General features: G+C 34.0%; 1 protein-coding gene across 1 annotated transcript; it reads left to right on the plus strand.

Moving 5' to 3' along the window:
* The first annotated feature begins 25,079 nt into the window (after positions 1-25,079).
* Positions 25,080-46,895, plus strand: LOC110113851 (E3 ubiquitin-protein ligase ORTHRUS 2). Its single transcript, XM_020846561.2, has 9 exons — positions 25,080-25,714; positions 33,520-34,049; positions 34,426-34,551; positions 35,256-35,355; positions 35,458-35,519; positions 37,875-37,977; positions 44,537-44,672; positions 44,831-45,045; positions 46,363-46,895. The coding sequence occupies exons 1-9, from the start codon at positions 25,238-25,240 to the stop codon at positions 46,594-46,596; spliced, it is 1,983 nt and encodes a 660-aa protein (XP_020702220.1). The 5' UTR covers positions 25,080-25,237; the 3' UTR covers positions 46,597-46,895.
* Positions 46,896-72,089: the final 25,194 nt, after the last annotated feature.

Here is a 72,089-nt window from a genome sequence, read left to right on the forward strand (position 1 = left end):
AAAAATGAACTAGTGCCCCATCTCTCAAACTATGGCACCTAGGCATTGTGCCTAATTCTGCACTTAAAAATAACCAAATCTATTATTCATTTCATTCCATTCTGTTTTAGTAGTGCCTAGTGTGTGTGTGTGAGAGAGAGAGAGAGATGGATTTTTAGTGAGAGAAAGTCCAGTTCGGGGGCTTCGAGTTATTTTTAGTTGTCGGCCCAGTTATAAAAGTTACTCAGATCGAGATATGTTATATTTTTTTCTATCTTAGATTTCTAAATTTTTATATTTTTGGGATATTTATGATTGAATTTATAATTTGGTTTTCTAAAAAAATGTAGTTTTCTTATTCTAGTAAATTTTATCCGTGTAAAATTTGATAGGTTATCGATACGACTGTTATAGTCATTTTGAGTAATTATTTGATATTTCTTCCATGTGATTTTTAAAAGCAGCAATTTTAATCAATTCAAAAATTCATTTTCACATCTAAAATTAGTGTTTTAATTCAGTTAAAGCTTTAGAATGTTTTTATACATGATATCTAGTAATTTGATTAATTTCTAAAAATATGAATATTTTTCTTAGTAAGATTTTCTGTTTCCTACCATTAAGGCATTTTGGCAAATTTTGAATGTAGTTTGATTTTGCTTTCTTACTCCATGCATTTAAATATGCATTTATTTGATTGAAATGTGGGATTCTATTGGTGGAGAGAAGAGATTTTGTTATATGTTATGTGATAAAAACTTTGAAGATTGAAGGCAGTTATGATTCTAAAGCCTGAGGGCTTTTCTTATATTCCCAGATAAGGGATTCTGATGGCAATTATGATTCTAGATCTTGGGGTACATTTATGGTTCTTGCCATGATCAAGCATGGTATGACATCTATGATATCGGGTCATATTGGTTTAGGTCATAACATCTGCTACTCTCATGCCCAACAAGTTTTTTTTTTTTATTATTAAGGACAATCACTTACTCAGTGATGCTTTCACTGATGAAAATATTAAGTTGGCTTTATTCATTATTGGATTTGATAAAGCTCTAGGGTCAGAAGGATTCATTAAGGAACTCAATTATAACTCTCATTCCCTCACCTCCCAAGATGACATGCTAGTGAAATCATCTCTTACTTCTTCTCCTCCCTAATCAATTACAATGGTAACCATAACTACTACTCACATGCCCATGGGTTATAATATTTTTACTAAGTACTATCACTTGCTGAAGCTTTCATTGATGAGGATATTAAGTTGGCTTTAATTATTCATTATTGGCTTTGATAAAACTCTAGGATTGGAAGGGTTCATCTCTAAGTTCTTTAAGGACACCTATCAAATTAATGGAAGGTCTTTCATATTTATCATTATGCACTTCTTCACCATTGTACTCTTCTAAGTTATTTCAAGCAAATTACTATTACACTTATACCTACAAAAACCTACACTTTAACCATGTATGATTATAGAGCTATATTTTGTTGTAAATATGGGGCCAAATATTATGATATTGATGATAATAAATGTTATTGTTTCTTTATTATTGTTATTATTACATATTTATTTTGTTTGTCCTGCTCTCTAACCTTTTAGGTCCACAAGTTCACTTGCAATACAAATCAGCTCAACATAAGATAGACTAGAGTTAAGTTTGTCTGTAATTTCAATTTTAATATACTTTTTACCTTTCTTTTGTCAAGTCATGTATTTAGTGGGCCCCAAACTAAGTAACCTTGCACACACACACTCAAGGGGTGAATTAAAGAGTTAGGAGAAAAATGGGCTTTTGAACTAATCATATAGTACGATATAAATTGTACTAGACGATCAGGTATATAAAAAACCCTAACTAGGGCAACCTTTATTAAGTAAGCCTGCTTAACTAATCATACTAAATGATTCAGATGATACATGATGATCCGTTATAGACATTAAAAATAATCGCTAATCATAATTTAGGCAATATTTTAATTTTCAACTTTTATTATAATTGTATAGGATGATACATATCATACTGGATGATTTATGACAATTTTTCCTAAAATTGATCCTGTAATTAGGGGACTAATTATGGTTAGATTGCTCGATCAATGATCATACTGGGTGATCTTTGATATTTCATGAGATTATCCCCCATCGTCCAATATAAAAATCATAATTTTCTTCCAATCATACAGGAGATCGTACAAGACATCCCGACATCCCTAGGGATGTTCGGGATAATATGTAAATTGTCGCATATCATCCCATATTGTACTAGATAATTAATATAGTATATTTAACTAATAGTCCCGGATGATCGCAAAATCATATTAGATGATCTGTACAAATACTTGAACTAATCGTATATGGTAATGCTAATTATACTGGCTGAAAGGGCTATTTTGTACTAATCATTCAGAATGATCTCAGGATCGTACTGGATGATCTTTGATGAAAAATTGAAAATTAAGGCTTCTTTTTTAAGCTCTCAATTTAATCTCTCATATTATATTTTGAAATATCTTTTGATGTTGAGTTGATTTGAAAGAGATCTTAGAGAAGAAAGAGAGAGAGAGAGAGAGAGAGAGAGAGAGATTTCGAATCTACTTTTAGGGAATAGGATTTTGATGATAGAAAACACTTCTATTTCTCTACGATTACCTTGCCTACTAATATTTCATGTCTATAAAATCAAAATGCAATTTGAACCAGCTCGATTAAATTGAGAGAAAATTTGAACATTTGAAACTGAAAATGAAGAGGAGACAATAAACTTGTGCTTGATGGGTGATCATCTTAGTCAGTCTGATCAAGAAGAGGTATGTAAACCAACATATGATCAATTACTTAAAATTTATGAGAAAATTCATCCATCTTATAAGAAACTTAAGAAAACTCATACTAGTCTGAAATTAGAACTTTTAAATTTGTAAAAGAGCATGAAATTTTAAGTAAAGATCACACTCAACGTGATAGAAATCACATGTCATTACTTGATGAGTTTGATGAATTTAATAAAAAACCATTTTGAATTTACTATTGAGCATGTTTCTTTGAAAACAACCTACACTTCACTTGAATCTGATTTTAAAACTTATATTGAAGAATATGAGCATAAGGAACACTATTTAAATATTGATAATATTGTTTTAGAAAGTGTTAACTTGTGGTTTAAAGCTAAATTGAATGTACTTGAGAGAAATTGGAATACATCAACACTTGATATAAAGTTAAAACCAAAGAAGAGGCATTTTAACTCGAACATATTAGTAAATCCTTTTTCTGGAGTTAGATATTTTTCATGTGGCTTGCTAGGACACATTTCACACGCTTGCACTGTTCATCATAGTACACATTGGGTATGAAAACCCAAATTGTATGATTCACAACATAACACATATACATTGCATTCTTCTTTTTATAAGAAGGGACCTAAACCTGTTTGGGTTCGTAAATCTAACATTTGATGATTTTGTAGGTGTGCTCTCACTAAAGATCTCGTGAGAGCATGTGGTACATGGACAGCAGAGGCTTGTAGCTCTTAATTGCATAAACTTGCTGCTTAACAAAATTTGATTTACATGTTTACTACTTTGTTGATTGTTGTTATTTTCTATTCTTTATGTTCTATTTTTTATTTAGTTTTTTATTTATGTTGTTATTTTGTAGTTGTTTCATCTTTTTGTTTATTAGTTTTTTTTGGTTATTTTTTGGTCATTATTGAAATGATATTTTACGACTTGTTTTTATTTTTGATAATTTTTAGTTAATATTTTGACATCTCTAAATCAATTAAAAGGAGAAACATTGTTGATTGTTTCCTTCTCTCTAACCTCTTTTAGTGGGGTAATTTTTTTTTTATAAATAAAAGTATATCTCAAATTAACAATTGGACTTTGTAATTGAAATCTTTTCTATCTTTCTATAGTAATTTATCTTATATATATAATGCTTAAAGTCTTTATATTACTTTCAAATTCTTTGAAATCTTGTTGTTACATTTATCATATAAAATTGATTCTATTTTATAGTTTACTCTTCCCTTAATTATCCCTTTATTAGAGAGTGAGTTTTTCTTCTCTAATGTCTAGAATATATACTGACAACTAAGAGTTTTTAAGAGTTTTAAAAATGTTCTAGCTTATAAAAAATGATAAGGGCATATAATTAGCCCCAAAAAGAAAAAAAAAGTCTTTAAATTCTAACATTTTTGGAATTTGATGATGTTAATTCATTGATCTTATAAGTCTTTAAATTCAACCACTTGGAGATTTTATCATTTTCATGCCTTGTTTATTTAAAAAAAAAAACTTTACTTTCATTCTTCTTTTTCCTACTTTTTCTTTTCTAGTTTTTTTTTTCTCCTCCTTTTTTGTGATGTCAAAAGGTGGAGTAGTGTTTGAGCTATTTTTCATTAGTTTTGCTTGTCTGATTCTTTATCATCATTAAAAAGGGAGAGATTATTGTGAATCTGATTTCAGGGATTAGGATTTTGAAGATAGCAAACACTTCTTCTTCTCTACGACTGTCTTGCTACTAACATTTCAGGTCCATAAGATCAAATCGTAATTTGAACCAGCTCAAGATTGGGTAGATTAGGTCTGAGTCAGTTTGTGATCTGTTTCTTTTCTTGAGTTAATTGTAAACGATGTGGTTCCTGATGCTAAGTAACTTTGCATACATATACTTATGAGAATTTTTCTGACTATTTTAAAATTTTTTATTTTTTCTCACATCATTCAGGACGATCCAAAAAAATGACCTAGACGATTAGTTAAAAATAGAAACCCTAATTAGGGCATCTTGGTTAAGGCAGCCTTCATTAAGTGCATCGTCATGGATGATATTCGTATCGTCTGGAACGATAGGCTTAAATAAGAAAGAATTAGTCGCCGGATCTATTTAGGTATCTTTTATTTTTAGACATTATCTAGGACATCGACCTAGATGATACAATACAATTATGCCTAAATTAATATGATAATTAAGTAAAGAATTTAAGATTTGATTGCTCGATCATATCGTATTGGACGATCATAAGATCTATCGGGACGATCAGTTCAAAAACCTTAATTGTTCCTAGATGATCAAATATCGGCCAACTTCTATTTAGGGTGATGCTCTAAATGATATGCACTGAATTGAACTAATCGTCTGGGACGATCAGGTTATTTTTCTATCATCCAGACATCAATTCAAGGCGATGTTATGGATGATATTCAATGACTTGAACTAATCGTACAGGACAATATCCTATCATCCTGGACGATATAAATAAAAACCTTATAATCATCCTAAATCATCATGGCTGGTTGAGATAAATTTGTATTGATTGTACAGGATGATATTTATATCATCCTGGAAAATAAAGTTGGTTTATTGCAATTAAGAGCTATTATGAAGCTCTTTAATTTAAGATCTCTTATTCTTTCCAAGAGATTATCTTTTACTGTTATTCTAACCTAAGAGAGCCAAGAGGAGAGGGAGAGCAAGGGAAAGAGAGAGGGGTTTCACAAAGGTTGCTCCAAGAAAGGATTCATTGTCGTCTTCTCCATCTCTAGTTCCTTGGGGGTTCTAGAGATCTACTTCAGCAACTGATCAAGGTTCTCTGCCTACTAAAGTAGGAAGCCAAAGGAGTTGAGGTTCTCTTCCTAATTCAGGAGGAAGAAAAAGGATTTGGGTTCTCTGCCTCACTGGGATTGGTGAAAAGGAGATTTGTACAGGCTTCTCCGCCTTATTGTAGGAGCAAAAGGAGAGTCACTGAGTTTAGTGCAATACTCGGAGGGCACCTTAGGGGAGTGGACGTAGGTCAAGTTGATTAAACCACTATAAATCTCTATGTTCTTTATTACTACTTTCGTGTTTAATTTTCTACACTTTGATTTCTTTGTGGTGAACTTTAATTTGAGTTTGTGTTTTGATTAAAGAATTTTTTAAATACCAATTCACCCCTCCCCCCCTCTTGGTTAGCCTTGCGACTAGTTCATTGAGGCTTAACATCCCTATCAAACTTTCAAGAGAGAGAGAGAGAGAGCTTTGGGAGAGAAGAAAGGGAGAGATTCTTGTGAGGGGTAGTTGTGATGGATGCACAAAGGTTGCTACAACAACTATTTCTACCATCTTCTTCTAGCTTCTTCCTTAGTTCCTTGGTGGCTCTGGGGAGACTTTCATCAGCATCTGATCCATATTCTATGCCTTCATCAGGAGGATGAAGAAGGATTCCTAGGTTCTTTATCTTCACTTCGAGGGTTAAAAAGGATTTCCAGTTTCTCTACCTACTCAAGGAGGGAGTTAAATGATTCAAGGTACTCTACCTCACCCTGCCGGTAGAAAGATTTTGTGAGGGATTCTCTGCCTTGCTGTGGGGGAAAAAATGAGAGACACTACTTTTAGTGTAATACTTGGAAATGAGGTTTTCGGGGAGTGGATATAGGTCAAGTTGATCGAACCAATATAACTCTTGTGTGTCCTTTCTATTTACTTTTTTGCATTTTTTCTGTAAGTTGAAATTTCTACCGGCTGCATTTAGGAGTTCTCTTTTCCTCTCAATTTTAGTTATTATGAAAGTAGTTTTGCTTCGGCGTTGTGGGATAAAATTGTTTGCTTTAAAATATTCAAAAAGATTTTAAAAATATGTTCTTTTTGCCTTAAGAAATTTTTTAAAATAACCAATACACCCTCCCCTCTTGGTTAGCCTTGGGCTACTTCATAAAGGTTTAACAACCCTCATAAACTTTCATATTTCATTGCAAAACTATTTATAAAGCAATTTCCAACCTCGTTGTATGAAGAATAAAATTAGTTCTTAGAAAACGTATACACCATGCTCAATCCACCTTCATTCATAATAGAGTTATCACTAACAACATTACCCTTGTTAAATTGACATTTCCATGCACAAAAATAGAGAAAAAAACAAGATAATGAAAATAAATTCAATTCATAAGTTTCCAAAACAAATCAATACAATTTAAAACTAGTAAACTAACTTAAATTTGTTCAATAATCACCAAATAATACTAATTATTAACTTAACATTCATTGCATTCAATCAATCACACAAACTCAACATACACATATGTAGATCAATCAATCAAATGCTAAAAATGAAAATCTATATAACCCAACTTATACCCCACTCATAATCAATTCCTATAGTTCTGGTTATAATTTAGTTCTCTCAACTATTATTATGACACCAATTTATCGTGCCCCGAAATCAAATTGGAAGAATTATCTATTTTATCTTTATTATCTATCAGAGCTTCTATAAATCAACCTTATAATTCAATATCCAATGAAAGTAATTAAATATTATATGCATTAAAATATTACACTATATTCATTCATCAAAGTTTCATTTATAAGATCCTAAAGATCACTAATAATCATTAAGTCTATGAATAGCTCCCAACTATAAAAGAATAAAAGAGAATATGGAACAAAACCAAAAAGAAGAACTCAAAGATCTCAATCAGTCTCACTTTATACACTCATGGCCTCTTCCCTCACCTCAAATCAATAAAACCACATAATGAGCTTATAAAGCCTGGAAGAAACCCAAAACTTGCTAAAGCTTTCAATCCGAGATATAAAAAATCAATATGTATACTAATCTCAATCAATAAGATCAATTGGGTTCAATATCATCAATGCTCAATCATCACTTGTACGATTAAATATAATAGATAAAAAAAAGTAATAATCAATGCACTTAAATTCATAAATCTATAACATGTTTGAAAATGTAAAATGCATTGGTAATCAATAAATTAGTGATCAACGAATCAATATTATAGAATGAACATGCAGGTGTCAATGTCATCTGTCATGCCCATCTTATCAATTATTTATTATAAGAAATCAATACATGTAATACACACATACTTCTTTATCTATCGATATTATTTTTACTATAAATATATGTATTACATCAGTATATGATTCAGCAAGGCATGATATATAGCTTTAATGTGGTATTTTCATTCTTTTATATGTATTAATTGTATCATTATATTACCTTTATTATCATTATCTTTATCATTATTAGTATTGGTGGCTCTAAATAAATCTTTAAGAGTTATCACCCCATACTCATAGATGTAATCGATCATCAGTTACAGGCTATAATCAGAAAAACAACACAAACCATATTTAAAGGAATGCTCATTGGCCTACCCTCATACATAGGGTAATATATTTTAAGAGCCATCCCGTATTAGTTGTAGAGTTAACAGCCAACCTTCCTTACTTACATATAATTACCACATTTATTTTATATCAGCTATACAAATCACTATAATACATGAGCTATACAAATCACTTTAATACATGAAATGCTTAAATATTAAAATAAAAAAAAACCTATATATTAATATGTAACTATAAAAAATCATAAATTATATTTTACCTCATAAATTTCATACTATTACATTAAAAATGTCCATAAAAATTCATATTTATTATACATGAAAAAGTTACATCATAAAATTGCGATAAATCATGAGAAAATATATTTTTATCAATTTAGGAGAGATAAAATTCATCAAAATAAAAATCATTGAAAACTAGACTGAGGTTATGGTCACTTATAATGATCAGAAGACTTTTCCTTACTGAAGTAACAAACAAAAATGACCAAAACTAGCTTTCTGTTTCTTCCCTCTCTCTTCTTCATCTCCCTTTCCATCTATTCTTCCATAAGAATCCATGCTAATGGGGAAAAGGTGGGGGTGCTAGAGAGATTTTAATGCTTAAGATTTGATATATATATATATATATAGTTAGTGGCCTAGCACCGCATTGCTCAAACCTAACACCACATGTAGAATCCAAAATTACTATAAAATAAAGATTCCAATGCCACCATGGCATTTTCTTGCACAGCTATGCTCTCAATCCTAGAACCTTAGTGCTACCAAGCATAGTGCTAAAAAACTCCACACACCAGTTCAAGCAAAAATTTTATTTTTTAAAATACTTTTTTCATATTTTAGATTTTTACAATCTGCCCACTTTAAAAAATGCACCTTCTACATTTTTTGTTAACAAAAATAAAATAATGAAAATAAATTCAACTCATAATCCACCAAAACAAATCAATATGATTCAAAACTAGCAAATCCTAAGCACTAAACTCTAAGCTATGGCTTTGAACTCTCCAAAATTTTTTAAATTAATTCAATGTAATTGCATTAGGAAGTGGTACTCTGGCTCACATAATTGGGCGCCAAGATGCTCAATCAAATTTTAATAATAAAAATATATTTTTCCACTATTCCACTCATTTTTACACAATCATAGTAGTTGGCTAGAGAGAGTGGAGGAGGATTTCTAGAGAGAGAAATTCCATTTTGAGCCACTTCGTGACTTTTTCTACATATAATCAAAATTTAAAAATTGTCCGGCTTTAGATGGGTTTGCATATCTCAATTTTTAGTAATTCAGTGATATTTAAATTTTCTTAATTAAAAATATAACTTTATAATGTTTAAGTTGAGATAACTTATAAACAAAAAACTCTCACCGCATAACTTTGGGTAAGTTGCAAAAAATGTAGTTATGGACATTTAGGTATTTTTCTGTAAAATTTCTATCAAATATTTTTTAAAGTTTGTTTTTCTAAAACTGTAAAAAAAAAATATTCATGCATAAAAAATAGTATTGTAGAGCAATTAAACCTCTAAAATATAGTTTTGCATGATGTATGGTGATTTGGTAGATTTTTTAGTCCATGAATTTTTTCTACTTTATATTGGTTTTGATTACTAAAATGTTATCTTAGGGAAAATCTCTAATATTTTATAAATAGATGTTTACCTATGCATTTATGCATCTCTGAATGATATTATGTATGTATTTAAGGAGTTTAATGGAACTTCTATTCGGAGTTCTATTATATATCCACAAAGTTTTATTACAAAAATTAGGAATGTACTGAGAGCACTAGAAGGCCTTGGGGCTAGGAGTTCTGAAAGGGGTGCATATGGGTCTGGAATTCTGAATTGGAGACATAAAAGATAGAGTTATGTTACTTTCTATTATGTATAATGCATTTATTTATATTCAATTCAGCATACTTTACATTATTTTTAGACTTAATTATGTAACCTAATTAGTTATCTGCAAAACCCTACATTATTCTGACACGACCATAAAGTATGTTCGTTGTTAAGATTACAATCACTACTTTCTTTTAGTCATTGGTTTTTTAATTATTAAGAATATATTTGGGGGAAAATGTAATATATTGAGCTATGTTAGCTCATTTTATGTTATGAAATTTATTTTCATGTGAGAACATGGGTAAAGGGTTAGTTGAGTAGATAAGGCTTTTTTTTTTTTTTAGTCTGGGTTGTGTATATGTATCATTTCTAGTTTTTTTATTTTAGATTTTTTAAAATTCTTGATATTTTTTGTATTTCTTTCCCTATGTTTGTCAATTGTCATGGACTATATTATAACAAGAATCTATAATGTATACTTTTATGGATAAATAGAAATGAAGAAATTTTTTTAATGGATTAGCAAATTTATACATAGTGGGTGAATTAGGCTCTATGGTTTGTTATTTAAAAGAAATCTAATATTCTGATATTTCTTCAAATATAAGATCTTGGTCTATTTTGTTTTACTTCTTCTATATCACCATCAAACACAATATAATATGTATATATGGGTCATATCGAGTTGGGTCATGACAGGACGATCTCCCACTTAATTGGCTCCTACTACATGTCATTGATCCCTCACTAATAGCTCTAAATAGAGCTACTGATTAATGTTGTTGCTGATTGCCTCCTTCATCGAATTAGCCTTCCAGTCCATTCTAGGGGTACTAAGCTATCTTGTGACTAGATTAGCCACAACTGAAGCATTAACTGGTATAATGATAGTATATACCATAATCCCTCCTACCACAATATCCACACAATAGAATATTACCAACAAATAAAGATCTACCTGCACTCATATAAACTATAAAATCATCCTTTCTAGACTCTCTACCACCACCAAACCTGGGCCTCTTCCAACTAACACCACTCTTGGAGGATCCCCCTCTAAATATTTTCTTGCCTGCATCCCATATCTATTTTTTGGCCATCAGTTCATTCTCCATTAATATAGCGCCCAATCCAAAGAAATCTCAAATATGGAATGACACTTGTGGATCCCTCATATTATCCCTCATCCCTCTTAAAAAGCGAGAACACCTCTCCTATAGTGTACTGACCAACTAAGGAATGTATCTAGCCAGAGCTATAAACTCTACTTTATACTGCATTACATATTTACATCCATGAACCACCCATAAAAATTACCTTTAAATATGTTGCCTCGTAGATGGTGTGACAAACTAGTCTCTAATAGTCTTTATGACCTATTCCCTAAAAATCTCAACATTTATTTTTCCCTTGAATTTTTCTCTTTCCCTAGCTACCAGCAGCATTCCACTTCCTCCTTTGAAAAATATCTCTAAGGACACTTTCCAACTATTTGGACACTACTTGCTATCAAATTATTTTTTAGCCTATGTAATTAATCCTATATGGTCTAAGGATCTACATATCCTTCAAAATGAAGAGATTTAAATCTAAGAAATAGCTACAGATAATAGTCTATCCCATCTCCCTTTACACCTAACATCTTGCTTAGGTAAGCCAACGCCTCGAAGTACACTAATCCAATGGTTGCATAATCACATTCTCTAACTTGTTGCAATGAGATAAAAATCTAAAATCTTTTATGTATTCCACTTGTCACTCAAAGAACAAACACATTGATGCTCATCAAAGTGTCAAATTCAAGCATTCGTGAAGTATTCTAACTTCACATTCTTAGAATACTCAACATATCAAAAAGAAACAAAGGTGTGAAGGAAATAAAATGAGTAAACCCATTCAAGCATGAAATTTCACTAATATAACATTGGTATTAACTTTATCATCAGTGAGCACACACATAAAACATGTATAATATAATAAAAATGATAATGGACACGAGACTTCTCAACACAATGAAATGCCTTACACATGGGGTCCATCATGGCCACCAACAACCCCCTTATCTTGGCTAGGTAGTCTAGCATAAATTTTCCACACACCACAAAGTTAAACATCTTCATGTGATGTTAGGTTACCCTCATCTCCAACTATGGGGTTGTCACCATATCACCATAGTCCTTAACTCAGCAAGCTCTCTCCTCAACTTGTGAACCTCCATTTTCAGCTCAATGACCTCGTTTGAAGCTATTATGCTATAATAACACAACAAAAACATCGAAGTCTTTGTCCCACTACATGGGGTTGACTGCATGAATCCTTTTTCTCCATTATGTCCTATTAAAAGTCAAATATTCATTTAAATCTAATAAGGAAGGATCATTTCTAATATTCTCTAACCAAGTCTTTTTAGGTCTACCTCTACCTTTCTTAACATAAGTCAAATCTAATACCTCTATTTTCCTAACCGGGTCATTGGAAGGCCACCATTTTATATGACCAAACCATCTAAGGTGACTCTCTCTAATCTTTTCTTCCATTGGAGCTACTCCAACCTTTTCACAATATGTTCATTTCATATCCTACCTCTAAGAGAAAATCCATTCATCCACCTGAGCATCATCATCTCTACAACACTTAACTTAGTATTATGTTTCTCTTTTAATGGCCAACATTTCACACCATAAAGCATTGTAGGTCTCACCTCCATCTTATAGAATTTTCCCTTATGTTTGAGGGGGAATTTTATATCACACAACAAGCCTGATGCATTCCTCCACTTCAACCATCCAACTTGAATTCTGCTAAAAATAACCCCATCTATTTCACCATCACTCTGAACAATAGATCCAAGATATCTAAAGCGTGTACTCTTATTAATGACTTGATTGCCCAAAGTCACAATCCCCTCACTAGGTTTATTACTACTAAACTCCATATATTCAATTTTAGATATACTCAAGCGAAAACCTTTAGAATCTAAGGTTGACCTCCATAATTCAAGTATACCTTCAATTCCCTCTCTAGTATTATTAACAAGAAGAATATCATTAGCAAAAGCATACACCAAGGTACATCCTCTTGCAAATGTCTAGTGAGAACATCCATGACTAAAGCAAAAAAGATATGGGCTTAAGGCTGATCCTTGGTGTAATCCAACAAAAATAGAAAAATACTTGGTCAAACCACCTTATATTTGAACAAAAGTAATAGTTCATGTATACATATCTTTAAATATTTAAATATAAGCCTTATTAACTCCTTTCTTTTCAATAACTCTCCACAACACTTCTTTGGAACTTTATCTTATGCTTTCTCTAAATCGATAAATATCATTTGTATATCCTCCTTATTCTCCCTATAATTCTCCATTAAACCTCTTAATAAATGTCTAGCTTTCATAGTAGATCTACCCAAAAAGTTTTTAAAAAAATTCTTTAAAAACTATGAAAATTTATATGGAGCACCAAGGCATTGGACTAGCAAGTGCAACAGAACTGGCTATGGACGAGCAGCAATGCCAGAAAATGCCACTGTAGTACAAACACATTCTATTTTACAATAACTCATGAATCACATGCAACATAGTGGTGCAAGGTAGTTTGGGCACCACAATACCGCACACTGAAATGAGTTTTTATATATTTTAATATAAATATCAATGCTTTTCACTCCCTCCCTGACTCTTGCAACATTTGATTAGTTGAGAAGAAAGGAAGAATAGGAAGAGAGGGAGATCAAATAGAAGGTCCCATGGGGCTTGTTCATATCATCCCTATTAAGAAAAGTATTTAATTTGATCATTATACATGACCTATACTCTACTCCCATTTTCAATAATTTGGAGTTTGATATATTTCTCTCACTCCTAAAAGTGATAAAAATATTATATATATGTCATTCCAGCAAACTTTCACCATATAAGTTTTGATATGTGGTAGATATAATCATGATGAACATTTTAGTGACTTATATTAAAGTTTCACTAGGTCATTTGATTGATATAATATTTTAATTAAAATAAGTAGGGAAAGGATTAGCTGCAAAATGATCAAGAGTTGGTGTATTAAATATTGATATGGAATACATGACATGCATATTTTTACTATTCATTTAGCCTAACATGTATATTGTTATACTACATGCATATTTATTAGTAGTACAATGTATGGATCCACATGTTATAAAATTTCATATGATATATATAGGATATGCATATAAATGATGTGAGATGCATAAGAATAGGAAAAAAGGGAAATGAATTAATATAAGACAAATGAGATTTATACCATGATATTGATATGATTGTGTATGCAAGAAGATTGATTTGAAAATGATGTGTTGACTAATATTAGATATATGATATGATAATCTCATGTGATATCCTCAAGATCAAAATGGGAGTTATAAGAAGCTAAAGACTGATACAAAAGTCAAAAGGGTAGGAGCAATATCAAGATACTTTTTTGAGTATATGATACGATAAAAGAGTATATATAGTGCTAAAACATGATAAGAATATTGAATAAACTTATACATGATAAGAATATTGATACAACTAATTTATTAATATAGTTGATTGATTGAAGATATAGAATGAATAATAAGATTGATTGATTGATTGAATAAGTATGGCTAAATGATAAAGATCAACTGATGGATAAGAGTGATTGATAAGGATCCATGGAATGAGATGGGTCTGAGCTACATGCTGGAGTTTCTTATTACATATGTTAGTTTTTTCTTTATTTTGTAGTCATATGAAATATTTATAGTGATATATGTTTGTCAATTGCATGTCATGTCTATTGTATATATGAATTTTAAACTTTGAATATAATATAAATATTTGGTGAAAAATGATATAATTATGTTTTCCTGCTATTTATATTTTCCTTTGTTGATGCAATTAGTTGGTTCTTATTGTTAATTAAAAACAAAAAGATAATAAAAATAAAGGATGTGTGATTCTTTCAATTTAGATTCTGGAGCATGATATGTACCCTCCAAGCTGCTAGCCTCATTGATGTATTGAATATTCATCATTTTCTCCAAGATAGTCACCGACCCATTAACCACCTCCAATAAGATCGATCCTAAGGGAGGGAAGAAATCTATAGAGCAACCATAGTACAATGAGCTTATTGTCTTTTCCATATATGCTTTATAGACATGATCCTCCACTAGAGTCTCAACTTTCCCTAGTGTAGCACCCACCACCTACTTATTGACGTCACCATACTCTATCACCCATGAAGAGTAAGTGTCTTATAATTCTTTTGTTGGTAGCACTCCTGCTATCAATAATGAAATTTCATCAATGGATAGATCAAGTAAACTTAAAGGCATAGCCAAGAATAGATCATACAGGATAATCCCCTTAACTATTGAAAAAGCACCCACTATTCCAAAGCCTTCATCTTCTTCTCACTCGAGGAAATACAAATACAAGCTTTGTTTTTCTCATAATAATGCTATCTACAAGTACTTAAATTTTTCCATTTTTATCTTAACTACCCTAGGTAACAATGCTTGAGAACTCTCACTAACTTAGCAGAAGTAACCTCCTCTAAACTCTCAACTATTGGGTGCCCCAATGGCACTCACCTCCTTCACCGCACTTCAAAAGGCTCATCCTCCTCTTTAGGAGGATCAGCGTCACTGGCAGTGGTGAGCTCAACGTCATTGATAGCCATAGATGGAAATATAATGACCCTAATCATCACCTCAATGTCAACCTTACTCTTCTTTATAAATTGGGAGATCAAATGTTCATGTGCCTTTAATACTGCCTAGGCATTTTCTTTATTAGTCTATCAACTTCAAAATGCATCAGCTACCCCAATCACCTTCTTATACTTCCTCTCTGCCCACCATTAGTAAAAAGTGACCTTCATGAAGGCCCTCGGGAAAGAATGTGCAAGGTTGACTAGGTTAATTCTCTTAAGACTTGTTGGCTCTCTAATCACCGAAGTAAAAGAGTCCAACCCTCTCAATACATGTCCCTTATTTATAAAGAGCCAAGTGGAAGGTGACATCACATCATCATCATTAATGTGAGTTTAATGCATGTTACAACTCGAGCCCATGAGTTTATATTTTTTATTATAATAAACATTGTGGCTCACATCATTATATCTAATTATATTTATAAGATATAGTTGTTTGTGTGTATACTAACATTACAGAAAATGCCATGCACTATCCAATGAAGATTCAAGGCTCAAGATTGGATAAAATAAGTTATGATGTAAATATTTTTGTAATATTTATTGATGTATTTTTTATTTTTTGAGTTAAGTCCTATAAGGGTGTATGCTAGCTTGATGATCATGCACATACACACTCAAGGTGAATGAGATTGAGTCAAAATAAGAAGTTTATTTGTTGAACTAATTGTATTATATGATTTCCATCGTACTATATGATCAACTTGTTAAACTAATCGTACTAGACGATCTAGATCATCCAGGATAATTGATTTTGATCATGAAAACAAGCCGTCAATCATAATTTAGGCAAAATTTTGAATTTCATATTTTGTATTAATAGTACAAAATGATTTACATCATCCTAGAAGATCTATGAAAATCAAGCCTAAATTAATCTTATGATTAGTCAATCAAATCTACTTAATTTTAATATTCTGATCATATTGTACGATCAGGATCGTACTATATGATCAATAGAGATAATTTTACTCATCCCATGTATCGTACTGGACGATCTGTATAATTTTGAACTGATTGTACTGGGCTATCTGGAGATCATCTAGGACTATCAGGTCAAATTTTGTACATTATATTGGATGATCCTGAGATCCTCTAGGATGATATTTGGCACCAAAATTGAGTTTTTTGGGTTTTTTAAGCCTTCTTTTTAAGTATATCATAATGGACGATCCTACAATCATACTAGATGAATTTTGTTGCCATAATTGAGTTTCTAGGATTTTGTAAGCCCTCTATTTAAGTTTTCTCCAAAGATTATAACTGTCTTTGGTGGTCATTGTGTCTTCATTCTTCTGGAGAAAATTTGAAAGTGATAGAGGAAAAGATGGAGTTTGAGAAGGAGAAGATTCTTGGAGGGGATTTCAATAGAGTGTGGATGGTGTTTCACATTGTAGCTCCAGTATGCTTGCACCTTAGTACTATCAATTAAAGGTTCGTCTTGAGGGAAGTTTTGGGGAGAAGAATATCTCTTTGGTGTCAAATAACCCGGTTACTCCATCGCACCGGGGAAGGTTGAAGTGATTTTATAATGGCTTCCCTGCCTAGCTGTGGGGGCTAAATGAGAGTTACTAAAAGTTTAGTGCAATACCTAGAACAGGAGGTTCTATAGACTAGATGTAAGTCAGGTTAGATCAAACCACTATAAATCTAATGTATTCTTTCTAATTTTATTTTTTTAACATTTATATTTGGATATAACTGTTTGGTTGAAAATTTGTTATTGATATTTATTGCAAATCTGAGTTTATGGATTAGACTTTTGATGATATCAAACATTCCTGATTTTCTACGTCTGCCTTGCCTAGTAACTTTTTAGGTCCACAAGATCGAATGCAACTTAAGCCAGCTCAAGATCGGATAGATTTAGGTTAAGTCAAGTATGTATTATTTTCTTTCTTGAGTCAATTGTAAAAGTGGTTCCTAATGCTAAGTAACCTCGCACACACACACTTGAGGGATTTTATGAGTTTTTCTATTTTGAGTACATCTTCCTGGACGATGTTCATATCGTCCATGCCGATCTAACTAAAAACATACACTCTAATTAGGGCATCCTGGTTAAGTAGTCGTCATTAAGCAAATCGTCCTGGACGATCCTTTTATCAGCCAGGATGATAGGCTCAGTTAAGAAAGAATCAGCCGTCATGATAAATTTATGTATTCTTTATTTTAGGGAATCATTGAGGACGATCTCTAAATTAGCTTGGACGATGCAACATAATTATGTCTAAATTAATCTGGTAATTATGAAAAACAATTAAGGCTGATTGATACGATCACATCGGCCGGACTGATCGTAGAATCGGCCAGGACGATGGACTAGACGATTGACATCGGCCAGAATCTATTCAGGTTGATGTTCAGGATGATTTTCCTCGAATTTGAACTAATCATCCAGGACGATATTGTATCGGCCTAGACGATGTAATCAAATTTTTTTTCTGATCGTCCGAAATTGTCCCGGTTGATTGAGTTTAATTTGTACTGATCGACCAGGACGATAGAAATATCGTCCTGGACAACATCGGTTCTTAAAATTCTATTTAAAGGACCCAAATTTACTCATGCTTAAGATCTTGAGTGCTTCTTTCTTGACCTGAGAGAGCCTTGGGAGAGGGGGGGAGAGAGAGAGAGGGGAACTTGTGAGGGGAGTTTGTGAGAGGGTTCACAAAGGTTGCTCCAAGCAAGATTCCAAGTCATCGTCTCCATTCTTCATCCTTCGACCTTGGGAGGTTCTTGGGAGGTCTACTTTAGCAAAATGTCTGGGTTTTCTACCCGCTTCAGGAGGAAGCAAACGGAGTCGGTTCTCTACCGCACCGGGGTTGGTGAAAAGCAGTCTGTTGTAAAGGCTTCTCCGCCTAGCTGTGGGAGCTAAAGGAGAGACACTTAGTTAGTGCAATACTCGGAGGGTGCCTCCGAGGAGTGGACGTAGGTCAAGGATTGACCAAATCACTATAAATCTGGTGTGATCTTTCTTTGTTTTGCTTCCGCGTTTATTTATTTTTTGCACTCTGATTTCTATGGTAATTTTGGTTTATGATTGTTGTGCTTTACCTAAGAATTTTTTTTTTTAAATATCAATTCCCCCCCCCCCCCCCCCCCCTCTTGGTTAGCCTCGAGCAAGTTCTTAAGGGCTTAACATCTCTAACGAACTTTCAATATTACATTGTATTGATTATCTATTTTCATATGTTAAAAAAGCTTTAAGAAGGAGATTTTTCTTTTTTGTTGAAAGAATTTTTTTTTTAAATATCCAATTCACCCCCTCCCCCCTCTTGGTTAGCCTCGGGACTAGTTCTTTAGGGTTTAACATCTCGTACGAACTTTTAAGTGGTTTAAGAGCAGGATTTGAAAACAAAGTATTAGAAAAATTTTGAAAAAAGTTCAATGGCTAACTTTGAAATCATAACATTGTAGAAGGCTATTCATTCACACGACTACTTTTATTTGAAAATATTTTTCAATCAAGGTTCTTTGGTGACTTGGACTCTAGACTCTCTTGTCTATAGATTTGGGATAGACGATCCTCCTCTCGAATTGAGGATCTCTTGTATATTATTTTCATTATTGTTTGGCTTTGATTTTCCTACCGCAATATATTGTTTTGGGGCTAATTTCACTCAAATTTTGCATTATTCTCGCTGTTTCTCACTGTTTTTCACCAGTTGGTGATAGGTTTTCTTGCGAACTCAAGTATTACCCTTAGGGTTACTTGTGAACTCAAGTATTTCCTATCAAATTGGTGGGATACATCCAATTGAGAAATATTTTGTTTGAAATAAATGTATAGTTTAAGATTCACGGCTTTCTTGAGTTCTTTATAGAGTTTCTCTAGGTTTCTAGCTATTTCTCCTCTTCCTCTCCTCTCTATTCTCTCATAAGTTCCCAAGTCATCAACTCACAGAATAGGCCTACTAGTAAAGTCGAGTTTCTTCCATGGACAGATTGGATTCAACAATTTGCCCTTTAATTAGTGTCCTAAAGTTTCCAACCCTACTTCGAATGCTTGATTTAGACCCATCTGAAATCAAACTGAATCACATTTGATGTCATTGGGTTTATCTTCTTCAGTTATTTACTTTGAATATGAGTTTGCTAAAATGGGAGATCATATGGTTTGAATTTTAATTAAGTTGTCAATCCAAATATTGCCTCAGGATTTTACATTTTAAAAATGCAAAATGAGAGCGAAAATATTTCATTAAAATCTAAATTTTTAAATTATTGTTTGATGTTTTTTCTTCAAATTTTTAACTTTTAATCTTAAGAATTAAAAAAAAAAACTATTTAAAATGAAGCATTTATGTTAATAATAATATTCTAGCACTCAACAAATATTTAACTCTAAAATAATTTAATAAATCTGCATAAAATTCTCCAACCATATAATCTGAAATTAATATTATGTTAAAATAGAAAAAAAAAAGTGATCCATGCATTTCAAAATTTATATAATGTTCTAACATCAAAAATAAATAAATAAAAATATATCAACAAATTAAAATACTATAAAAATCACAATATCTTTAATTCTCAATAAATTTAAATTATCGAGACAATACTTGATGGGAGAACATTTCACTTGAAACTCTTACACATTCCCAGAATTTTAACTGATTCTGAGCACCGCATCTTCTGTTTGACAGAGAGATCTGTCCACATTCTTCTCTGTGGTAATTAGTAAAAGTAAACGGTTAATTAATCTGAAACTGAGAATAATTAATCAATCTAATTACGGTTTAATTAAGAACTTAGCAGACGAAGGAGGCCATGTGAGAGAAGAAGACTGGAACTGACAGATAAAGCTGTGGGACTGGCAGTGGAGGTTTTGTGGGACTGGCAGTGGAGGTTTTATAGGTTGGAAGGTGAAAGGCTAGCTTTCTCTCTCTACCATTAAGGAGCACGGATTTTAAAGGTGAGGCATTGAATGAATCCACCTAGAAAAGCCAACGTAATAATATTCTACCCATTCATACATCTTTCATTCAGCTGTCTCGCACTCACTTCTTGGAGGGTTTAAAGGATGCCAGTTGTAGCACCCCATATATCTACAGCCGAATGATATTTTTTTAGTTATATATATATATATATATATATATGTGTGTGTGATGTAAGATTTTAAATAATTATTTATTTAATTAAATATTGGATTATTTGAACTATAAACAAGTTGTCCAAATTAGTGATTGATATTTGGCTAAATTAATAAAAAATGTTACTTTTAAAAGTTATAAATAAATTCTCATTCTTCACGTGAAAGAATATTGAATTTAATTTGGAGTGTTTAATATTTGAAGAAATTTAGAATCTTATTTGGTGATCGACTTGGATGAAAAATATATGCAACTGCCAACAATTGTCATCACTGAGTCATCATTACTTGATCATCATCTCTCGATCGTCATCACCCAATCGTTTTTGCCTAACCAACGTCACTTAATTGTCATTGCACAGCTTTGATGTCTTTCTACCAAAACTCTTAGTTGCTTCTCTAGCAATCTCTGCTATATCAATAAGAGACCAAATTAGTATTCTAACCAATGCTTTAAAAACCGGTATGATCGGTTCAACCTGAAAATCGGTCTAAAGGCCGGTTCAGTTCAACCTGAAAACCGGCTTAGCTTCAAACCGATCGGTTTTGTCCAAAACCGTTGGTTCAACCGGTTAACCGGCAAACCGATCGCGGTTCACTTGAACCTACCGGTTCAAGATTTGTATTTTTTAAAATTTAAATTTTAAATAACTTATTTTTAAATATTAAAAAATATTTATAATTTAATTTTAAATTTGAAATTAATAAATGATTTAATTTAACCTCAATAATTTATAAATATAAAATAATAATATGAATCTAATATATAAATTTTAAATATAAATTATATATAAATATATAACATAAATTAAGGATTATTTATATTAAACTTATTAATTCATTTGTAAGTTAATTTTTTGTTAAATTTAAATTAAATTTAAAGATTGAATATGCTTAAATTTAAAATTATATAAGATATTAATAAGATATTAGTAATATGTAAATTAATCTTATATGATTTTTATATCTTCTAAATTGTATTTATTACGTCATCCGGTTCAACCCCGGTTCGACCGGTTGAACCGATCGAACCGTGAACCGCTCTCTCTACCGGTTCTTTGTCCAGTCCGGTTTTCACAACCTTGATTCTAACTTTGTAATGCTATTTTTTGTAGTTGAGGAAAAGAGCAAACTTATGTAATTTTGCTTATATAGTGAACCATTTTAACTAGGCCTGACTCCTTGGTTTTTTCTCATTCAATCTGTATTAAAACTGGGTGTCTTTCGCAACTTTTTTTTTCTTTATGTGTCCTTAATCTTCGTACAAAATTATGACAGTAAGCCCTCTCTAATATTATAACTATTCTAATATGTAATAGTTTTGTGCATTTTTTATTGACATTAATAATATTCTACAAATACTTCTTCATTAGATGACAAAAATAACGCCCATTGAAATAGAGCTTCCCACTCTAACACTCATCTATTTGATAACCAACATGTTGATCAAGGATGTCATAATCTAGTTGCAGAGGCTCCCCAAGCTTGTCCTTGGAATATCAAATTTGTAGAATGGAGGAACATTAAACTATATCAAATCATTAATCTATTTAGAGGCAGATGGATAGGAAAGAGTACATTCATAATATGATCAGAATAACTCACTATAAAATAAACCAAAAGTAGAGTTGATTTATTGAATAATACAAATACATTGCTTGTCTTGTTGTGGTTCATCATCCACCACAAAGCCCATTAGAATAACCATGATATTGTCAATTATATATACCAATCCTATTTATGTTGCCTAACTAGCTAGCTAGTATTCTATATACAACCTTAGTGGACTGGACCCAACCTCAACTTATTGTTGCCTCTCATAGTATTATAAGAAACAAACTTTGATGCATTTTTAAAAGAAATTTCCTCTGAGGGATACATATTAGCATACTCATCATCGTAGTTTTTATTTTTTACCAATGTAATTCTCAAGCATAATATTTTTGTAGGGTTCAGAGTGCCTGATATTGATTATTATGATGCTCCTCTAATCCTTATGAGAATATCAAACTCTAGAGGACTATCATGCATAAAGAATGAAATCTAACGTGCTCCTCTGTTTTAATTATTTTTTTAATTGATTTTTCATGTAAAAATGTTGGTATCCTTTACAATTCTTTTATTTGTGTATTTATTAGATCTTCATATAGTATTATGACGTTAAATGTTCTTACCCTACCACTATAAGTGTTTTGAGAAGCAAGGTTTTCTTTCAACTTATAGCCTCTTACATATTATAGCTTGTTATTTTTTCTGTAATGTAAGATTTTTATCATGCCTCAAGACCAAATAATTTATTTTTTATAAGCCGGGCCTAGAGTTGCAACAAAACTAACCTATTATTTCATATATGGTAAAATTTTATAAAATAGAAGTTAGAAATACATCATTTCAATGTATAGCTGAAGAGGAAGGTTCTTAAAACATAATCTCTATGAAACCGGTATCACTATGCCTTGAATTGATTGTCTCAATAAGACGAAACCAACGATACCAAAATTGGTCTAATTCAAGCCCAATTTTATCTTGAGACCCTCTTAATAATAGCATCTCTGGTCTTGATACCCTCTTAATTAGAGCACCATTGGTTTTGAGATCCTAATTGGAACCCCACATTAGTTCAATAGTGGACAAAAATGCCATGCATATAGGTTCCTGGATGAAACAAGAACTTGGCCAAGAAATTCTCATTGAGAATTTCCCTGCAAAAAAAAAAAAAAAAAAAGCTTTAGTTAGTCTTCTTTTAATCATTTTTTAATTTATGTTTTCTTTATTCTTTCCTTCTTCTTTCTTGTTTCCATGTACATTTTTTCAAATCTGACTTATTAGTTAGCTTGAAGGCTTTTATTTAGTTGAAAAAAACAACTTGTTCGATTTGCAAAGTAGGAATTTAGGATTCTCTGTGTTTCTTTACTAATTAGTCATTATTCTTTCTTATTTCCTCAGTGTTAGTATGTCCACCCTGTTAACAACAAACACTGCCCTTAATATCAACCGTTCATCATTTATTTATGTGACAATCCTGGAGTTGTTTCTAAAAGCTTTTTATTCAAATATTTAGGCTTCGTTCGGGATAGCTTTCATATTGCTTCCTAAAATGATTTTTTAGTATAAAATTTTCTAATTCATGATTTTTTTGTACTATAAAGCTGTTTTAGAAAGCAACAAAAAAATTGCCCCAAATGAAACCTTAGACTTCATTCCTGACATCTTTCTTACTATTTTTTAAAACAATTTTTCAATACAAAAAAACTCTTAAAAAATATTTTAGAAAGCAACAAAAAAATTTGTCCCAAATGAAACCTCAATATTTTGGGATCTTATAATTACAACAAATTTCATGCTCAATCAGATGAATTTTCTCGTGAAATATATATTCTTTATTCAAGCTATTAACAATTTAAATTTAATTAAATGAGTTATTACTTATGTTTGACTCACTTCTTTGGTGAGTATATCAAACTCAAAACTGTTCCTAAATCTTTGTGAAAAACCCAAGCATACCTATTAATTATAAAACTTAAAAAGTAGAAAACAAAAGTATTTTCTTTAATTTGTTTGAAAAAAATTACTCAAAATATAAATATTTGTTTTTGAATAAGATATGGCATACAATGAAGCATTTTACAAATTTTTTTCATATAAAAATAAAAAATCTCAACTATTTTAATTATTTTACAAAAAATAGAAATAATTTTATGTAAGTTTCATAATAATCATGCAACCTAGGGTTCTTTTATGACCACTGCAACTTTTTAAAATGAAGGAAGATCTCATCAACGGAGGTCCTTGCGTCATCTGCTCTTGTTTTCTGGATGACCTTGCGACCACCTGAACTTGAGGTATTTTTCCTTCATATATGAGGATCCATTTTATCCTATATCATTGAGCTATAGGATTGATCTGTTGTTGGTTTTTTAATCACATGAATCCTACTCCCCTTCCACCCACCATTTTTTGGTCTGGGTGTTTTTGTTTGTGGGGTCATTTTTACTTGTAATTGCTTTATAGTTGGCTTTTGTAATTTCTTTTCATTAATATAATGAACTGTCCCAAAATCTTAGCAAGAAAATTGTCTCAAACAAAAACTTAGTAAAAAATATATTTTTTAGATATTAAGGCCAATTAAATCAAACTCACACACGCATGATTCCATTTTAAAACCTCTTAGTTAATAATCAAAGCTCAAAATCAATATATAAAATAAGGTATGAAGTAAAAAATTATAAATATATATAGAAAAATTTTCAAAATTCTAAGCCGTTTTGAATGCAATTGAGATAGCTCCAATTTTTAGAAATCCCCGCTCCCTTGGTTACCTCCCTCCCGCTTCCCTCCCGTTCACACCAGAAACTAAAAAAATAATAATAAAAATGCCCCCAAACCCCTATAATACCTTTCTCCCTCGATTATTGACCTAGTTGCTTCACTTGCTCCGATGGCAACGGCGATAGATCTACCCTGCGACGGCAATGGCGTGTGCATGGTTTGCAAGAAAAAGGCGCCGGAGATAGAGGCGGTGACTTGCCGGACCTGCGCCACGCCGTGGCACGTGCCGTGCCTTTCCAACCCGCCGAAGAATCTCGCATCCATCGCAGAATGGCAGTGCCCGGACTGTTTTTTGCCTACCGACGGCGCTACGGCGTCCCTTCCAGCTGTGGCGGTCGGAGTAGGCGGGTCTTCGGGCAGTCTGATCGTTTCCATCCGGGCGATTGAGGCGGACGAGTCGCTGACGGAGCAGGAGAAGGCGAGGCGGCGGCAGGAGCTGATGAGTGGCGCAGCTGGGAAGGAAGGAAAGCAGAGGGAGGATGAGGAAGGTGTGAAAAAGAGTGGTGATGATAGCGATGTGCTTGGCTTGCTGGATGATAAGTTTAACTGCTCCTTCTGCATGCAACTGCCGGAACGGCCCGTCACCGTAAGCGCCAGAATATTTTCTTAGAAGACTTTTCTTGCTTAAAATTTTAATTATGTGGTGTTTCTGAATGATTGATTGTTTCATGTGGTCGTGATGTTTTTGTTTTAGCTTGCTTGTCCTCATTGTTGCAGCTGAGATGGTGATGTTTTGTCTTTGATGCAGTTGCATGTAATGAGAAGACTAAGGTTTTATTATATTCTGATGTTCGTTTGTATTGTTAAAGTTGGAAAGGGTTTCCAGAGGGATTTGCTGATATTAGTTAGGTCATATATGTTTTTCAAACCTTTTTTTCTCTAGTGCGGGATTCCATTAATTGTGAGTCATCTAGTTTTCTAGGCAGACATAGCTGGTTGAAGCTATAATCAAAGCGATCATATGTGTTGTCTCTCAGGTGGTTGTTGGTGCCGGATCTCGGTCAAAGCTTATCAGTCGTATCTCTATCATCAATATCATTTGACTTATCCGAACTTAAAGCTTGCCAGTCCAATTATGAGAATTTGTGGGCTAGTATCGAAGGATCTTTTGGTGCTTTTCATGTATCAGCATTTTGTGGCAGATGTCACGAGAGCTAAGGAGGTTATCGCAGATGAATACTAAGTGTCATTGGGGCCTAAAAGAACTCAATATTGGGTTTCGAAGCGGTCACCTGTTAGCATTTAACTTGAGCTTGAAGGACGAAAGGTAGAAGGGAAAGGAATTATCTTCTTAGACATTTTATGAAGACAATGAGTGGCAGAACTTTTACCTCCAAGTGAAAGAACTTGGGAAAGACAAGTATAAAAATAGTAAAACACTGTGAGACTGATGTAAAGGTATTTATGGGTAATTAGGAGGGCTTTTATCCCTTGATTTATTTATTTATCTTTCAACTTATCCCTTTGTTCAATGGATTGGATTTACTTTGGTGTGAGGAAAATAATTTAAGCCAATAAGTTGGAGATCAAGTAAGTACTTATGTATATTGTGTTTGAATATATTGGATTTGTCACATAACAATATGCAGATGAATGCATGACTTCAAGAGTTATAATTGGATGGTTGAAAAGAGAAATAATGCTATAATTTTTTTGTAATAAAATAATATCATTGAGATTTTATAAAATTGTAAGTTGATTGTCCGTGTTACATGAACCAAATTGACTAATCTAAAAATCTAAATCAAATTTATTAAATTGATTGATCTGGTTTGATTTGATTTATGTTTGACAATTTATTTAAATTAACTTATTTGGTTCAAGGTTTAAAATTGCGTAAATAAGCCTCGAGGCGATTTTCGTCCGTGAGGCGAGGCGTAAGTCTACTAGGCGGTCTGAGGCGTAAGCCTCACGGACGCAGAATTGCGTAAATGAGAATTTAAGAATTTTAGCAGGTAAATAATAGCAAGATTCTATCATACAATAAAAACATCTAAATGATATATAAAAATAGTAGAAAGTAAGAAAATAAATGTAATAAAATCATGTCCCAAAGTACAAAATCACAAAATATTAGTTTAACAAAACTCACAAAGTACAAAGAACATATAAAATACAATTATATTCCATCACTAAATGGGTCTTCAAGGGAATTTTCTTCTCCAATTGTATCTATGAATGACATATCATCATTATCTTCAATATGACTCACTTTTTTCTTCCTTGTTCAATAAGAGAAAAGATCATTATCATGTTAATTGCTCACTTTATATAAATATAATGCAATAGCATATAAGAAGTTATGGAATATCTTTACTTGATTGTTGTGCTGCAGAGCTAGTGGATGTGTGTGATGTGGTACTAGTGGATGTGCCCACTTGATCTGCTTCGCCCCTCAAGACATCCACACTTAGATCATCTAGCTGTAAGTCTGATAATGACAAATCTGTCTCATCATTTATGAACCACTCATTATCAGATGATACATCATCACACACCAACGGGTCATCATCATTCCTCAACCTCCTATATCTTAACCTCTTGTTGTGCATAATATATACGAGGGAGTTCATTCTGAGTGTTGATAGTCGATTTCTTTTCTTTGTTTGCACTTGACTATATGTACTCCAGTTTCGCTCACACCCAAAAGAAGAACAAGTGAGACCCAACACTCTTACAGCAAAACTCTATAACTCAGGGGTGGAATCACCAAATTGGATCCACCATTCAACTGTTTTTAAGAAGAAAAAAGATAATGAGAACTGAATAAAGTGTTTTGCATTTACCAAAATAACAATACCTGGAGACCGTTTGGTAATGGTTGATTTTGTTGCACTCAGACCAAAAAAATCCTCTTTATTCCGAAATAGAATAAGTTGTAAATCTGCAAGCTCCATATCTGTGTGCTCCGGTATTAGTCGTTCCATACTATGATACAAACTAAGCTTCACCTTCGGGTTTGAAGATTTCTTCTCTGAATATTGAAATTGAGGATTGAGATAATATGCCGTTGTATGTAGATGACGGTGTAACTGTACCTCCCACCGAGCATTAATGATATCCCAAATCTCTCTATAACTTGCCTCCTCTCCTCTCAAGTTGTGTGCAATCAACTCATTGACCTCATCCATAGCATTATAAATAAAACCCATAGTTGGTTTATTCTCAGCATCCACTAAACGTAGTACTTACACTAAGGGTCTCATGCTCAATATGGCATAGGTCACAGTAGCCCAAAATTTATCATTCAGAATTATCTTCTCGGCATCCACTAAGCGTAGTACTTACACTAAGGGTCTCATGCTCTTTATGTCAGACCATCCATCTGACATAATGGTAACACCAGTCTCAATCCATGTCCGTTTAATCTCATCAATGCTCCGCTCTGTGTTCTGCAACTCCTTCAAAATTCATGTTCACAACTCGTACATGGAAGGTGCCTTCAACCCTCTCCCATACAACTCTACAGATCGCAGCATATTGAAGTAGGCATGCGACGTAGCAACATTAAATGGTATGGCATTCTAAAAAAAAAAACCTGCCAATATCCATGCAAACCTGACGTTGACCCTCTCTAGTACCAGCCGCATGCATCATTTGTGCTTGTCCTCTATCCTTTTTTGGATTAGTCATATACTGATCCATAGGACCCCGTGCAACTCTGTTATGTATAGTGGAGAAAGAGCCCTTTCCACTCTTGCTCCCGAAGTAAGCACCATGTTCGACCATATCATCAAATTGCTCATGTTGTAAGTGTTTTGCCGTGGTACTTTTCTTCATGTAAGCAATAATTTCATCCTTCACCTTTTCCGGCACATTTGCACACGGTGCTACGTTTTTATGAGAGCATGATAAGTGTTCCTTCATGCGGGTAACTCCTCCAAAAATTGCATTTCAAATAAACATAACTCTTCTCTTCGCCGCCTATGTCAACTTGTACACTATATTTCCAAGAAGGGTCCCTCCGCAATGACGTATTCGTCTTTTCCTTGCATCTAACCATGTTTCTTAATGCAAGAATCCAAAAACACAAAATAATTCAAAAAATCAAAAACCCTAGATTTTCTTTTACTTGAAAAATCTAATCAAAAACTAAAAAAAATACCTAAAATCGATTGTGGACTTCTCCTAGAAGGCGGCCGAACACTTCAAGTTCGCCGGAGAGAGGCGGCGTCGGCGGCGGGAAGGGAGGCCGACCGTGCGGGATCCTCTCGGTTTCACGAACAAAGGCTTGCGGGAGGCATTTTTTCGGGAATAACCTAGAGCCGAACGGGTGAAGGGAAGAATATGGGTCATTTTAAGTAGGTGGGGCCAATTGGATGAGGCGTACGCCTCACCTATAATTGTGCAATTGAGGCGCGCCTCAAGCAAGGTGAGGCGTACACCTCTAACAGGATGAAAATTGCGTAAGCCTCGAGGCGTTTTTGGGGAGAATTGCCTTGAGGCGCGCATCTTGTTGTGCAATTTTAAACAGAGATTTGGTTTGAATTAGGTTTGAGATTTTATAAAATCAAAATGAATCAAACCAAATTGATAAAGCATAACACATAATTTACAACACTATAAATTGACTTCTTATGGCTAAACTAAACATAAATAGTGAACTTTAATCAAAATATTATACCAAACATCATAATGATTTTATGAGACCTTATAGATCTTTTAACTATTAATCAATTTAGAATATATTAAACAAATTAAATTAAAACAAATGATTGAAAAATATTTAAAATTGAAACCAATAATTTAATTAAAAAAAAAAGTTTTCTTTAATAGAAATTAAACCTAAATTGAACCAAACTAATCAATTCATGTTTGTTTGTTTTAGTTTATCATAATGATGATTTGGTTTTGGTTTTAATTATTAAACAATTTGATTTTGACTGGTTTTGCATTCTTTTCAAATTTGAAACAATGCAAAGATTTGTTTTACTGCATTACTTGGCTTATTATGTTAACTTATAATATTAGGTTAATGCTTTTAACAAGAGACGGACATGATTGTTTTGAATGAATAAAACCTATACTTTTATTTTAAGAGTAATATATGTGTACTTTAGGCTATAAAGTGGTGGTCTACTAGAGATGTAGAAGCCAAAGGGTGCGTTTATGTGCAATCGTGTATGTGTTTGTGAAAGGTATGCTTCCCACGAAAAAGATAGACAAAAACTAATTTGAATGGTTTGGATTTATCAGCTAGATGGTTTTGTGGAGTGGCACCTGAGTTGCACAGGGGAAAGGGTTGCTAGCACATCCTTGTTTGGTTTAATTTTAAGCGTTGGTTGGATTAGAACCAAATAGAACTTTGTAAAACCCCTAGTTACATGGATTTGATTGTTGAAAGTTCGAGAAGTCATTAAAAACTAAATTGAGTGTTATGGAAATTGCTTAATTGAATTTGTGATAAACCTTAGATGAGTATTGTGCGAAATGATTGTTATAAAGAGGTGATAGGAGTAACTTCAAGTAAAGATAAGGTGTTGGAAAACAAACTCTTGATGTTTGGGCACATAAAGTAGAGCTAAAGATGCTGAAATAAATTGGTTTGACTTAAATGTGAATTGATTACAAAGGACATGTGTTAACCAAAAGTTAATTGAACTAAAGTTTTGCATAATTAAAGGAGCATCTCTTTGAGCAATTGTTATGAGTGAATGGAGTAATAGGATTCATAAAGTTAATCCCAAGTAATTGGGATAAGAATATAGGCTATTGATAATGTTGACGTTGATGTTGAATCACATGCCTAATATGAACTTTGAATTAATATCATGAAAGTTCCCTGCTGATGAAGCATAGACTGTAAGCAAGCTCTTTAAAGTTAGATTTCTAGAGCAGATAGATGGTGCGCCATTATGAGGTCATAAATATGTGAATTACAGAACAAAAAAATTCAGTTTGATAACTCCTAATTGGAAAAATGTTTGACAAAGCTTGTCAGAGTCATAACAAATGAAGCTAGTTTCAATGCACTATATTTTCTACAAAATATAATTGAAGCATAGAATTGCTAATGCAAATTGTTCTACTTCCAATTCCAAAGGATTGTGATAATTTTTTTTCCTTCTATTTGTTTTTGTAATTGATGTAGATAGGGGGGGCTGTTGATGTGAGCCATGGCACATCAACAGCTCCCCCCCACCTCTGTCTACTTCGGTAATCCATGTGGTTTTGTGGAGTTTTAGGGAAGTTCCCTTTGAGCTAGGTGTAATTGGTTCAAAAACATCAACATGATGCAATTTAAACCCTTAATATTTCTTTTTAACCAAATGATACTATTATGATGAGGATATTCCTCAACATTACTATTCAAGAGCAACACAACAAGCCTTTATCTCACTATGTGGGGTCGGCTACATGAATCATTTTTCTCCATTATGCCCTGTTAAGAGCCAAATGCTCATCTAAATATAATAAAAAAATGTCATTTCTAATATTTTCTAACCAAATCTTTTTAGGTCTACCTCTATCTTTCTTAACATAAGTCAAAACTATTACATCTACTTTCCTAATTGGGTCATCAGAAGGCTGCCGTTTTGTGTGACCAAACCATCTATGGAAACTCTCTCTAATCTTATCTTCCACTGATGCTACTCCAACCTGTTCATGTATATGCTCAAGAGTAAAGCCACTCATCCATCTGAGTACTCTCATATACGCAACACTTAGCTTAATATTATGCTTGTCTTTTAATGGCCAACATTCTGCACCATAAAGCATTGCAGGTCTCACTACCATCTTATAGAATTTTTCCTTAAGTTTGAGAGAGACTTTTCTATCACACAACAAGCTTGATGCATTCCTCCACTTCAACCACCCAACTTGAATTTTACTAATAATATCCCCATCTATTTCACCATCACTTTGAACAATAGACCCAAGATACCTAAAACGTGTACTCTTATTAATGACTTGATCCCCCATAGTTACAATCCCATTACTAGATCTATTATTATTTATTACTAAAATTACACTCCACATATTCAATTTTAGATCTACTCAAACGAAAGCTTTTAGACTCTAAAGTTGACTTTCGTAATTCAAGTTTACCTTCAACTCTCTCTCTAGTCTTATCAACAAGAAGAATATCATCAGTAAAAAGCATACACCATGGTACAACCTCTTACAAATGTCTTGTGAGAACATCCATGACTAAAGGATCAAGTTTACCTTCAACTCCCCTCTAGTCTTATCAACAAGAAGAATATCATCAGCAAAAAGTATACACCATGGTACAACCTCTTGCAAATGTCTTGTGAGAACATCCATGACTAAAGGAAAAAAGATATGGGCTTAAGGTTGATCCTTGATGTAATGCAATAGAAATAGGAAAATACTTGATCAAGCCACCTTTTGTCTGAACACAAGTAATCGCTCTTGCATACATAGTAATGACTTGAATATAAGCATTATTAACCCTTTCTTATGTAACTCTCCAAAGCACTTCTCTTGGAATTTTATCATATTCTTTCTCTAAAACAATAAAAATCATATGTAGATCCTCCTTTTTCTCTCTATACTTCTCTATCAAACCTCAATAAATGTATACCTTTAATAGTAGACCTACCTGAAATGAATCCAAATTGATTCGACATTACTATTCACTAATTTAAAATTGTATTTATTTATCATTTAGTTGATATGAATCCTTATATTATGTCATCTATAATATTTACCGTATTGTTGTTGATGAAGTGAATTGAAACAATTAATGATTGTCCCCTAGGTTTGTTCATTCTCCAATAAGCTGTTACCATGGACAACACTAGTTTAGTATTAAGGATTTGTTCAACAGAATGTTCTAGGATTTTTCATTTTGACTCATAGTGGAAATGTCCTCATAAATGAAGTATTTTGCATTAAATGTGCCATCGTAGCCTCAAATAATGTTGCAAATAATAATGTCCATATTGTTGTTGATGAAGATCAATTCAAACAATTAAATTTCTGGCAATTAGATAACTTCATTATCTAAATTCTTACAATGGCAGCTCTCTCTGGTTTGGTACATAGGAATTGTACAGCTGTATGTTCATCTAGGGTTGTTTGTAGTGACTGTTTAGTTGTGAAAATATTTATGATTGAAGTAGTTTCCTTGAAGCTTCTTATTCACCTTATTTAGTTGGAAGTCTTATTATTTATTACATTTCTGTCTATCGGAATGCTGAATATTTTAATATAAACTCATGTCATCTAGTCTCTCTCCCTCTCTAAATTCTGACTGATCTGCTGGAGGCCAAAAGGCTTACTAAATTCGAATAGAAAACATGCTCTAAACTAGTAGAGTGACAATATGAGATGTCAACATAATGTCCTTTTTATTTCTCTCCGGTTTATAGGACTTTTTGAAACTGTTTTGATCTTTTTTGTGTTTTCTCCCTCTCATTGCAGACACCATGTGGCCATAATTTCTGTTTGAAGTGTTTCCAGAGATGGTTAGGACAAGGTAGGCACACTTGTGTGAAGTGCCGAGCTCCCATCCCACAAAAAATGGTCTCTCAGCCAAGAATTAATTCTGCACTTGTAGTTGCTATACGCATGGCAAAGACAGCAAAGCCCATGCCTGGCAACAAAACAAATGTTTATCATCACGTATGCAATGAAAACAGGCCCGAGAAAGCATTCACCACTGAAAGAGCGAAGAAATCTGGAAAAGCTAATGCTTGCAGTGGGCAAATCTTTGTAACAGTTCCTCCTGATCATTTTGGTCCTATTCTGGCAGAAAATGACCCCAAAAGGGGCAAAGGAGTGCTGGTAGGCGAGTTGTGGGAGGATAGGATGGAATGTAGGCAATGGGGTGCACATCTTCCTCATGTTGCTGGAATTGCCGGGCAGTCTGGATATGGTGCCCAGTCAGTTGCTCTTTCAGGAGGGTACGAAGATGACGAAGATCATGGAGAATGGTTCCTATATACTGGAAGGTAAATTAAACAAATCAGCATTCAAGTCATTGTGTAGGTTTTCCATGATTAATTTACTGAACACAATCTAAATGTTTTGATTACTTACCTTATCAACATTATGTGGTAATACTATTAAGTAGTTTTTCCTTTATTCTGCTGTCTTTCAGCTTTAATTCTACGTGTATGCCATCCTAATATTGATATTGTCATTCTTAGTTCTAATCAAATGGTTGTTTGTGTGTGTTATTTGCACTGAAATAGGTTTCTCGTTCCCAAGGAATCAGTATTATGTTGGTTTTCTGGTCATCATTCTTTCACAAGTTTTTTGTTTTTTGTTTTTGTATTATAAGTGACAATATTTTATTATGAGGGATTGAATCTTTGCTTGGAACAGTGGTGGAAGAGACCTAAGTGGAAATAAACGGACTAGTAAGGATCAGTCCTTCGACCAAAAGTTCGACAAGCTTAATGAAGCGCTGCGGGTTAGTTGCAAGAAGGGTTATCCTACTAGAGTTGTGAGGTAGGTGATGTGATTTTCTATAAGATAAAAACTCTCTGCTTGGCCATTGTTTTTTTACATTATTCCAAGTGTGTTTTGTAGTTAAATATTATGATGCATGTTTTTTTGGTCATTAATAACTATGTTTTTCTTTTCTTTTTATTTCATACTTCTTTTTTTTTTTAAATGGATTTCATGAGTTTTATTCAGGATCATAGAAATAAGTAAATGAATCTAATTCTTGGATTTCACATATTTTCATTTCAAGATTAATTTATTAAGAATAAAAATATTCTTTTTATGATTTTGGTGCAATTATGCATGTAATGCATTGTTTGTACATCAGCCTATCAGGTTCAGCATTGCCATGTTTATAGGAAGGTTCTTCATAATTGGTTGATTTGGAATGAAACTCATTTAATGATGTGATAAATTCCAGTTCAGAACACCATGGCAATCATGAATGGATTTTCATGAATATAACATGTATGCTCTATTGAACTACTTTCAGGGGTGTACATCTTGTATCTGCAAAAAATATCCCACAGCTGCATATGGTAGCCTGCTTTTTTTCCATAAAACTTCATATTAGCCTTTTTAGCTGTGTTAAAAGACATTTTTCTTCAATTTTTGGTATGCATGTGCTGAAATCTACAGCATGATGATCAATTTTTCTTGGTATTTTCTGAGGGATAATTTCTTGCATCTTTTTTTTTGGCTTCCAGATCCCATAAAGAGAAACGCTCTGCATATGCTCCTGAAACTGGTGTGCGTTATGATGGAATTTATAGGATTGAAAAATGCTGGCGGAAAGTTGGAATTCAGGTAGGGTCCTCTTTATTACATTGTGATAGTGTTTTCCTAGTACCCATGCTACATTCTTTCTTACCGCATGTAGTTATCCTTTTCTATTTTTATATGTTTCAGGGATTTAAAGTGTGCCGGTACCTTTTTGTTCGATGTGACAATGAGCCAGCTCCATGGACGAGGTTTTCAATTGCATTTTCCTACTATTTGGTTTTAATTCTGGCTAGTTCTTTCTGCTTGTTCAGTTGGTAAATTCTTAGAAATGAAAATATATGTAGTTCTCCAGCTAAATCATCATAATTGTGTGTGTGTGCATATATATATATATATATATCTTATCACACTCATGAATCACTTGATTTTCTAACAATGACTTATATTGATTATTTTATATTCACTTAAATTTTATAGTCCATGTAAAGCATTTGGGAATTATTATATTAGAAAAATATTTATAGTGAAAATTAATGACATAAGGTGGTTGACAATGATTATTTGGTTATCTACGACCAAGTGTAGAGAATGCATCACTTATTAGAGAGATAAAATTAGTGTTGAAGAATTACGAAAGAAAAGTTGTAGATTTATATGGTAATATAGATATAAGTTATTCATTTTTTTTTTGCAAAGATTAGGTTTCATATTTTAAGTATCCCTCAATGGAAATAAATGAAAAATAAGAATTTATAAAGATGACCCCAAGTTATTAGGATAGGCCTAATTATGCTGCTGCTGGTTTCTGCAGTTAGACATCACCCCGCCCCTATTGTATTGTTTTCTAGTTACTTAGGCCACAAATAGTCAAAGAAAGTATGCAGATTATTGCGCACACTTAGATAGAGGAGGCTGTAAGTATTAGTTGCTTTTTGACAAGTTGATGGCATCATTGCATCATAATAATAATTTTTTTTTTGCTATTTATTTACCTTAGGTTTTATTGATGCTTCTGAGTGCATATTGCAATGTATCCTCCAAGTTTGAATGCTTTGGGCCAAATACGTGTATTGATATATTAAACTGCTTGTATATACTTTGGTCAATAAGAAACACGAGAGAGCAAATTTCTACAAAGTTTTAACTTTTAGTTGGTTAATAGGATTGCTTCCATATTCTATGCATTCTCCCTTTTTATTATTTTAATGATTCGCTATGATACCAGCAGTACACTTCAAATAATAGTATTTTGAGTATATCATCATCCCTATCAAATCGATCTTTTCCCTCATATTATCATGTTATCTCTACTTATATTTTTGTTTTTTGTTTTCAGCCGACAATTTCTTATAATTATTTCATATTGTACTCATTTTTTTATTGGTTATGAAATTATGTTGAAAAAAAAAATCAGAAGCTATGATACTTACTTTATATAGGATTAATGAAGGTTAGGATTTTCTAGTGCCATTAATATGATGCATAGTATGCGTTTATGTAATAAAAAATCAAGGACTCATAGGTCATAAGTTATGAATCAATCAACAGCTCTTTTTAAATAAAAATTGACAATATCATTATTTAAACTCAATTGATACTTACATGATTGTAAATATTAGAGAATTTTACCAATAATTTAGAATTAAATAAACTTAACAATTAAACATTTTTTATTTCTAAAAATCAAATTTATGATCTATCATTTTTGACTAAAATTAAGGGACTTAAATTAGCCTACAATAACTTATGTAAATGAAATATGCAAGAGACCAAATTATCAAAGAAAAGTAGATCTCATGCTGATATGAGATGCATTATTCAATAATTTGATGGTCTTATTTATATTGTGCTTGAAAGAATCAAACATTCAATTTGCTCTTATAAATTTAAATTGGAAAAATAAGTTTTATTCAAGCTAAAAAAATTTAATTACATGTCTCAGAAGAACTATTAATAGTTTTTCGTTTTAGTTAATTGATAAGGTTGACATAGGGTCCACCTTATTTAAAATTTAAATAAAAATCTAATTTAATTTTAAATTTCCAAAAGAACCAATGACCATGACTTCAAATTTACAAAGCAACCTCACTTAGAAATCAGCTAAATATACGCAACTAGGAGATGGCCAAACAGATGCACCTCATTGGCTCATTTAAATCTCTTTTTCTTTTTATAAACTGAGGATAAATCCAAAATCTCCTAACCACACTTTACATCATGACGTGAATACCACAATTTTTTATTATTATTTTTTTTACTGAATAATATGAAAGACCACCACCTGAAAGGGAGCAAAGCCAACAGCCATACATCATTTAGTTGAATGGTTTCTATTTTCTACGGAGTAGTTAATCCATAGAGCTTCATTAAGACGAGGCAGCAAAATGTAGGTCCTCCATAAAAAAACTGTAAAATTTGAAGGGAATAGGAAACGTTCTTTGAATACTCTTGTGCTATAGATTATAGTGTTAAATTTTAAGAATCACTATTTGATAATGTTAAGGAAATAGTGTTTTCAGTGTAGCCGAGAGTTTATCATAAGATTATTTAATTTTAATCTTAAGTACTTGCTCTTTGATGCTTTTAATTATCTGATTTGGCAGTGATGAGAATGGTGACCGCCCAAGGCCGCTACCTGATATTAAGGAGCTGAAGCAGGCCACTGATATCACAGAAAGGAAAGAAGTGCCCGCATGGGATTACGATGTAAGTACAATTATGAAAGCTTCTTCTATCATCTCAATAGAAAAGAGCTTGTGATGTTTTCTTATACGAATACCTAAGCTAACTCCATTGCTGAAGTTTAGTTTTTCAGTTCAAGGATTTAGCTGGAGCAATGGAATTCTTTTCCCTGCATAAATTGTGAAAGTTTCTTTTTCAGCTTTCATTTAAAGTTAATTTGTATAGAGCTTATTATATTTATAAAGGTTTGTGAACTTGACCACCACATCTATTTCGTAACGCATCAGCACTCAATTACAAAACAATTGTAGTATACGTCAAATCCAAGATATTACACGTATGCAGCATTGTGGGCTCCGAAAATTCGGCCCCGGCCTCCCCGCCGCGCACTGATTGATTGTGCTTTTATTTGAGCGAGGGAGTTTTAACGAACTAAGTTCCGGGGTAAATTTTGGAAGGAAGATGGGTTTGTAGATAAAACACTACCCAGAGATTTCACCCTCATTTTGTGAGGACTTTATGATCTGAGTTCCGGTTTCCTATAGGCGCAAGCCCCTATAATTAATTACCCCTCCCGATAACGAGAGAGAACTTTCGATTAAGGCTAGTCGTCAATCAGATACGTAGATATACGTGCATCTGGCATATAGTAGTAGCAATGAGTTGAGATTGGAAGTAAGTCTGGATAATTTGGATAGAGTTTGTATTTTAAACAGAAATTGCACATCTTGCACTTAAAGCAGATGGTGGGGGAATAGGATGATAGACCCCTATCAAGATCCGCTGGTTTTCGTCGTCCGGCCATACGTGTTCTCTGGTCTACTTAGTTCAGAGGAGGTAGTCCAACCCAACCTGACAGAAGGATCCTTGTCGGCAGCCATGCAGTTGCTTCGTCCCAAGGGGACCTTGTAGACCGGGGTTGAATGTTTGTCTAGGAGACAAATTTGAATCCACCTTAGCTACAGAGGCTTGTGCTCTAATCGATCATATCCTATTGATCTATCTCAGGAATTTGAATGCCAATAAGGAGCGTAACTGTGCTGGCCCAATAAACGGTATTTTCAGTGGTGCCATTTAGCGGCAAAACCACTCGGTTCAGCGTAAACGGGCTGCCCATAACCGAGTATTTCGTGTGCTCATTTAGCAGCAAAACCACTCGGTTCAAGGGCCTCGGGTCGTCATACCGTTTTCCTGCGGTGTCAATTTGGCGCAAACACCCGCCGGTTAGGAGGACACGTACCCACGTCCTTACTGGCAGGAGATTGTTTGAGAATGGATCCTATGTATATTTTCGACTAGGCCATTTGAGCTCTTTGTGAGCTGAAGTTATATTTGAATTTGTCCACCTTCTGGCAAACTGTTGCGGAAGGGTGGACGAATTTTACTTTGAGTGGTTGATGATTTGGATTTTCAATTTTAAATATTTTGGTAATTTGGGATTTATGATTTGGATTTTTTGGAGTAATTTGGGGTGGCATTTGAAAATAGTGTGAACCCTCGGTTGAGAATAAGCAAATCAATGGGCCATCATCGGGGTGTTTTGGGGGTCATTTTCCATTTGTCTGATCGACCCTGTCAACTCGACAGCTATTGACTGAGGATCGAGTTTTGTAGGCTTTGTGCCTTTTGTTCATGAATTTTCTTTGTTGAAGCCTTGTAAGGCCGAAATATGAAGGATACAAAATAAGTATTCCGGTCAACTTTTGACTGCATATTTATCGATATCTCAACCCTGTCTAACTCCTATTTTATATACTTAGGAGGATCGGGTTTCGTAGGCTTCATGCCTTTTGTTTGTGAATTTTCTTGATTGTAGGCCTTGAAGGCTTAATATGAATGTATAAAATTAAATATTCCGGCAGACTCGTAGACCACGATATTCATCCAATGGGTTGAACCCTGTACTTCTATTGATTTACTTAGGAGGATCGGGTTCACAGGCTTTGGTGCCTTTTGTTATGAATTCTTTGATTTTTAGGTCTTGAAGGCCTAAATGAACGTATTTAAACAAATACATCGGTCGCTACAGTCGTAGTATTTTGAGTAGATCAGTTCGAATCTTGTCGATCTTCTATTGATCCGTATAGAAGAGATCGGTTTCGAACTTGAATTCACTTGTCAAACTGCGTATATGCATCCCTAGGCGTCACGTGTGTACCAATAGCACGCTCGCGGGGCCCATGCGGGTTATTTTATATGGATTTAGAGACGTACCCCATTGTGTCCTATGTGATATACAACTTGTGCACGTGTAGTGGGTATTTTAAAATATTTGTAGTTTGTGCATAGTTAACACTTGAATGCACAACATTTCCTTGAAGAGCTTAATACACTTCCTTCTGTCTGCTTGCATCAGTGTTTGCAAATCCGGTGGCGTTGCATTTGTACGATTGTAGACGATCTCTCGTTTGCTAGTCACGGAGTGTTGCAGCATCACGGTGGCGTGCATCTTAAGTGTTGATGATCCCCTTTCTCACTCTCACTCCCGGGGACGAGGACTGTTTCTGTGACTTTGGAGTCGTGCTTGAAGAGAACTCCCTTTGAGGTCGTCAGTGTAGTGGACTTGTCTATTTCCGGTGTCTGTGGGCATCCGAACTAATATCTCATAAATAATAGGACTAAGAAGACTAGCGACATCAGGCATGATTGAGTTCTAATTTGTTGACAAATTTCCTTTTCAATTCTGTCAGGGTGATGGCTTTTCGTACATCGGTTGCCTTTGTAACCCGGTAGTACTGAAGCACTTGATACCCACTGTTGGTATGTGATAACCGTACTTGTGTCCACAGTGATTCATGTATCTTACAATAGCACTGTCTGTTATCTACTACACAGATTGTGCGTTGTGCTTGTAGGGTCCCGTTGTATCTCACTACAACTTTTGGAAATGCTCGTAGAAGATCAGTGTCCTTGCATCACATCCACCTTCATCAATCATCAGGTGGTATTTGCTAATATACTTGTTTACAGGGGACGGTCTTTGACTGCTGGTCCTCTCAGTATTGTCATCTCAATCAGCAGGGCATTGTAGGGATTGTCGTAGGAGTGTTGCATTCAATCTTTCGTTTGCATCGAGATTTCATCTCCTCAACTACTGTAACATTGTTGTTTAGAAGCATTGGAACGACTGTGCATTAGACTTGATTTGTTCATTCATATCCAAAGCCCAGTTCATGTATTTACCTTGAACCAAGTCTAAAGGTTCAACTCATGCTTGAGTCTTGTGTGTGTTGTTCTTGAAAGTTCAAGTTCTTTATTCTCATATCAAATTTGGATCCAAACTTGAGTTCAATTTGAGTTCCCTACTCTCCACATCTGTTCCAATTTGAGTTCAAGTAGTGAGCTTGAGTGATCTTATTCAATTCATGTTTAGAGTTCATTTGAGTTTTGAGTTCTATGTTCGGGTCCCCTGATGTTGCACAGTCCGAGTTCAAAGACAAGTTCATGCTTTGTTCAAAGTCTTGCTGGGATTTTTGAAGTCCTTGCATTAAGTTCAGTTTCAATGTTCAAATTGATTTGAAATTGGGCTTCAGTTTGATTTTATTCTTTTTGAGTTGAACGCTTTAGAAATCATTTAGAATTTGTTCAAGTTTAGGTCCACCAAGTCCATTGTTCATCGTTATAGGTCCTCTGCTCCATTTTAGTTCAAGTTTCTGTACATTTCTGTTCAAGTACAGGTCTTCTATATTGTTGCCAAGAAGGTCTTCAAATTGTTCAAGTCTTTCGTATATTTCAGTGAAAATTTCGGCAGCACCCGCTTATCCCCTCGTTTGGGGAAAAATTGGGGAGCTGGGCCTTCCCACACGCTACTAGAGCGTGTATGGTAGGTATCCTTAGACCACCGCGGCCGTAGTAATTTTCATCCCACCACGCTATAAGAGCGTGTGATGGGGCCTTCAGCAGTACCCATACCAAACAGCAGTGACTCCCCCACCACGCTACAAGAGCGTGTATAGGGCTTCACCACCTCGTCGTATGCGTCGCACCGGGCTCCCTCCTACTGTGCTACAAGAGCGCGTATAGGTTGGTTCTCCGGTCCGCTGCAAACGTCGAAAAAGGGATTTCTGGAACATCATACCTTTGCGTAGCAGTCGTCGGCGGTGGTCGGTGTCGATGTCGAGGTCGAAGACCGTCCCCACCACGCTACAAGAGCGTGTATAGGGCTTACCCGCCTCGTCGTATGCTTCGCACCGGGCTCTCTCCTACCGCCTACAAGAGCGCGTATAGGTGGTTCTCCGGTCCGCTGCAAGCATCGAGAACAGGATTGGAGTTAGAAATTATACCTTGGAGTTCGGCGGTGGATGTCGACTGTGTCGGGTACGGAAATCGAGGCAAGGAAGGAAGCAAAGGGATTTTCCTTCTTTTCTTCTTCTTTTTTTTTACTTTATATATATATAATATATAATTTATATAAATATATATATATATATATATATATATTAATTAATATAATATAATTATAATAAATTTAATTAATGTAAAATTAATTGAATAATACTTTTAATTTAATTATTATTTAAATTACAATTAATTAAGATATAATTAATTTTTATTAAAATTAACTAAAATAATTAATTATAATTAATTTGTGATTAATTATAATTAATTAACTTTTAATTAAATTTAATAAAGCATAATTAATTAATGATAATTAATTAATAATTAATTAATTAAATTAAAATTAATTAAATTAACTTTAATTAAAATTAATTAGCTTAATTATAATACTTTTAATTAAAATTAAATATAAGTAATTAACTAAATTTAATTAAAAAATAATTATAATTAAATATATTTATTATAATAAAAATAAAAATTTTCTTAAACCTCTCGGTCCAGCGGTATTACGGGATTTGGCCGGAGTAGCGAGTGAAGGGGAGAAAGTTACCTTCACTGTCGGCGAGCCCCTGCTCTCGGCTCCGATCAAAATGACGTAACTTTCGATTCAATAGGAAGGGAAGGTCGTCGTCGGAGCCAAGTCGAACAGCAGCGACGGGGTCGAAGAAGCACGCGAAATGGAGAAAGTTATCTTCACGGTGAGCGAGCTCCGGTTCTTGCTTCCGATCCTAATGTCGTAACTTCCGATTCAGCAGGAAGTGTCGTCGAAGGAGCGAAGTCGATCAGCTAGGGAGGAGGCGGAGAAGCGACGCAAGGGAGAAAGTTATCTTCACTGCAAGCGAGCTCCCTGTTGCTTTCCGATCAAAATGTAGTAACTTCCGATCCGACGGGCAGAAGAGAGCGAGAGCGGGAGAGGGAGAGCGAGGGAATGAGAGGAAGAGGCCGAAGGCCTCTTTTCCTTGGCTCTTTAACGACGCGAGGTCGTGCGTCGTGGGAGAAATGTCTCGGACGTGTCTGCGACGTGCGGCTGCAGAGAGTAGGTAAGCATTTTTTTTTCTTTTTTTTTTGATCGTGTAGCAGGTCAACAAGCATGTAGTTGAAACATTCCGAAATGCTATTTACGCTTCCAATTAAAAAAAAAAAAAGGAAAAAAGCATATTTGCTTGTCCGACTTGTCCAACACACAAATTCTTAAATGATTAATTTTAAGTACTTAAGTTTTTAATTGTTCATGTTCTAATTTTATTTCTTTTAGCCATTCCTCTTCACACCTCACTTGAAACTGGATGGCAACCCCCACATATGGGGGAAATTTTTCTGTGCGGATTCTGGATAGGAAGAACTGTCCGGACATGTGAGTGTACACATTTTTTATAGACGGTGTGGTGTGTACACTCACAGTTCGGATGGTTTTTCCTGTCCGGACTCTACACGAAATAATTTCTCCACATATAGACATTGCAGTCCCACAACTATCCCATTGCTTCTCTCTCTCTCTCTCTCTCTCTCTCTCTCTTTAATTTAATTGTCATTTCTCTTTCATTTTTATGACATAATATTTATGAGAGGTTGGGTCATTTTCTAATATTTTTTGCACACTTAAATATCATATTTATTTTTCAAAATCCTTATAATATTAGAATTTTATGATTCATTTCACATTTTATTTGATTTGTGCAATTGTTATACAATGTTTTAAACTTTAAAATATATAAATTATATTATCATGTTGAAAGTGTATTCATATCCTATATATTTTTTTATAATAGGTGTGTTAGGCATTTGTTTGATGTTTGTATTTTGTACCCGTGCCTGTAGTGACTCATAGCTCTTTGATAGATAGTTTTATCGGAAATTTACATACATACCACTTTATAATATCCTATTTGTATATCTAACATCCAAAATTTTAATATTACATGCATACCACCTTATATTATTTAATATCAAATATATCACTTATATTTCTTTCTCACCACTCATATATTTCATTTCTATCACTCATATTTGATATAAAAATGAATTATGGGTGGTATGTATGTAATATTAAAATTTTAGATGTTAAATATGTAAATAGAGCAGTATAAGATGATATGTATGTAAATCTCCCTAGTTTTATTCTAATGTTGGCCTTCACCTTACTGTTTCTACGTGTGGGCCCGATCAAGCTTTATATTGATTTGCTAGGAAACACTTCCACATCTCATCTTTAAGTTACTGAGCTTTTCTCATTTTCTTTTCTTAGGAAAAGAATGGCTGGGGTTGGACTAAGTCTCCGCCAACAAGTAGAAAGATAATGGCCTCAGGAAATATTGATGAGAAAAATAGTGGGCGAAAAAGAAGGGTTAAAAACACCAGCGTGAGGGATAGGCTACTTAAAGGTATGCTTCTTTCTAGGACGTGAGTTTAAGAAAAAAAAAAAAACTTTTTCTTTGTTCTGAAAGTTCTGCCTCTATGACAAATTTACTTTTTTTTTTTTTTGCTCATACAATTTCACACTTCATAACACTATCTGAATAAGTTCGGTTCCATGTTGTAGAATTTAAATGTGAGATTTGCTCGAAGGTTATGACCTTTCCCCTCACAACACCATGTGCTCACAATTTCTGCAAGAAATGTTTACTGGATGCATATGATAACCAATCTTTCATAAGGGAGAGGACAAGTGGAGGCAGGACCCTTAGGGCCCAAAAGATAGTCAAAAAGTGCCCTTCGTGTACAGTTGACATTAGTGACTATTTGCAAAATCCGCAGGTATGTCCATACGTGCTTGCTTTGTGAATATTTCTGCCATCTGCATAATTTCTCCATGATGCGGCCAAATTAACCTTCTTTGCAGGGTTGTCAATTTGAGTTATAGGCTGTGTTTGGATATGACCTTTACACAAATTTGGGTAATAAGAACCCAATATGGTTATTAAATGGGTAATCTGAATCATCAATTTATGAAAAATAATTAAGTTGTGATGGATTAGTGTTAACCCAATTCGAAATGAACATGACAACTGAAAAAAAATAACAAAAAATTAAATGAGTACATTATGAAAAAAAGAAGAATTTACATGCATACCATAGATTTTTTTATGTATTTGCATATTTTATACTTAAATATCTTTATATTTATAAAATATCATATTATTTAAACCAATTGTATATATGCATGAAAATTTTTATTTTACTTTAGATGAACCATTAGTAATGATACTTTCGGTGTAATTTTGAGATTGGTGTATTTTATGAGTTAAATATAAATATTTAAATCATTATATATCTCATCTACAATTGATCTTCATCCTTAATATACTTCACTTTGAACTAAATCCTTACTATTATTTATTTGTTTGGCTAACTTAATACATATGTCTTTCGCCCTCCTTCGTATCTAATTTATTATGTTAATTTTATTACTTTTAATAATATTATTATTTATTACGTCATCTGGTTCGACCCCGGTTCGACCCCGGTTCAACCGGTCGAATAGATTGAATCATGAACCTCTCATTCTTCCGGTTTATTGTCCGGTCCTGTTTTCACAACCTTGCTAAAATCAATCACATTTATTGAAGAGTTTATAAAAATATCTCATTTACTTTTGTTGAATATCTTCTTATAGTAAAAGCATTTTTTTTATCTTCATCCTTAAAATATACTTCACTTGAACTAAATCCTTATTATTATTTATTTGTTTGGCTAACTTAATACATATGTCTTTCGCCCTCCTTGGTATCTAATTTATTATATTAAAAGTTAAAATATTTGCATTGCATATTGCTTTCTTAGACTCATTTTGGGCCTCTTTATATCTTTCCCAATTTTATATATATAATTTTTTTGGTATGCATGCAAATGCCTTTCCCCAAAAAAAAAAAAAAGGAAGCAAGCAATTAATTCATTAGCTTTTGGTTGACTCTATTCCAACTTTGTTTTTGGATCATATAAGTTGAGTTGAATTTGACTTAAAATCTTAATGGCTTAGTAACACTCTGCTTCCTATTATTTATGGTGTTGATTGAAGAAGATGAATAACAGCACCAATGCGCAATTCTGACCAGTCTCTATTGCCTCTGGCAGGTGAACAGAGAACTCATGGATTTGATTGATTCACTCCATCAGAAGATCAAGGAAGAGAACGCAGACAGCGGTGAGGATGAAAATATCAAGAAAGACAATACTGATGAGGATGAGAATGCGAAACAGAATACTGAAATTAGTGATGAAAAATTTGGTGGTAAGCCTGAAACCCTTACAGAAGAAATGAAATCAATTGAGTTCCAGCAGCTCGAAAAGAAGAGGAAACAACTGTAGAGCTGATAAACGAGAAAACAACTTTTAAAAAAGGGCTACGTCATTTATCTGCATTTCACAGCAAAAAAAAAAAAAGGCTCAAAATGATCTGATGCAATTTATGTAAAATCTTGTAAGGTTTATGTTGTTTTCTTATATTTTATATATTTTCAGCTTAAGGGTAGGTTTATGCTCATATCATTGCTATTTTCAATGTGGGACTAATATATCTCTTTCTTTCTATGGAGTGCACTATAAGGGATGGTTGTAAGGAATTCCTATTTTGGAAGTTTTTGTTGGTGTACATATTTAAGTTTTTATTTGGTGTATGTAATGCATGCCACTGTATATTATGCTCAAAATATATAGGGGGATTTACATAGGAATCACCTTAAAACTTTGTATGTACATAATAGCACATTTTTTTTTTTTGCAAATAACACCTACATTTTTTTTGTAATGGTATAAATTTAACATTGTAACATGTTTGCTACCTTCAAGTTAATTCCTTGTTTATGTATGTTTATGCTCATTTAGGTTTAGGGGTGTCAATTTTTGACACGACCCGAACCCGACCCGAAAAAATTTGGGTTCAGGTCAACCTGAACCCGAAATGGGTCGGGTTCGGGTTGAACAAATCAACCCGTTTTAAAAATCGGGTCGGGTTCGGGTTGAACAAGCAACTCGAAATTGACTCGAAAGTGACACGAAAACTCATATTTGACCCGAAAATGGAAATTGATTCGTTTTTTATCTGATTTTGACCTAAAAATCGAATATTAACTCGATTTTTGATCCGAAAACTAGCAATTTTAGGTTAATTTTGGGTCATTCGTGTCGGGTCGGGTTGACCCGGATCCGAATCGGGTCGGTTCGGGTTTGGAAACCTGACCCGTTTTTAAAAAAGGGTTGGGTTCGGGTTGACTCGTACAGTGTCGGGTCAGTTCTGGGTTCGACCCGCTGACCCGAATTGACACCCCTATTTAGGCTTTGTTTGGGACAATAATATTATTTTTTAAAGTGTTCTTTTAGGAAATAAAAATTTTTTAAATTAAAATTTTTTGTATTAAAAAGTTGTTTTAAAAAGAAAAAAATTCAAATGAAGCCTTAATTGTGCTTGATATATATGAGATGTTATCGCCTACAAATATGCACATAGTAAGTGTGTTAGTAGGGGTGTTAAAATGGATTGTGGGTTGATGGGTTAGGTTTAGGTTTTACTCAGAGTTGATGGGTTGAAAATGTTAACCTAAAATTGACTCATTAATAATTGGAATGATCTAAAAATTTGACTTGTTAATTTGTTTTAGCTAAAAAATTTTTAGAACCTATTAATTTTAAATTTTAAGATATTTGATAAAAAAAATAAGAAAATTTTACCCTTAAGTAAAAAAAAGTTTAAGAAAAAAAAAAAAGATATGAAAGGAGTTATTTTAAGATAAGAATGAGATTTGAATTCAAAATTAAAAGGTACAAGATAATGTAATGTGAGTTGATAAAATATGTTAGGTTATTTTATCATTTTTTATTTTATAGTTTTAAGCAATGCTTAAAAAATCAGATCGAACATGTTGGTTTAATTGGTTTAATCATGAATCGGCCGGCTGGTTCGCGTTTGCTTCAAAACCACTATTGCATAGAACCAACTCAAAACTTCTCGAACCAACAGTTTGATTGTTGAACCGTAAAATTATCCTGGTTTTTGATAACCTGCCGGTTCATCCGCGGAACAATTTGAGATGTTTGGTGAAGATCGGACGGCTCATATCTTTTTGAAGGGGAAGCTTATATGAAACATAAGAAATAAAAAATCCTACCATTCATTCAACATATCGTATTTGTTCGTGTATCTTCTTCCTGTCGGGCAACCGTCGCTGTCTCATGTTCATTCGTTCGCAGATTCTCCTGCTTGTTTGCAAAGCTAACATTGAACTGAAGGCTTCCTCTCGGGCTCAACCCCTCCCCTCCAACCCAATGTGAATTTTTCACCTCTATGGTTCCCATCTATGTCTCCTTCTAGTTCATTCGACGTCTTAAGTTAACCTTGCCATTCATTTGACATCTCTTGCTCGTTTGTTGTGGTTTCTTAAACCAATATTAAACATGTTTTAACTTTAAATTAACCTTAATTTAATTATTTCCACATGAATTGAATGGCTTGTTAAGTTTAACTCAGAGTTTTGGCCATCTTCAAGATGCAATTAAGTTATGGTAAATGGATTAGGTTGGGTTACCCCAACTTGTATTAGATTCTTAACATCTTAAAAAAGCTCCACAAGACATGGCTAAAATCACTTTGGCCATTTCGTTAGGTTAAACCTAATTGATAAGTGTAGGTTTTTAAATAGGTTCAATTGACCTATTTGGTAAAAAAGGTCAAACCTATGGTCAAATTTAGTTGAGATGTTTGGCTCATGTTAAATTCATCATATGCAAGGTCCTTGTCTATTTTATTAGATCAACTTAATAATTAAAGTTAATTTGTTAAAATTCACCCATTGGGGTAATTGTGTAAAATTGGGTCAATTTGTTTCAATTGATTCAATCAAAAATCTAATTGGCTAGTTGAGGATGTGGTCTACATATGGATATTCATATATAAAGTACTTAGAGACACCCTAAGGAGGGATCAATTTAAACTAATTGATCCAATTTGATTGGATTGGTTCAATAGGTTCCAAAAGGTTATTTTTTCTTACGCTATGGGTCACCTTTGATAGCATGGCCTAATTGAGCTCATTAGGCCAATCCAAAGGTCAACAAAGATAAATTGGAATTTAATTAGATTATTAGAAGTGATTGGTCCCATCAATTTGATCAATTGAGGTTATATTAATAAAAAAGGTTAATTTATCCGTTTAAGAATAATTGGTTGAAGTTAAGTTAATTGGGGTCGATTGACCTAATCAAGGTATTATTGAGATTAGATAATTTATATAGATTTTCTTCAAGTCAATTAAAAGCATTGCTTATAAAGAATTTTATCTAAGGTAAATGGGTTAAGTTTAATTTAATATCTTACATCATATGTTGCTCTTATAGATAATGTCTTGTGATTATTAGGTATGTACCTTGTCCATGTATCCAAAGAAAGAAAGAAAAAAATATTCATAGAGAATCTAAAATTTAAAACTTTATGAATGAGTTTTTATAGATGTAAGAGATCATATGACATATGCTCAAGAGTGACTGTAACATAATATATAATAGGTGGAGAGTATCATTTATGCTAATTTTGTGAAAATTTGTTGATATAAATTGGATCATTACTATAAGAAAAATAAATAGCTGCATTTCTTTTCTGCTATTTTTTACTTAAGCTCTCTTACTGCTTCTTCAGCTTAAAATTAATAATTGATCAACAAAATAATTAACCTGCACCTTCAATTCAAAGTGTACGGGAGAAGATAGATAACGCTTAGAACCATTTTATCGAGTGTAAAATTGCTGATGGTATGAAGCAATACAAATGTTTTCATTGTGGAACAACTTATAAGGATGGAGGCATTAATATGATGAATCAACATCTTGCAAGGTTTAAATATAATAATGCTTATTGTAAAAAGGTGTCACATGACATCCGACATTAGATATAACAGAGTTTGAATGAAGTACCAAAGAGAAAATAACAAGCACAAGAAGACTTGTCATAGAGTGTTGATCTATTTAGTGATGATCCAGTTGAGGAAGAGAGGTGCTCATGCTTAGTCACAAAATTAGAAAGTTCTGATACACATGGTAAAGATATTGATAATAGGAAGAGAAAAATTGATGAAATTGATAATTTTTTGCACCTAAAACAAAATCAAGATTTCAACCATCCCTTAAAGTGTAATGATATCTCAGAATGCAATGCATTGTGCTAATATGGCAATTGTTAGGTGATTTTATAACAGCTGCATTCCATTCAATGCTATCAATTCATCTTTTACACAAAGGGTTATTGATACAATTACTACAATAGGACCTGGTTACAAATTACCCTTTTATTATAGATTGGGAATGAATCTATTATGAGATGTTAAAGAGGAATGCAAGTTGTTAATTAAATCTTATAAAAAATATGAAAAGAAACTGGTTATACATTGATGGTTGGACAGATACAAAGAGTAGGACAATGATAATTTTTTTTTGTTTATTATCCTCGTGGAGTTTCATTACTAAAATTAGTAGATGCATCTGATGTCATTAAAGATGCCACAATATATGTTCACTATTTACTAATATTATTGAATGGGTTGGTCAAAAAGAACATAATTCATTTTGTGAAAAATAATGTAGCAAATTATAAGAAAGCTGGTGAGTTATTGCATAAAATTTTTTAAAATATATATTGGTCACTTTACGTTGCATATTGCATAAACTTCATTCTGAAAGATATTATAAACATGTCTTATGTTACAAAACTTGCAAGAAGAGATTCAAAAATTATAAGTTTAATTTATAATCTTATTTTCATATTAGTTTGGTTAAGGAAAAGAGCATGTTATACTTAAATTATAACACTAGGAGTAACTAGACTTGTAATAACATTCATTAACCTACGAAGTATGCATGATCATAAGCATAATTTGCAAGCATTCATCACCAATAAGGCCTACACTGATTCAAAGTCATGTAAGACAATAAAGGGGAAAGAGGCAACCTCAATTATTTTGGATGTAAGGTTTTGGAATGATAGTTTAATAATTTCTAAATTATCATTCCTTTAATTAGGTTGTTAAGAATTTTTGATGCAAATGAAAAATTATCTCTTGGATACCTTTATGATGGTATGAACAGAGCTAGAAAAGCAATGAAGGCCATGTTTAGAAATAATAAAAGAATGTACAAGCCCTTCACTAATATCATAAAGAGAATATGGGATAATAAGCTAAGACAAGGGATGCATTCATCAGCTTATTTTCTTAACCCTCACTTTCAGTATGACAAGAAAAATTACCTCAACAAGCCAGAAGTTATGTAAGATCTAATAGAATTAATTGGCAATAAAGTTATATATGTTAAACCTTCTTTGATAATGAATGAGGTGAGGCTATTTTGTGATAATTTAGAAAATTTGGAGAAGCCAATTGCATTAACATTATCAAAAGAAATGCAACCTGATAAAATAACAAAATTTTGAGATTTCATTTTAATATTTTATGTAAATTATGATGCTTTTGTTTACAATAAATGTATTTGAGCAAACCAATGCATGTCTATTGATTTGCAGATGAATGTTGAAAGATGTTTAGCTCTAGTGAAACAAACCTACATAAAGTGTCTATTAGAATTATTAGTCATACATCATCTTTTTTAAGCTATGAGTGGAATTGGAGTGTGTTAGAGCAAATTCATATAAAAAGATGAAATCATCTTGAGAACCAAAGCCTAAATGATCTAGTATATGTTGGTTACAATCTCAATATAATAAATAAATAATATCTGAAACTACTTTAAATATCTTTTTAAATAATGATGCACATCTTATTATTAAATTTTTTAGAAAGCTTATGTAGGTTGTAGCTTATAAAAAGAAGTTATGATCTTTTGGACTACACAAGTATTAAATTTATTGAATTTTGGATCCTTGATGATGAGCCAACCTCAGAATTGCATCTAGAAAACTTGGAGATGAAAATTTATAAAGAGGATGCAATATACATAGATATAAAACCAAACATAGCATTAACTGGACCAACCACAAGTACGATTGTAGACTAAATTATATCTTTTGAGTGTAATATAAAATATATACTTATTATTTCATATTAATGATTTGCAGATGAAGACAACTTAGCTAATATATTTGATGAAGATGACATACCATGTGAGGATTCATGAGCATTTGGGATGCAAGATTTTGGTTAAGGAAGGTTTGAGAATCAATCATTTGATAACACAAATTTAGTGGATGATTATTAGATTCAATAGGATTATTTTGAGTTTTGAATTTTTTATGTAAACTGATATAAATAATTGAATGTCAATTATTAATTTTTTGTCTTTATGGTATTAATTTCTAACTTTATTATCTCAATGAGTTTTTTAGTTTTTCTTATCAGTTAGTATAAATTATGAAGAGATATTAAACTTTCTAAAAGATGCGTAGTATAAATTGAGTTAGTATATATATATATATATTAAACTTTCTAAAAGATGCGTAGTATGGATTAGCCGTCGGTAAATTGATCGGCGGTACATCAGCCGGAACACCGCCGGTACAAAGTCGTGGAATAACCGGCGGTATAAGCCGCCGAAAATCCGTCGGCTAATTAAGCCGTCGGTAAAAACTGCCGGCAAATAGTTTCCTACACCTTTTTTTTCAGCGGTTCTATACCCGTCGCAAAGCCGCTGGTACCTTCGAAGACCGCCGATTTTACCACCCAAATCGCCGGAAAAACTGTCGATTTTGGGTGATTTTCCTGTAGTGGATAGACTACCTGCATAATATTGTTTGTCAAGTCGAACTCAATATGAAATGAATATCAATAAATATTCAATCAGTACTTGAGCATCGTGAAGATCAGCAAATAATTTGGTAACTTCTTTCTAACTATACATAATGTGGCTATCCCAACGAATAAAATAGGGTCAGAATATATCATCTACTGGTGTGTGGACTCTTGTATGCTCTAGAAATTAAATCTACAAATATTAAGTAAAAGATGTCAGCCTACTAAATTGAATAAGGTTTTACATTAACAAACTTAATCCATATGAGTTATTAAATTACAATTACAATGATTATAAATTCATTAATTTAACCTGGTGGGTGCATTTGGAATGCTTCCTTACAATACCATTTAATTTCGTCACAAGGAATTCCCTAATGGATGCTGGCTAGTTGTAAGTCTAAAATTCATTTACATTTTCAGCAACATTAAGTATTGTAGTAGGTATCTGCAAGTTTGCTATGTGAAAGAAAATGTTTGATGGTAAGTAAATAATGAATTCCATCAATAGATCTTCTAGCAGAGTAGAAACATCTAGACTTTCAATCTCATGTCTAATGTCATTTGCTGTTTTTCTACTTATTCTATCACTTCTCGACACAAATGTCTTAACTTTGTTGGACAATCCAAGCATTAAAGCAACCTCATCTAAAGTGAATTGTAGACTCCATCCTTTGATAACAAAACAATCTTTTCGGATCTCCCACCTGGTCAGAAGCATATGCACTAGGGGAACATTCTGACATAATAGAGGTAATACTAAGAACTGATTAATGTGGAGCTGCCTGAGTCTATCAATTAATTGCTATCTGAATGTAGTAACAAAATTATTGCAAACTTCTCTAAAAGTTGATGTTTTGCATCAGAAATGAATATTTGGAGAATGTCCCTGTAAAATTAGGAATGATAATAAATTAACAAAGTTAAGAAAAGAGTGAGGCATAGTCGGCACTGACTTTATGTACACACAAGTTCTAAACTTCGAAACTTAAAGGTATTGATCTTTCATGGTATTGAGCATGGTACCAAGTAATATCGAGCAGTGCCGAGTAGTACAGAGCAGTATCGATCGGCATGATAGTTTGGATACCATGAAGTTCTAAACTTCGTAACCTACAAGTACCTATCAACCACAATACTTAGTGTGGTATCGAGTATTGTACCTAGCGGTACCATTCAATACCACCTAAAGGTACTGTTATACATCATGGTACTGAGCGTGGTACATTGCAACCACTCAGTGCCGAGTGGTACCGAGCAGTACCAACCGGTCATACCGACCAGCGTGAGTTAGAATAACCGTCGGTATGCGTCGGTAAGCCGCCGGTACAACACCGACGGTTTTCAGCGGTCCAGACCGACGATAGTAATGGCGGTCTAGACTGTCGGACTTTCAACGGACAACCACCGGCTTCTGTCGGCAACCGCCGGTATAATACCGGCAGTTTAACAAAGTTACCGGCGACTTGTTAAAATCCATCTGGTATCGTAGTTTCCGGTGGCCAAACCGCCGGTTGGCTGCCGGAAACCTGTAGCACCTGCAAAAAAAAATTGATAGCCTCCCCTCTATATGAGGGAGGTTCACCATAGAGTCTAAAACCTGCACATAAAATAATATATAACAAGATTTGGGCAACACGTCGCTATATTCAATCAACTATCACAACTATATACATAAGCACAACCAAACAAAACATTAAATATAAACAAAATTAATATGTTCAACCATAAAACATAAGTTCATAAGTTCAGAATTTCACAAATTCACAAAGTCACAAGTTCTACTCCTCAGCTGTATCCTTGCTGTCTTCAGATGTTCGTCGCTGCTCTTCCTCTTGCTTCCTATGATTTTCAACTCTGTAGGATTGCAGCTATGCTTGCATTTCATTTTGAACCCTTCTTATTTCTTCAATCTCTCTAGTCAATGCTGCAACCCTCTGACCCACAGTTTCTTCAGCTCCAATCCTTGGATCATAAAATGCTGAGGTGGATGAACTGCCCTCATACGCATAGCCCTGTGAACCCAAGCCATATATCATCCCCTTCTATCTTCCATCAATAACATCAGACCAAGTATGATACTCAGAAGTGTGGGCTGATCCTGAACATGATCCCTCGCCAGTGGAATTGCGGCTTTCTCGAGCTCGTACAAAATCATCCTACGAGAATATAGCCATAAAATAAATTGTAAATTGATATTACAATTAGTTTTATTAAAATAAATTTTTATTCCAAATTTTCAAACAAATTTACTCACATGAGCCAAGAAGCCTTTTCATCAACCCACTGATGATCAACTTGATGTTGATGAGTTCTTATATGCAACTCCAGTGGTGTTGGCTCCCGACCAAGGTACTCTTTCTATAAATTTAAGATATAGTTATAATAACATAAATATATTTAATAAACTAATTTAAAACTCTTACCAGTCGCCGCCTATGTTCCATATGAGGTACCGATCCACCAGTATGAAGAAAGCTTCTTAAACCACCACAATCAGAGGCTCTGTTCTGTTTATTCTGCTCTCTCATTTTTACAAACTCAGGGGTTGCCCAAGTACTACTCAAATCAGCCCAAACGCCCTCTCCAATCCAATTAGGATGCTGCCCGAACTTTCTAATGTCCGTGAACATGTCCCTGGGACGGGTCGCTCCTCTCCTCTCAAAATTTATTCTGATCCTCGTGCTGTGCTCACGCAACCACCTAAATTCTTTATGTAAATATTTAGTCAATAACAAAAAGATTAGTATAAATTAAATCATATATTTGAAATCATACCAAAAAAAGTATATATGAAATTCTCCAAACCACATATCTCTAACCGGCTTTAGGATCTTCTTCCAGGATAAGTAAGGAGCATCATATTTATTCTTTATAATATCTCGGATCATATGTATAGGTGGCCTTGAAGGATTGAAACTGCAGATTACTTTTTTTGTCAATAACATGTAATATATCAAAATACAAACAACTTAATAACATATACTGAACTTACTTATCGCCATCAGGCTCAATGTATTGATGCTTATCTGTTGCAGCTGTATGATCGCTAGCGCCAACCTCTGGTGGTCTAGATGGTCCACCCTGTTCATGCTGCACCGGATAGGGATAATAATTGGGTAGGGGTAAGGAGGGCGAGGACCAGTGGATGGACCTGCTTCCTGTGATGATGGTGGAGGGTAATATGGATAGAATGGAGAGGCATGTGTATGATCTGGAGAGGGGTAGTGATGACTCATCGAGGGAGGAGGTAAGTGGCCAGGTAAGTATGGAGGTACAACTACAGGTGGATCTGAAGGACCCTGACCCTGCTCACTCAAGGACTGTTGTTGTCCCCTGGGTGGTGGTGTAGGTACAACAGTAGGTGGAACTGAAGGTCCCTCACCTTCATCAGGCTATGTGGCTCTGCTGGGAGTAACAGTAAACTTCTTCCTCCGGAACTTTGAGGTAAATGATTTTCGAGGAGGATCATCGCCTGAAGCCATCTGCATTAAAAGAAATAATTAGTAAAGCGTTGTAATATAAAAAAAGCACAAATAAAAGAAGCAATTAATAAATCAGTTACTAAATTACAAAAAATAGTTAATAAAGCAGTTGATAAATACATGTTAAAAATTAACAATTTTATTTCTTAGAATTCAAAATGTAATCTTCATTTCTAAATTACAAAAACTACTCATAATCATCAAAACTATTTTCATTACTCTCAAGGGTATCTTCACTTTCATCCTCGTTCTCATCTTCGCCTGAACTATTTGAACTATTCACATCTTCTAACTCCATTTCAATAATAGAGTTTGTAGTTGGAATCTCCTCAATTTCAACAGGTCTACAACTTGACATCTCATCCTCTTGATGTGCAGTTGTTACAATGTATTGTTGATCAATTATTTTTTGTGCTTTTGTTTTTATGACAGCTAGCCAATCTTGTTTGTCTCTACGACCACTAGAATATTTGCTGAAATAAACTTGAATAGCTTGATTTGCTGATACAAATAGGTCAAACTTCCCATATCTTCTACTATATTTTATATCTACTAAATTATACGCAGGATGAACCCTTGTGCCTCTATTTTGTACTGGATCATACTATTGACAGTTGAACAAGCATACAAAATTCTCATCTTCGCCTGGGTATTCCAAGTCAAGAACCTCATTCAGAATATCGTAATAATCACACTCATTTTCTTCATGAGTGTTCCCTCTAACACATACTCCACAATTTTCAGTTTTTCTTCCTTCACTCCACGACTTGGTATAAAATCTGAACCCATTCACTATATATATTGGCCAAGTTTTTACTTTTCGCATTGGACCCCATGCTAGTGCTTGTAAACCTTTATCGAAATATTTATTATCAGAGTTTTGTACCTAGAAACATTTTCAAATATTAGTATTTTTTATAAGAAATAAGATTTAAATTTTTAAAATTGAAGTGCTCACATATGATCTGAAGCAAGTTGGAAATTCATTTGCAACAACTTGCTCAATATCCCTCGAATCTGTCAAAGGCAAATTGCTTACGAAATACCTGGTGACAAATAATATTTTAATATTTCAAATAAATATTACTCATTATTAACATTATGCAAGAACTTACTCTAAGATTGGCTCAACTTCTTCATAGTTCAGTAGCACATACAAATTCGCTGTATTTATTTATAAATCGTTGAGAAATCTTTCAACACATTTGCCACTGGGCTTTCATTGTCTTCTAAATACTGATAGTGCAGCATGTGATTGTTCTTATACATCGAAGCCCATATTACGACCAATCTTTGTTCTTGTACTCCTTACATGGGGCTCGAAGTAGTATGAGCAAAAGTGAGTTATTTCTTGAGACAAATATGCTTCACATATTGATCCTTCTGGTCGTGCTTTATTCTTAACATATTTCTTCAACTTATTCAAATATCTATTAAACAATTACAATCATCAAGTTAATAAAAATATGTTCTCTTAACTTATTCAAAAATATTGAAGACTTAATAATAATCTGAAACCATTTACCTTTCGAAAGGATACATCCAACAATATTGTACAGGTCCACCAACTCTAGTTTCGTAAGGTAGATGGAGTGGAAGATGTTCCATAGAATTAAAAAAATCGGAGAGAAAAATATCTTTTCTAACTTGCAGAGGATGATTGGTATGTTATCCTCGTACCTCCATAAAGCATCTTCGCTTAGTTTAGATGAACACAAATCTTTGAAGAAAATGCTAAGCGTAGTCAACGAATTTGATATATAATCGGGTAACATACAGACTATGATCGGAAGAAGAATCTCCATAATTATGTGACAATCATGACTTTTGAGTCCAAATAACCTTATCGATTTCATGTCAACACATCGGCTTATATTTGATCCATAGCCATCAGACATCTTTAAACCTTTAAACCATTAACATATCAATCCTTTTTGCTCTAACGTGAAAGAGTACGGAGCTTTGGGCTTCATTATTTTACCGTCGATTGTTATTACTAACCCAGATTTTTTTGCCGGCAATACTCTTTAATGTCCATCATTGCTTTGACATTATCTTTACTCTTACCTTTAACATTCATAACTGTATTAAAAGTATTGTCCAGTAAGTTCTTCTCAATGTGCATAACATCTAGATTATGCCTTATCAATTAGTTCTCCAATAAGGTAATGTCCATAAAATACTTTTCTTAATCCAATTATGTTCAACATCATAACCTAGAAATTTAGACTCTGATAGCATCATCACCACTTAATCTGGGTGGAGGAGGCGACCGCTCAATTCTGTTTTTAACAAATGCTTCATTATTTCTCTGAAACTGATAATTAGCAAGTAGAAACATACAATAATAATTAAACCAAGTATTTTTTTTCTTCATGTTTTAGTGTGAAAGCTTTGTTATTCTCCATGAAGTACTGACATACTAATTTTCCTACTGTTCTCAAACCAGACAACATACCATAGGCTGAAAAATCACCAATGGTCCACAACAATGCAGCTCGAAGGAGAAATTTTTGTTTTGTTGATATGTCATATGTGAGCACTCCTTCTTCCCATAATAACTTGAGATCATCAATTAATGGTTGCAAAAAAATATCAATTTTTGCTTTCGGATTATGTGGTCCAAGTATTATAAGAGTTAAGAACATGTACGGAGAAGTCATACACATCTCTGGTGGAAGGTTGTATGGTGTTAATATAACTGGCCAACAAGAGTACGGTGTAGCTGTTTGACTATAGGGGGTAAAATCATCAGCACATAATCCCAATCTTATGTTGCGGGGTTCAACAGCAAATGAAGCATGCACTAAATCAAAATGTTTCCACGCTTCAGCATATGATGGATGAGAAAGAACATCATTTTTTGCTATTTTCTACTTATGCTATCTCATATGACCTGCTGAACTCATTGATATATAGAGTCGCTAAAGTCTTAGAATGATTGGTAAATAAAATAAACGGGAAAATGACACATCTTTCTTTGGACGACGTTGCTTTCCCGAGTTTGGCTTAAACCGAGGAGCATTGCAGGTGCGACAAAAAACTTAAGCTGCATCATCCTTGTAGTATAACATACATTCATTGATACAACAATTAATTTTTGTAGCAGTGAGACCCAGCTTGGATTTTAATTTCTTTGTTATGTATATGTCTGAGGGAATTAAATTGTCTATTGGATTAGTTTCCTTCATAAGACCAATAAAGTCATTGAAATAATCACGGGATACTCAATTTTAATACTTAGCATCCTCACTGCAATGGATAATTCTGAATGTATACTGCAACCATCCCAAATTGGCTTTTGAGCTGAATGTAATAACTCAAAGAATTTTTGTGTTTCTACATTTGGTGGCTCTTCCGCACTAGACCTTAAATTATGACCTGCTACATCAAAAATTAGTTCTTCATAGGGTCTATTCATTTGATCTTCATCAAATTTTTCATAAGTTATAGATGAACTGGCTTGAGCATCTCTGTGTGGCTCGTACTCACCATGTGATGTCCAAATCCAGTTGTCTGGAAGATATCCCCTACGATATAAATCAACCTTCACATCATCGGGCTAGAGGAAAACTAGATTTTTATGCTTCGAACATATACATTTAAATATTTTATCAAACTGAAAGGAAGGCAGTTGAGATGCAACTTGAATGAAAGTTTCAACTCCCTGTATAAATTCAACTGTCAATCCTTTTCAACCTGTCAATAATCTGTTATACATCCAACTTCTCTCTTCTTGGATAGTCATTTGGACGTTGAAGTAAATGTCCCCCTACATAGTTATGAAAATATTATTTATAACACATGTGAAAATGTGCTTTACTTTAGGTGGATGAGTGTATTTACTCATAGTATAATTTTCAATGAAATTGATCTCCAGAGTAAAGGGCATTAACCCAAAATTAAAGATGTTGTAGAAGCTTGGAACTTGTGGTCTCAAATTAGATATCAATAAATTATTTACAACTTAACAGGATAATCAAACCCAAATTTTGGCTACAGGATAATCATAAACACAAACTAACCATCTACATCAACTATCAACAACAACAACATCAATTCTTTATCCCACTACGTAGGGTTAGCTACATGAATTCTTTTTCTTCATTGTGTACTGTTAAGAGTAAGATTCTCGTTTACATCTAAAGAAAAGTTCATTTTTAATACTTTATAATCAAGTCTTTTTATTGATGCATATAACTTTCTTAACATGTATCAAATATAACATATATGCTATTCTAGCTGGGACATCAGAAAGGTTGATGTTTTATGCGACAAGATCATCTAAGGCAACTCTCTCTAATATTATGTACCACCGGAGCAACTCCAAACTTTTAACATATATTCTTGTTTCGCATTCTATTCCTATGAGTGAACTCACTCATCCACCTGAGCATCCTCATCTCTACAACGCTTGCTCTCTTTCTCTCTATATATCTATATCCCTCTTTCTAGCTCTCTCTTGCTCTCTCTCTCTCTATCTATCAATCTCCCTTGCTCTCGCTCTCTCTCCCTCTCGCTCTTTCTTTTCTCTCTCCCTCTCTCTTTTGCGCTCTCTCTCTCTCTTTTCTCTCTCACTCTCTCTTCTCTCTCCCTCTCTCTTTTCCCTATCTCTCTCTTTTCACTCTCTCTCTCTTTTCTCTCTCTCTTACTCTCCCTCTCTCTTGCTCTCTCTAACACTTGCTTGCTCTCTTTCTCTCTCTATATCTCTCTCCCCCTTTCAAGATCTCGCTCTCTCTCTCTCTCTATATCTCTTTCCCTCTTTCAAACGATTACAACATTACCTCTTGCATATGTCTAGATTATAACCTAAATCATACAATAAATTACAAACTCTTGCGAATGTCTAGTAAGAACAAATAATCACAGAAAAACATTAAAGATTACCTTCAAATCCCGATTTTTCTTCAACTCACATGAAAACTAGGGCAGCCGGTGTGAGATCGACGGCGACAAGACAGCAGAGCTCGATCGAGCAAGAGGCGGCCGGTGTGGGGTCGGTGGTCAGAGCTAGTTCATCGCCGTTTGGAGAGAGGTCGTCGGCGGCAAGACAGCGAGGTCGATCACGAGCAAGACGTGGGTGGAGGCGACGACAGAGGTCGTCCGAAGCGAGAGAAGGAAAAGAATAGAAATGAAATGCGAGGCTAGGGCATGTTAATTTTAGGGCAATTACCGGCGGTCAAGACCGTCGGTAATGGGATCACTTATCAACAGAGGTATAAACCGCCGGTCATATTGACGTTTGGTGGTTTATCCAGCCGTTTGATAACTGTCGCTATTACCGGCGGCCTAATGTTGCAAACCCCCGGTAAGCCCGCCGGTAATAGCCGGCGGTGTAACCGCCGACTAAACCGCCGGTAGTACCGACGGTCCGGTAACCGCCGGTCATGACTGCCGGAAATTGGCTATTTTCCTGTAGTGATATTTCAAAGGAGTTACAGATGAGGAAAGAATGTTATTAGAGAGTTCTCCAAATCTTTCTCGAGATAGAACTACAAGTCCACATGACAAGCACTCAAAATTACACTCCCCCGCCACTCAAGGATCGAAATCTCCCACAGGGCCCCCAGTCTAACCAGGTTAACCAGGATTCCAAGCCCACCTCAAACCCGTAGCACCCACTCTCATAAAGAATAATCTTCTTCTGTTGTTTTAGAAGATGATAACTACAGAGCCTACACCAAGCCATCACTAAAGTGATCACACATAATAACTTGTGAAAAGCTTGCCGAGGTCGAATTTGCATCCGGTCTCCTACAAAGGCATGTGCAGGCTCTAGACCAATGAATTTTTGAGCTGAAAGAAGAGAAAAAATTGAAATATGCTGCTATAGAGAAGTTTTTGGTAGCCCACTTCCATGGTGCATTTAAATGTTATCAAATAGGAAAGCCTGCAAAATCTTCTTGAAAGATCATTGCAGGCGATAACATTATTACCCCCATCAGCTTCCCTAATTTTTGAGGAAGTCACACAACCAAAAAAGAGTGGCGGAAGTCCAGGACAAGGTTGATATTGGTTAAAACAACCATACCTGTCTAAGAGGAAGAAGGCTTTGCTTCATCATGCCATACTAGAATAGCAAGACAGGTTCAGCTACAAATTGGTAGGAAGAGGAAAATGGTGGAGACTCCATTTACCATTGGTGAGAGAAAGATTAGAAAAAAAATGACAATAAATAAGTCGATGACACAATATAAAAAGGTGGATGCTGCTGACATTGTTGACATGGAAGGTCATGGAAGAAAGATAAAATGTAAAAAAAGATAAAACAAATAAATTAATTGGTAACAAACCGACGTATAATAAAGTGAAGAAGCCTCCTACTACTACTGACATTGTTGATGTAGATGGTGATTCAAAAACAGAACCACGGCCAATGCCACTTATACTTGATTTCTCACGTCAGTTATTAATAAATGAAGAAAAGTGCATCTTCATTGGAAACTATCTGAAACAATATAATGACAAGTGAGTTTCATTTGTTATTTAATAATGATTATTATTTTTACTAGTTGATATGGAGCAGTACTGAGCTTGTACCAAGAAGAACCGAGTGTATACCAAGCTCTACCGACACCCCCCATGTACTAAGCAATAATGTCTTATACCGAGCAGTACCTGAAAGTGCTCAGATGACACTAGAAAGTGCTCTGATACCATTTGTAAGTTTGTTATGGATGTTAAGCCCTTATGAACTGGCCCAAGGCTAACAAAGAGAGAGGTGAATTGGATAACTTTAAAACCAAAAGATAAAACTCAAACTAATATCACCACAACGAAAACCAAAGTGCGAAAATTACATGCGAAAGTAATAAATGAAAGAACACACTAGATTTATAGTGGTTCGGTCAAACCTTGACCTATGTCCACTCCTTGGAGGCACCTCCAAGTATTGCACTAAACTAAGTGTCTCTCCTTTAGCCTCCACAGCTAGGTGGAGAAGCCCTTACAAAATCACATCCACCTTCCCCGGTGCGGCGGAGTCGTGGGTACCTTTGACACCAAAGTGAACTTCTTCTTTGGTGAACTTTCCTCGAGATAAGCCTTGAATCCGACGGTATTAAGATGCAAGCTTGCCAGAGCAACCGTGTGGAATCCCCCTCCACACTCCCTTGAGTCCCTCCTCACAGGATCTTCTCCCTCTCTCAGACTTCACCCGTTCCTCACTCCCTTTTAAGCTTTCTCTTCAAGTTTTCCCTACAAGAACGAAGCTACAATGGCTGCCAAAGACACTTACAAAGTGTCATGTCATAGCTTAAATAAAAGATCTCAAAACGAGCTCATTAATGCAAGTTGCCGACATTATCGTCCAGGCCGATAAGCATATCGTCCTGTACTATCAGTTCAAATTCAGCTCATTAGCCCGTGACGATTTGGGACGATCATAAGAAAATTGGTTACATCATCCTGGTTGATCTCACGATCGTCCCGGACGATTAGTTTAAAACCGATTTCAATCGACCTGATCATCGCCCTGAATATATTTTAGCCGATGTAAATCGTCCAGGAAGTCGTCCTAGCCGATCCTATGATCGTCCCGGACGATGTGATTGTATCAATCAGCCATAAATGCTTTCCAAAGATACTAGATCAATTTAGGCATAATTGAGTTAGATCGTCCTGGACGATGTCTATATCATCCTAGCCGATTTCGTAAAACAATGAATACCTAATCTGATCATGACGGCTGATTATTTCTGAATTGAGCTTATCGTCCAGGCCGATCGGCTCATGACGACTGCCTTAATGAGGATGCCCTAATTAGGGTTTCTTCTTTTGGACCGATCGTCCAGGCCGATATAAATATCGTCTCGGATGATGTTACCAAAAATAAAAATCTTTAGGCAACAACAGAAAAATATTTCAAGCTACAAAACACCAGGAGCCACACCAAATACAATAGACTCAAGAAAGAAAAAAATATACAAACTGACTCAGACCTAGTCTACCCAATCTTGAGCTGATTCCAAATTGCAGTCCGATCCTGTGAACCTGAAATATCAATACATAAGGCAGTTGTAGAGAAATAAAAATATTTGCTATCATCAAAATCATAAATCATTGATCCACAACAATCTCTCCCTTTTTGATGATAGTAAACAATTCAATTTGAATTTTCAAAAAAAGCAATTTCTCCTAATCTCTCCCTCGCTAGAATAAACCCTTTTAAAAAATAGGGGAGATAAAGAATATTTTTGTTGTTTTTATTTTTTTTTTAAGGATACCAATTCAACATTACGTTCTCCCCCTTTGACATTATCAAAAATAGAGGAGACACAAAAAATAAAATGAACAAAAGAAAAAAAAATATTCCCTTATCTAATGAAAAAGCAAATATTCTTAAAATGAGAAAGTTACCTCTTAGTTTTAATCAAAAACTTAGTAGAATTTGATTGACAATGCATAGCTCAGAAAAGGTTAGAAATTTAGAATTTGATAATCTAAACTCAAGTTCTTTAAAAATGCTCAAAAACTTTTTAATTCAATATCTAAATCAAGAAATAAATTAGAGATAGAAACAATCATTTTTCAAAAGCTCCTTCCATAAAATATATCTAATAGAAGATCAATGCACGAATTATTGAATCATGAATCAAGATTTTCAAACTCAAGTATCGAAAGTATCAAGGATTTTTTAAGTTTTTAAGAAGTACAAGAATGGTAAGCATTAAATTTTGTGGGCTCATTTTATGTCTCTTGACAATTAGTTGGTGCACTGTGCATCTTTTAATTTTTGATACACTTTTGTGTATATTTTTCAATTTGGCATCATTGCACATCTTTTATTTTTGGCATCATTGGTCAATTTTTTAATATGCTACCTTTATGAAGTCTTAAAAATAAAAGTAAACCCATCTATTGATAAAGCGAATTCTTGATTAAGAAAATTATGAGTTAGATTCAACAACTTGCAAAAGATCTTTATGCAATAAATAAAATGTATAGAGATAAAAAAATTTAGTTTCAAAGACTAATTTAAAAGATGAAATAGATTTTAAATCAAAAGTAGAATAACCTCTTTTAGGAAATAGAGATTGAGAGTCAAAAACATGAGTTTCCTTCCTTTGACTGTTTTAGAGAAGTCAAACACAACTTATCAAAGATTTCAAGAAAAAATAGGAAGTAGATTTTTCATTTTTAGAAAAGTGAATATGTGTGTTGATCAGAGAAAAAACTTTCACGAAAACAAAAATTTCAAGGAATAAACAAAATAAAAATGAAAAACATAAAAACAAAAACGCAACACAAAAACATGAAAGGCTTTTAACCAATATCTCTCTCTCATAGTCCGATGCTTCAGAAACCAGATCTGCCAATGAGATTTTTTGCCTTTCATTATTTCCCTAGTTTAAATTTTGTTTCTCCTTACCCTTTTCTTTCGTAGGAAGAATTTTTAAATTTGGACACTGATTTTTCATATGTCCAGGCTTCCTACATCGAAAGCAAATAACGTCAGAAAGAATATGGACATCCTTACCACTTTTACTTTTTTTTTCATTTTTGCTTATGCTTTGGTGAGCTTTGTGATTTGTTTGTCAAGTTATTGCATTCGTCACCAACTAAGCTATCTCTTTCTGTATCTTCAGCTTTTAGAACAATCATTTCACGTGCATCCAAAAGTCTTTGATCCAAACCTTGCTCGTATGCAATGAGTGAGCCAATCAAATTATCAATATAGTATTCATTCAAATCTTTTGATTCACAAATAGCAACTACTTTAGCATTGAACTTATCCAGTAGACAACGAAGAATTTTGTTAACTTTCTCAAAATTTTAAAATTCTTTTCCTAAGGCATGTAATGATGTTACAATTTGAATGAAGCTAGTATACATCTCTAAGATTGTCTCATAAGGTTTCATGGAAAAAAGTTCAAAATCATGTATTAACATATTCAACTTGGATTGCTTGACTTCACTGTGCCTTTGTATATGGTGTGTAGTTTATCCCAAACTTTCTTACCAGTAGTGCACGTGGATACTAACATAAAATTTTCAGAATTTAAAGCACAGGAAAAGCAATTTAAAGATTTTGCATTCAATTGAGCATTGATTTGTTATTCCCTATTCTAATGGTTAAAAGGGATATCAATTTTAACTCCATCTATGATACGTGACGGTGATGAATAACCAGTTAAAATCATATGCCACATGCGAAAATCAATCGATTGCAAGAAAATAGACATGCGAGTTTTCCAAAAATCAAATGACATATTTTCAAATATAGGAGGTCTGGTGATTGAATAACCTTCTACAACATTACGATTCCCAAAATTAGCCATGGATCAAAATTCAAAAGTTTTCAAAAACTTGTTTTTATGAATCTCGCTCTGATACCACTTGAAAGTGCTCAGATGACATTAGAAAGTGCTCTGATATCACTTGTAAGTTTGTTAGGGATGTTAAGCCCTTATGAATTGGCTCAAGGCTAATAAAGAGAGAGGTGAATTGGATAACTTTAAAACCAAAAGATAAAACTCAAACCAATATCACCACAACGAAAACCAAAGTGCGGAAATTAAATGCGGAAGTAATAAAGGAAAGAACACACCAGATTTATAGTGGTTCGGTCAAACCTTGACCTACGTCCACTCCTTGGAGGCACCCCCCAAGTATTGCACTAAACTAAGTGTCTCTCCTTTAGCCCCCACAGCTAAGCGGAAAAGCCCTTACAAAATCACTTCCACCTTCCCCGGTGCGGCGGAGTCGCCGGGTCCTTTGACACCAAAGTGAACTTCTTTTTTGGTGAACTTTTCTCGAGACAAGCTTTGAATCCGACGGTATTAAGATGCAAGCCTGCCGAAGCAACCGTGTGGAATCCCCCTCCACACTCCCTTGAGTCCCCCCTCACAGGATCTTCTCCATCTCTCAGACTTCACCCGTTCCTCACTCCCTTTCAAGTTTTCTCTTCAAGTTTCCCCCACAAGAATAAAGCTACAATGGCTGCCAAATACACTTACAAAGTGTCATGTCATAGCTTAAATAGAAGATCTCAAAATGAGCTCATTAATGCAAGTTGCCGACATTATCGTCCAGGACAATAGGCATATCGTCCCCTACGATCAGTTCAAATTCAGCTCATCAGCCCGAAACAATTTAGGACTATTAGAAGAAAATTGGTTACATCGTTGTGGCCAATCTCACGATCGTCCCGGACGATTAGTTTAAAACCGATTTCAATTGTCCTGATCATTGCCCTGAATAGATTCTGGCCGATGTAAATCGTCCAGGCAGTCGTCTTGACCGATCCTATGATCGTATCGGACGATGTGATCGTATCAATCAGCCATAAATGCTTTTCAAAGATACCAGTTCAATTTAGGCATAATTGAGTTAGATCGTCCTGGACGATGTCTATATCATCCTGGCCGATTTCCTAAAACAATGAATACCTAATCTGATCATGGCGGCTGATTCTTTCTAAATTGAGCTTATCGTCCTTGCCGATACAAGTATCGTCCAGGCCGATCGGCTCATGACGGCTTCCTTAATGAGGATGCCCTAATTAGGGTTTCTTCTTTTAGACCGATCGTCCAGGCCGATATAAATATCATCCCGAACGATGTTTCCAAAATAGAAATATTTAGGGAACAACAGAAAAATGTTCCAAACTACAAAACATCAGGAGCCACACCAAATACAATAGACTCAAGAAAAGAAAAAATGTACAAACTGACTCAGACCTAGTCTACCCAATCTTGAGCTTATTCCAAATTGCAGTCCGATCGTGTGAATCTGAAATATCAGTACCTAAGGCAGTTGTAGAGAAATAAAAATGTTTGTTATCATCAAAATCATAAACCATTGATCCGCAATAGTACCGAATATAAATAAAATGCTCGATACTTCTCGATACTGGTCGACATCTTATGCTACATAACTATGTAGACAACCCCTTGCTGTGTACCGAGAAGTATCGAGTATATACCGAGTTCTATCGAGGTACCCTCCATGTACTGAGCAGTAATGTCTTATACCAAGCAGTACTGAGTATAAATAAAATGCTTGGTAGTGTTCGATACCGCTCAATACGTCTCGATACTGGTGTGTATTTATTTTCACCATTGCCCATTTTTTGTAATTTTCTAAGAATGATGTTATTTTCATGGTCGGGTATGTTGTTATTTATAGAAGTCAAATTGTCAAGCTTATAATGTCAGAGTATCTTGATAACAACCACATCGATTCATTTGCTATTTTACTAACTAAGAAGAACTAACTATACCTTAGCCTCTACCAACCGTTCCTATTTGTTTATAACTTCCATTGGGTTAGTTAGTAATTTGAAATGTTGTGTTTTTTCCCCCCAGTTAATTTCTTTTATCCTCATGACAGGGTTATCATGTATATAAGGCGGACACCACAACATGTGTCTCCCATATCACCAAAGAGTCAGTTAGGGTTACCAATCTAATGCTTATACTTATCATACACAACTCTCATTGGACCTTCATAGTTGGAAACATGAAGAAGAACGTGTGGAAATTTTATGATTCATTACAAAAAAGACTCACACAGATGTACTTTCTGAAGTTGTAAGTGACACTTACTCATTAATATTACATCATACAAAAATTCTTAGATAATTTATTGAATTTTATTTACAGATATCTCATATTTACAAAGAAATACTAAATTCCTTTGATCATGACATATACATATGGCCGATCCAAATAATTCCACATGTGCCAACCTAGAGAGAACAATGTGGAGTGCGGGATATACGTTTGTAAATATATGAAAACTGTTGTGCAGCCGCAACCATTTTTATGAGTTGAGCTAAAATACTTGCAAAAAATATGCCTAAATTTAGGGCATAATTTATATACGCCATTCTTTATGATACGAAGAAATAAATATACTTTTACTCACTTTTTTTCATAATACATATTTACTTATACATACTTTTATAAATTTTTTAGAATCATAAATTTTGCACAAACTATGTAGTATACATTTAATATTTCTCTTAAATAGATCTGTATACATCATCATGCTAAGGTACCGTGTTTGTAAGCGGCTGGTACCGAGCTGTACCGACCGGTATCGAGTTGTAATGAGCTTGTAACAAGTATTGTTTTTTTTTTATTTTTTTGATAGTATTATGTAGTGGTAAGAGTGGATTAGAGTTTTATTACATTGTTAGTACCGACCAGTACCAAGTACTGACTGCTGGGAACACTGAACAAAGTGTATAGGCATTCGATACTTGGTCGGTACCGAGCTGTACTGACCATGCTAAAATAATTGGTATTGATGTCTAATGAAGTAATAAGCACATGTGTTATTGGAATTGATTTAACAATGGACAACAAACAAATTATGTCGTCAACTCGAACTATATATCCTACCATTCAGCCAAGTTTAGGAATTTTTTTCTCCTACCTCCAAAGAAGTTGCTTATACATGTTCACAATAAATGCATCATCAACTGGATCCCAAGGGTGATAATGAATAACATTTTTTATAAGACATGATGATCTTTCAACATATTCAATTTTTGCACATTCATTTCTGAAATGACGCATCTCATGATATTGCATATGGAGAAAGTTGGTACTAACACCGTAGTGATATTTCTCAAAAAACTTACTCTCAATGCATCTCCAGCCTTTAGCATTTAGGAAATTTTTCAGATCTGTTCTCTGAATACCCAATGCCTCATTATATGAAATATGGATAACAAAATCACAATGCCCATTCCACCAATGTGCGCAACATCTGTATATTCCATTTACATTTGCAAGTTTCTCAAGTAGACTGTTAGAACTTTTTCCCATACGTTCATGCATCGAATTTGTGGCAATGTTTACAAAGAGTTTTGTCAGCATACTTAAATGTAGTTGAGTATCTGGCCAACGCAATTTATAGGACATAATGTAAGTAGAGGTAAAAGAAGTACATAAACTTATCTGAAAACACATACGCTATGTTGCATAGAAATGATCACCAAAGGCGAGAGGGATTTACCTTCCATGAATCACAAAGACAATTGCATATCCAATTATACAAAATATTCACTTGCAGCCCCAAAATACCTCTTTGATTCATGGAAGAGTAAATACCATTTGGGCTTTGGAAACGTAAATGATAATTCAAAATTTTGTAACTCAATTTCATTTACCTTAATATATATATTTATAGAGAAGGCAGTACCATTAAAAAGCATAAATTCTGCAACAACAAAGAGCCAACAACTTAAAATTTGCACCAAACCTTATTAAATTACATTAAAAGTTACAAAGTAGCCATGAGAAGCATTAAATAAGTATATTATTTGCACCCAAATGCACCATTAATACAAGGTCCACAATACAAATGAATATTATCAGGACCCACTAGTACCGAGATTTATCGAGCGGTACCGCCCGATAACAAGCGGTACTGCCTTATAACGAGCGATAACGCCCGATAACGAGCAGTACTGATTGGTATATCTCGGCACCAATAAATACTGATTGATACTGAGAAATACCGATCAATATCAAGCAATACCGATAGGTATTGAGCAGCACACATCATCATTATTGTATCTTGAAAAATTATAGATCATCTAAATTTTACTGAATTAATTATTCCCATCATCATTCTCCTATATTCAGTCATTTAATGGCTTGTTAGTCGTCATAGAATATACTCATCTACTAAGCATTCTAATATGTTTGTGAATGATGCATGGCTCACTAGATCCATGAATGTACACTGTTATATAGTAGGAGTGTTTTGCTTTGTTAGTTTCAATTTTTTGCTTTTCCTCTTTTCCTAGTGACCCTTCAATCTTGCATTAAAGATGCATTTAGGTCGACACTTCAGTGGGTCTTTCACTTTTTAATGCCCACCCCTCGTTATACTACCAAGAAACTTGTGTTTCCTTTTCTTCCCATCCAGGATGAAGTCTACATTTCACCCATGTCAATCATTGCAGCCAACATATACTATCATGTATTCTCACACCCATATGCTCGTATGCTTATTTTATATAAAAATCTACAAATATAATTTATTAATATTATGCCACTAGATCCCTTCTGAGATGGGCAAGCACTCTTTCTCATACCTATCACTGTCCACTCAGCATAAATATCTTTTTTAGCTCTGGTTGACCATCGTAACAATAAATACTTTGGAGGAATATTAGCAATATCTAACTACCTTATAACTCTAATGTAGTGAGAATATAGTAAACGAATCATCTCAAACTTCCTACAGCTACAATGTTTGATACCCTTAATTACATCAAAATGAGCAGCCCAATGTTGCGATTGAACACATTTGTCGACGTTCTTGACAAAAAATGTGGATAAGTTAGGTGAAGCATGATCTATGCATAGTCCAACCATACCTTGTAAGAACTCTTCTTTAAAAAATATATATAATTTTTTGGAATAAAATCAAATGGCTTGCTTTAGTATTGGGATGCTTTTAATTAAAGGTTGTATCTCGGATTGATTGCATCTGAAATCTTCATCATATTCATTATGACGCCAAGTATTCATCACCTTCTCCAAGCCTAGGAAATAATCAGTTATACAACTTGTTGGCTTGGAAATGTCATGGCACACATTATTAGTTGACTCACTACATTGTGTGGAAA

This window comes from Dendrobium catenatum, unplaced genomic scaffold, assembly GCF_001605985.2.
Source record: "Dendrobium catenatum unplaced genomic scaffold, ASM160598v2 fragScaff_scaffold_1595, whole genome shotgun sequence".
NCBI lineage: Eukaryota > Viridiplantae > Streptophyta > Magnoliopsida > Asparagales > Orchidaceae > Dendrobium > Dendrobium catenatum.

Excerpts from the sequence above, each read along its gene's own strand:
- LOC110113851 (XM_020846561.2), top strand. The coding sequence starts at position 25,238 with ATGGCAACGGCGATAGATCTACCCTGCGACGGCAATGGCGTGTGCATG. Across the intron at positions 35,356-35,457 it reads GGCGGAAAGTTGGAATTCAG|GGATTTAAAGTGTGCCGGTA; the intron begins GTAGGGTCCTCT and ends TATATGTTTCAG. Across the intron at positions 44,673-44,830 it reads GAGGGATAGGCTACTTAAAG|AATTTAAATGTGAGATTTGC; the intron begins GTATGCTTCTTT and ends TCCATGTTGTAG.